This window comes from Canis lupus, chromosome 18 (genome assembly GCF_011100685.1).
Source record: "Canis lupus familiaris isolate Mischka breed German Shepherd chromosome 18, alternate assembly UU_Cfam_GSD_1.0, whole genome shotgun sequence".
Taxonomy (NCBI): Eukaryota; Metazoa; Chordata; class Mammalia; order Carnivora; family Canidae; genus Canis; species Canis lupus.
Genome location: NC_049239.1, coordinates 46,721,449 through 46,789,284, shown reverse-complemented (window position 1 = coordinate 46,789,284; position 67,836 = coordinate 46,721,449). Strand labels below are relative to the sequence as shown.

Genomic DNA, 67,836 nt, shown 5'->3' with positions numbered 1-67,836 from the left:
ATTTGGGTTCTGGAAATGTGATTTGCAGGCACCTGCTCAGGGAACTGCCCCCCTGTCCCCTCAGTGGTTCTCCTCACCCCGGGAGGCCCAGGGCTCTCCGACCTAGGGCTGCAGACCTGCTCTGTCCACACCCGGAGGCCAAGTGGGGGCTCGAGGGGTTTCTCCTGCTCCCTCCCCACCATGTTATTGGAAGTTCAGCTCCGAGGGATGAGCCCCAGACATGCAGCTCCTCCTCCATGCAGGCTCTGGGGCTCATGGCCTTGGGGACAGGCTGTGGATGGGCACCTGGGTCCAGATGAAGGGCCACATGTCCCTGTGCTGTGGGGAAGGGCCGGGGGAGGAGGGTCATAAGGAGAGGTCATTCAGAGGGGCTGGTGTGGGGGGCCCTCCTAGGAGCCAGACTACGCCCTCTGGCCGATGTCCACCTCAGGATTTTGCGTCACCTCCTGTCACCTCCTCCGGGTGGGGGCCCAGGGGCCGAAGAATGCAGGCTGAGGGTGCCAGGGGCACCTCCCCTCACCACACCCGCCCCTAGCCTGTGACTATACACCTTCCTGGCTGCCCCCGGGCTTAGTTCTGTCCCCGCAGGCGAGGCCTGGCCGGCCAGTCCCTCTCCCACGGGCAGCAGGTGCTCACAGGACACCGGTGGGTCAGAACCGGGATGGGAGCGGCCGAGGGCTGGGGGAGCTGGGCGTGCCCTGTCCCCGCAGTCCCCGCGCTTCATCGGGCGGCGCCAGAGCCTCATTGAGGACGCACGCAAGGAGCGAGAGAAAGCAGAGGCCGCGTCGGCTGCCTCCTCGGAGCCCGGAGACCTCCTGGAGGCCGCGGTGTCCAAGGAGAAGGACGGGAAGGCCATGCTGAACTTGCTCTTCACCCTGCGGGGCGCCAAGACCTCTTCGCTGTCCCGAGCCGTGAAGGCATTTGAGGTGAGAGGGGTAGGTGTGCACCTGCGGCTGCTGTGGGCAGGGCTGTCCTCTCCATGGGACTCACACAGAAGTGTGGCTGCCCAGGTCACAGAGGGCGATGAGGGGAGAGGGTCCCAGGAGCCCTGGGCCTGGGGTTTTGCCCGTCTGAGAGCTCCGGGGGGCCCGACGGCCCTCAGAGTAGCCCTCATGTCCTTGGGAACTCCCTGAGCCCCAGCTCTGGGGCTGAGGCCACCAGCTCTGCCACCCCTACCACCTCACACATGGGGTGACACACGGGGTGAGTGGGTATAGCTCCCAGCAAGGCAGCCTGGAAAGTTGGGGTCCCCCACACCCACCTGCCCCTGACGGACTCTGGCTAATGTGACAGCTGACGGCATTAGCTGCTCTGGCCACACCGGGCCGGGCGGGACACTGGCTCCTGGCACACGCACCCAAATGACATTAGAGCTGGACTCTTCCAGCAACTGGACGGCTGTGTGGCCCGAGGGCCCGTTGAGACCCAGGCGCCCTCGTTGCTGGGCGACGGGAGGTGGTGCGGAGCGGAGCCTTCCTGCCAAGCCCCTGGGCGCTCCGCGGCGCTGAGCGGGGGCTTGAGGCTCCTGGGGGCTGCAGTGGGCTCCACTCCCAGCCCTGGATGGGGCCACCAGGGGTGGCGGACCTTCCAGCTGGCAGCTGGGGACTTGGACTGTCTGGGTGTGGCCGAGGGACACGTCTCGTTACCCCGAGCACTGGATGCGATGACTCCCATTACACAAGGTGGACAAAACCCCATCTCCCGGCCGCAAGCCCTGCCCAGGCCGCAGGCTCTGACCCGAGTGGGGAGAGCTTGGGTGTCCCCGGCCACAAACATCTGACCCCACAGTGGCTCCTCCTTCCCATCTCCCCGTCTCCCGTCCCCCTCTATCTCTCCCTTGTTCCCTAAGACGTTTGAAGCCCAAATCCACCATCTGGAGACCCGGCCCGCCCAGAGGCCACGGGCAGGGGGCCCCCACCTGGAGTACTTTGTGCGCTGTGAGGTGCCCAGTGCTGACCTGCCCGCCCTGCTCAGCTCCGTGCGCCGGGTGGCGGAGGATGTGCGTGGTGCCGGGGAGAACAAGGGTGAGGCTGCTTGAGGACAACCCCTGACCTTGAGATGGGAGTGCAGAGGCTCTCACAGGGGACCCCGGGGTGACCCACGTGCAGCTTGGGGGGCTCCCTCCCTGCTGGTTCAGGCCCTTGTCCGTCTGTGTGCTGTCTGCCTGGCAGTCAGAGCCCCCTGCCCTCCTGCCCTCTGTCCCCTGCCCTCCTGCCTCGAGGAAGCCCCAAGGGAGGCTGCTCCTGGGGTGGCCTGACACTCATGAAAGCTTGTTCCATCCAACACCATGAAGTCCTCTGGTTCCCAAGGAAAGTTTCTGAGCTGGACAAGTGCCACCATCTAGTCACCAAGTTTGACCCTGACCTGGACTTGGATCACCCGGTGAGCCGGTGCCCACGGGCCTCCTGGCTTCCTGCCCCCGTAGTCACGGCTAGGGTGGTGGGGTGGGCCCCAGGCTGACCCCAGATGGGGCATTTGTCTGTCTGCTGTCTGGCTCCCAGGAGAACCACTAAGGTCTGGCTAAATGCAACCACCAGGCACCCCGCAGGTGGGGTGGGCAGGGAGGCGATGGTGGGCAGGGAAAGGGTGGTGGGCAGGGAGGGGGTGGTGGGCAGGGAAAGGGTGCTGGGCAGGGAAAAGGAAGTGGGCAGGGAGGGGGCGGCAGGCAAGGAGGGGGTGTCAGGAAGCCTCTCCAGCGCGACCACTGTGCCGCCAGGGCTTCTCGGACCAGGTGTACCGCCAGCGCAGGAAGCTGATTGCAGAGATCGCATTCCAATACAAGCAGTAAGGACCCTGGGGCTTCAGTCTCAGCCCGGACCCATCCTGGAGGGTAGAGCTGGTGGGGGAGGGGACGTCTCTGTCACCATCACTGTGGACACTCAGCTGAGGAAAGCAGGCCACTTGCCGAAGCTGCATGGCTGCCAAGTGCTCAGCCCCAAGGCCTTCCTGTCGGCCCTCCCCCACATCCTCCCCGACGGTGCCCCGCTGACTGCCACCTCCCTCCGCAGTGGTGACCCCATTCCCCGAGTGGAGTACACGGCCGAGGAGATTGCCACCTGGTAAGGTCCCTGCCGGGGTGGAAGGGACAAGGAGGGCCCTGTGCGAAGGCCATGGGTAGAGGAGGGACTTCCCAAGGCCCTGACTGTCCATCCTGGAGCGAGAGGCTGCTGGTGGGTTGGCCTGGCCCTCTGACCCTCTGTCCCTCAGAACCCCACCCCTGAAGCCACAGGCAAAGGATTGGCCTCCCAGTGGCCAGGGTCTTCAGGGTCCGGACAGAGGCCTGCCGTGAGGGGCCCCTCAGAGTGCCCACGAGGGGATGAGGGGATGAGGGGATGGGATGGGGGGGCCCGCAGCCAGGCCTGGGCTCCTCATCTGCAGGAAGGAGGTCTACACCACCCTGAAAAGCCTGTATGTGACCCATGCCTGCCGGGAGCACCTGGAGGCCTTCCAGCTGCTGGAGCGCTTCAGCGGGTACCGTGAGGACAGCATCCCCCAGCTGGAGGACGTGTCCCGCTTCCTGAAGGGTGCGTGTGCCGCAGGGGACAAGCCCAGGGACGGAGGTGTCCCCCCTGGGCACGGAGGCGCCCCTGCCCTGGCCCCGTGCCCTGAACACCCGTGGTCCTTGCAGAGCGGACAGGCTTCCAGCTGCGGCCCGTGGCCGGTCTGCTGTCCGCAAGGGACTTCCTGGCCAGCCTGGCCTTCCGAGTGTTCCAGTGCACGCAGTACATCCGGCACGCGTCCTCACCCATGCACTCCCCCGAGCCGTGAGTGTGCACCTGCTCCCCCCGGCCTTGCCCACACTGCCCAGCCTCACGCAACAGGGCCAGCAGGGCGCCCGTCTGCGGGTGGAGGGCCTGGGTGTGGAGCATGAGGGCGGGTGCAGGGGGGTGGGCTGCTGGTCCCCCAGCCCCCCCGCGCCACCCCTCTCCCCACCCTCACAGGGACTGCTGTCATGAGCTGCTGGGGCACGTGCCCATGCTGGCTGACCGGACCTTCGCTCAGTTTTCCCAGGTGTGTCTTCGAGGGCTGGAGAGGGGGGCGCTGTGGTCCTGGGCTGTGGTCCAGGGCTGGGGGCTGGGGGCTGTCCGGGGCTCCTGCCACCTGAGCCATTCCACCCGAACTGTGCCCAAATCCCTTAGTGGCTGGACGGTGGCCACTTGGGTCCAGGAGGCTTCAAGGACCTGCGTCATCCTGGGATAGAGGGGCAGGTGGGCCGTGTGGGGTGTGCCTGGACCCCTTCTGGGAAAATCACCTTATAAAACAGGAGTCAGCCCCCCTGGTGCAGAGCTGACCTGGGGAGGGCAGTCCCATGGCCTCTGCTGCCACCTGCTGGCGTCCTAAAGAACAGCAGGGAGCGGTCTTGGTCTTTTGATTCATCTTGAGGGCCCCTCATCCCTGGAGGGTCCTTCACCCCTGCAGGGTCCCCCCATCCCAAGAGTGTCCCTACATCCTTGGAGGGCTCCCCATCCCTGGAGGGTCCCCATACCAGGAGGGCCCCTACATCCCTAGAGGGTCCCCCCATCCCTGGAGGGTCCCTCACCCCTGCAGGGTCCCCCCATCCCAAGAGTGTCCCTACATCCCTGGAGGGCTCCCCATCCCTGGAGGGTCCCCCATCCCTGGAGGGTCCCTACATCCCCGGAGGGTCCCTCCATCCCTGGAGGGTCCCTCACCCCTGCAGGGTCCCCCCATCCCAGGAGTGTCCCTACATCCCTGGAGGGCTCCCCATCCCTGGTGGGCCCCCCATCCCTGGAGGGTCCCTCACCCCTGCAGGGTACCCCCCATCCCAGGAAGGTCCTTATATCCCTGGAGGGGCCCCCCATCTCAGGAGGATCCCTACATCTCTGGGAGGTCCGTCACCCTTGCAGGGTCCCCCCCATCCCAGGAGGGTCTCTATATCCCTGGAGGGCCCCATCCCTGGAGGGTCCCTGCATCCCTGGAGGATTCCCCCATCCCTGAAGTGTCCTTGTATCCCTGGAGGGTCCCTATATCTCTGGAGGGTCCCTCACCCCTGCAAGGTCCCCCCATCCCAGGAGAGTCCCCATATCCCTGGAGGATCCCCCATCCCTGAAGGGTCCTTGTATCCCTGGAGGGTCCCTGAATCCCCAGAGGGTCCTTGCGTTCTGGGTAATGTCCAGGAGGCCCCTGGAGCAGGCGCCCATGCAGTGGTGAGCTGAGCCCTCCCTCCTCAGCTTCTCCTGCCTCCACAGGACATTGGGCTCGCGTCCTTGGGGGCTTCTGATGAGGAAATTGAGAAGCTGTCCACGGTGGGTGCCTTCCCCTGCGGGGCCTTGGGGGGTGGACTCAGGACACCTGGGCTCAGGCCAGGGACCCCTATCTGAGCTGAGGTGTCCACCTCTGTCTAGGGAGTGTCACCTTTACTCTGTGACCCCCAGAGCCTGGCCAGGCTCTGCTAGGGGAGTGGGGGGTGCCCGAGGGGTGGGGGGTTGGCAGTGCCCACGGCTGCCTCTGCAGCAACACTATGGCTGTCCTGCCAGCTGTACTGGTTCACAGTGGAGTTCGGGCTGTGCAAGCAGAATGGTGAGGTGAAGGCCTATGGCGCTGGGCTGCTGTCCTCCTACGGGGAGCTCCTGGTGAGGGCCCCCCTGCCACGGCTCCCAGCCCAGGGAGGGGGGTGGTCACACGGGGCCTCCCGGGGACCAACCCATCAGGGGGCCAAGAAACTCATCCCACCCACACTGGGCCCCAGGTCCTGGGGAGGAGGCTGTGGAGTCAGGCCATGAACTCCCCCACCCACGGAGCCTGGGGTGTGGGGCTCCTGAGACCCCTGGTCTCCCCCAGCACTCCCTGTCTGAGGAGCCCGAGATCCGGGCCTTCGACCCAGACGCTGCGGCCGTGCAGCCTTACCAGGACCAGACCTACCAGTCGGTCTACTTTGTGTCTGAAAGCTTCAGCGATGCCAAGGACAAGCTCAGGTAGGCCAGGGCTCCAGGGCCTCGACACCCGCCCCCCTCCCCCGCCCCCAGATGGGCTAGCCCACAAGCAGGGCCTGTGAGCCCTCTGGACAGAGAAAACTGTGCACACCCTGCCCACAGCAGGACCCCCAAAAAGTCCTGGGGAGGGAGGGGCACACCTGCCAGACTGGTGGCCAGGGCAATGTCAGGTTCTAGGGGACAGAGTTTGACTTTTACCAGAAGGATGTGTGGGACCCTTCCCAGCCTCCTGCAGGCTGAACAGCTGGGGCCGTGGGATGGGAGCAAGGAGGGGCGGGGTGGCTGGGAGGGAGCAAGGAGGAGTTCGCAGGGGGGCCGGGGCGGGGGCTGAGGGCCGGTGACCAGCGACCTCGGCAGAGGGGGCTAAGCCCCGTGCATCCCACCTGCTCGTCCTCAAGAAGGGCCTTGTTTCGCAGCCAGAGGCTGTGTGTTCAGAGGCGGGAGACGGGGAGGGCTGGATCCCACAGGCAGGGGGTAGTAGGGACAGGAACAGACCTGGAAAGGACTCCTGGAGGGGTGGGGTGGGACAGGGGTCCAGCAGAGGCCTGCATGGGAAAGGCCTGCCCCTCCCCTGCCGCCTACCCTTGGAGCAGGCCTCGGCCCCCCCCCCCCCCCCCCCCCGCTGCCCCCATCCCCCCACCCCCATCTCATCCAGTCGGTTGGTCTGGTCACAGGGAGCTCTCGCCCTGCACTGATGAAAGAGGCTGCAGACTCTGCCCCAGGCTGGCCCACTCCTCCCTATCTCCCCAGTGCCCCCCGAGTCCCCACCAGGTGACCGAGGGCCCATATGCCCTGCCCTCCCTAGGAACTACGCTTCCCGCATCCAACGCCCCTTCTCCGTGAAGTTCGACCCATATACGCTGGCCATCGACGTGCTGGACAGTCCCCACGCCATCCGGCGCTCGCTGGAGGGGGTCCAGGATGAGCTGCACACCCTCGCCCATGCGCTCAGCGCCATCGGCTAGCTGCAGCCGGAGAGGCCCCTGCAGTCTCCTCACCCTTCCCCGGCCTCCCCCGGCCCCTGCCCAAGCAAGGGGCTGGGGCACTGGGCACCCCCAAGAGCCTGCCAGAGACCCTCCCCACGGGAAGGCACCCCACCAACCCCCACCCTGCTGCTTCCTGGCTCTGCCTGCAGTGTCCTCGTCCTGCCCGTGATGCTGTGCGCTGCCCACTCACAATCCCAATAAAAGAAAGAATCCCTCTGAGCCCTCCTGGTGTCGTCTGTGTGTGGGGCTCGTGGGCCATGAAGCCATCCTGGGCCCCTCTCGTCCCGCTCCTGGCCTGGCTCAAAGTTTTCTGTCTCCCTCCTCCTCTAAGACCCCACCAGGCAGCCCAGGCCCAGACAGGGGACCCCTCTGTGCCTGGATGCCCTGCTTGCCCCGGAGGACCAGCCTGTGCTGAGCTCCAGCAGCTCTGAGGGCATAGGTAGGGGGTCCTGGGTGAGCCCCCCATCCTCATGGTGTGGCAGTGCAGGGGTGGGGACTGGCCATCAGAGCCATCCCGGGGCTCACAGCTCTGCGTTGGGAGGTTTCCAAGGCAGGGCTGCAGGCTGGGTCCTCCCCACAAGCCAGCAGTCCCCACTGCAGGGGAGACAGGGCCCCAGGGGCCAGCCCGTAGCAGGTGCAGGAACAGGGCCCTGAGGCATCCCACTCGCACAGAGCAGGGCCTAGAAATTGTCCCAAAAATGTGTTCTGAGCTGGTTCCCAGAGGGCCTCTCTGGGCCTGTGTCCCCAGCAAGGCAACTGGGGGCTGGATTCTGGGCTCTGTAAGCTGCGCCTCTGCTCACTCGACGGGGCTGCACATGGCCCTCCAGCCGGGGCCCCAGCCTCCTCCAGCGCTGGCCCGGTCTGTGGTGCCCCTTCTCCTTCCTACTCTGCCCTGGTCCTTGGAGAGAGCAGCCTGCGGGCTTCCCAGGAGGGGCCGGGCTCCGTGCTTGCCACGGGGTGGAAATGCCAGCCGGTGTCCTGGGCCCTGCTCACTCCCCGCAGCCACACACAGCCCGGGCCCTGGCTTTAAGCTTTTAGGATGTCAATCCCAGCAAACTCCTACTCGTCTGTCAGGTCCCTCCGGGGCAAAGGCTTCTTCCCCAGCCCTCCCTGGAGGTCTGTCCTCCTGTCCTCTGTGCCTCAGGTACCGTGTCTGTGCCCAGACCTCCCATACCTTCCTCTCTTGAGCCCATGAGACCCCAGTGGGGCATTTCTGATGGCTGTGAGCTCCACTGAGACCCCGAGGGAAGGGCTGACAGCTGGCCCTCACCCCTTGGGCCCTCCGCCCTCTCACCTGGGTCTGCCTCCACCCAGTTTCCCAGGCTGCAGACGCCACGGGCTCCGTGGTGGCCTTGGGGATTGCCGCACAGCCTGGGTGGACGCGACAGTGGGGATAGCACCCCATGACAGTCGGCATCCGCCCTTTACAGAGAGCGGCATGGGCACAGCCTGAGTTCAGAGTGTGTGGACCCTGTGCAGGGACACAGGCCAGGGCTACCTGGGCAGAGGGTCCAGACTGGACACTGGGGTCCATGCCTAGGCAGGGGTGCAGGAAGCCCCCAGCCCCTCCTGCCCCTGGGTGTGAAGTGAGAGAATGGGGCAGGGCTCAGCCTGTCCCAGACCTGGTGGCAGGGGGAGGGGGAGAGGGTCCTGACCTCTCTCCTGGCCCTGTCCATGGGATTGGGGAGCAGCACAGGGGCCCCAACCATGTGACAGTCCAGGGCATCGATAGTCTGGAAGGGGCCAGCATGGAGGGGGCGGGTGCGGAAAGAGCTCCAGAAACAGGGGCAGACACGGAGAGGGAGCGTGGGCAGGACATATGGGGCCCCACACAGGGGGTGTCTGCAGCCCCCACAGTAGAGTTGAGAAGTGCGGCCCCACCTGAATGTCTGCACAGCGGCCGGTCCCCGAGCTCGGTCCTCTGCACGGTACTCTGGGGTGCTAGGGGTCTCAGGGCTGCTGTGCTGGGGCTGGGGGGTGGGCTGTGAGCAGGGAGGAGATGCTCCCCCACAAGCGCCCCCCTCATGGTCTTGCACCATCCTAGGGACCTGGAGGGCAGACCAGGGACTGGCTGGGGTCCAGGGCCCGGGCAGAAGAAGCCCCCAGCTCTGGCCCCCAGCTCCCCTGCACTAATGTGGAAAATGTGGCTCAGGCAAGGCCCAGGTGGGGGGCTCTGCCCCCGTGGGGACATTTGGCCCCAGCTGTTAGTGGCCATCAGGCCCCTCGTTAAGACTCTAATGACCCCGAGGCCCGGGGTGCTGACGACCAAGGAGCTCTTCCCGCAGACCCAGCACTGGGGAAATGATCCAGAAATTGCAGCCTCAGCCTCCGGCCATCTGCCACCCCCTCATGGCCAGGCCGTGGGCTCGGGAGCTATAAAGCCAGGAGGGTCCAGCAGCCCCCAGCCCCCGGGACCATCTGCACCCCGACACGGCCGGCAAACAGGTCTGTCCCCACGGGCTCCCCGCCGCCGCCTCCCCGCCAGCCTGTGCTCTCAAGGCAGCAGGAGGAGAAGAGCTGCCTCGGGGCCTTTGCGGGGTGGGCTCAGGGTGGGGGGGGCCGTGCCCCTTGCCAGCCTCAACCCTGCCTGTCCCCAGGTCGCCATGGCCCTCTGGATGCGCCTCCTGCCCCTGCTGGCCCTGCTGGCCCTCTGGGCGCCCGCGCCCACCCGAGCCTTCGTTAACCAGCACCTGTGTGGCTCCCACCTGGTAGAGGCTCTGTACCTGGTGTGCGGGGAGCGCGGCTTCTTCTACACGCCTAAGGCCCGCAGGGAGGTGGAGGACCTGCAGGGTGAGCCCCCCGCCCCGCCCCCCGCCCTGGCTCCCTACCTGGCCCCAGGGGCAGGCCAGGTGGAAATATTAAAAAGAAAAATGACTTTCCCTTGGTCTACATCCTGCAAGGGACCAGCTCCTTGGTCAGGGTCGGGCACCAAAAGCCTGAGGGCAGCCTCCCACCTTGGCACCACCCTGGGGCCTGGGAGCCACTGGCATGGGGTGGAGTGGGCGGGGCGCGCTCTCTCCCTGACCCTGACCCGCTCTCCGCCTGGCTCCTCCGCAGTGAGGGACGTGGAGCTGGCCGGGGCGCCTGGCGAGGGCGGCCTGCAGCCCCTGGCCCTGGAGGGGGCCCTGCAGAAGCGAGGCATCGTGGAGCAGTGCTGCACCAGCATCTGCTCCCTCTACCAGCTGGAGAATTACTGCAACTAGGGGCGCGGGGGGCAGGACGTGGCAGCACCTGCTGCAGGTCACGGTGGCCGCAAGCCTTCGGCTCTCTGCACCCCAAGTGATTCAATAAACCCTCTGAATGAGCCCTAGTGGTGTTGTCTGTGCGGCGCAGGGGTTGAGGTGTGGGCCAGGGGCCCTTCCAGGGACCCCCTGTTTCCTGTTCTCTCTACACCAGCCCCCCCAAACTTGGCCCCTGCCCACTGGGTGCCCAAAGGCAAGCTCCTGCCCATTGTCGGCTGCCCCCTGCCCCAGGTGCTAGGAGGTCCCATGGCCCCTGGCTGCTTCAGCACAGGACAGAGAAGGACCTCGGGGGCTCTGGGGGGCCTGGGGGCTGGTTGGGAGCAGATTTCCTTAGCTCAAAAGCCTTGAGCTCTCGGGGGCCCCCAGAGAGCTTTCCAAGGAAAGGGAATAAGAATATTCCAGCAGTTTCTCCCCACCTAGGCCTGCAGTGCTCTACCTGTAGTGCTATTTCTGATGGAGGCCATGCAAAGGGAAGAGACTGAGTGGGGGCCGGGGACAAGAGAGTGCCCAGGGCTGGGCCTTTCTCCTGCCCCGCCAGCACCCCCGCTCTGGACAGGCCTAGCACTGCCCCAGCCGCAGCCCAGATCCTGCCAGAGGAACTCCTGAGTGCCCTGGAGGAATCAGAAGCCAGATGGCAACCCTTGAGCTGAGGGACGGGCTTGGATCCTGTGGTTACTGGGCTGGGGCCTCGGGCCTAGCACTTAGGGAGGTCCTGGCTGTGTTCCCCCAAGAACTGCAGCCCACAGGGCCAGGGCCAGGGCTGGGTCTCCCTGCTGCCCTGAGGCCCTCTCTTCCCACTCGGCAGCCCCAGACCCAGTGGTCAGGACTAAGGATGAGGCCACTTGAGGTTCAGGTGTTCAGGGCTCCTCCAGCGTGGGTCCACTGGGCACCCCGCCTGAGCCGTCATCCGGCGTGCCAGAGGACCTGGGGGCTGTCTGGGCTGGCTGTGGCCTGGGAGGTCAGCGGGTGACCCTGGCTGCACAAAAGTCTGGCCGGCCAGCAAGTCGCCCAAGCCAAACCAATCTGCACCTTTCCTGAAGGCTCCGCCCGGGCTGGGGCCTGGGATGGCTGGGCCTGGGGCTGGGTGCCCGGGTCCCCTGAGGCTGCAGACCACTCAGAGGTGGCCTCGGAGCCCGAAGTAGATCCTCCTGCTGGGGCCTGGCTGTCCTGGCAGCCTCTCTGAGCCCTGAGGTCCCTTCCCGGGCCACCCCCTCCCCGCGACCTCGACACCCCCAGAGGCAATGTGGCCATCCCCAGCTAGCTCCGCCCCTGGAGCGGCTGGTCGGACACTGGACCCGGAAGAGGAGGGGAGGAGGTGGCTGGCATCAGTGGCGAACTGTCCATGGGAACAGCCAGGTGGCCCCATCTGCAGGGGTAGAGGCCGGGGCGTCCTGCAGGAGTTGAGGTATGTCAGTGCCCGTGGGCCGGGCTGCGCGCAGCTGGGACGGGGAGCAGGCTGGTGGGGTCAGGGCGTCCCAGAGTCAGCAGTTAGCCCAGCCTGGGTCCTGGCTGCCTGGCTGCTGGCGGGCAAGACCCTGAAAGATGACACAGGGGCTCCTTTCTTTCAGGTGCCAGTGAATTCTGGGAGCCCCCTGGAGTCCAGGAGCATGTGGGGCCTTCCCAGCTGGGGGACTCAGCACAGTCGGTGTCGGGTGGTGCTGGGGGCTCGGGGGCGTCCCTGAGGTCTTCCCTCCTGGGGGGCACGGTTCAGGAGAGGGCTCATGCCCTTGCGGTGGGAAAGGCTGCCCACCCAGAGACCCGGTTACGATATGCGGTCCCTGCCTGGGCTGGGGCCTGTCCCTCCTGAGACTGACCCCAGGCCTGAAGCCCAATCCAGCTGAGCCTTCTTGCCCGGCCCCCAGCCCCCAGCCCCCCGCGGCTGTATTCTTAAAAGGGCAGGAGGGAGACTCCCCGCACCCCCTGCACCAACGGATCCCGGCAGTGGGGAGAAGTGGGTGCCCATGGTCACCAGGGTCCAGGTGACAGAGGCGGGATCAGACCCAGTCTCCTGCTTGGCACCACCCTGAGTACCGAACCCGACGCCCCCCAGGTCACCCTATGGAAGCCAGGCCCACAGACCTTGGCTCTGCCACCCCATCAGGGCGCGCGCTCCGCCTCTTCTGGGAATCGGGAGGACAGTCGTCCGGTGCCCTCAGACCCTGCCTGCCCTTGGAACCTGGGCTCTCCTCGCCGGCGGGGCTGCCAGTGGCGCTCAGCGGCATCCAGTCCAAATGCCCTTCGGCAGGGGCAGCGGAATGTGGAGGAGCAGCCCCCTGACCCTGCTGGGCCCCCATCCCCCTCACTGGAGGGCCAGGGTCTCCCGGGGGACACTGCAGGCCCCCCTCACTCCCCACGCACTTGCTCTCCGGTCTGTTCTGTGTCCCACTGTCACTGTTGAACCCGTATTCTCAAGGGGGAGACTGAGGCTGGAGCCAGGATGTCTGTCCCTCGGTGCCCACACACAGAGGACGTGCTACCAGTGCAGCTGCCTCCAGGCTGGCTCCCCAGATTGCACCTGCCCCTGGCACCGATAAACTGGCACTTCCGCCTGGCCATTGGGGCAGTATTTGCCTTGTCGTGTCAGTAAATATTGACCGTCCTCGCTGCTCTCCAGGCCAGGAGCAGACCCTGAGGGGCAAAGGAGGCAGATGCAGGGATGCCAGGGTGGGTGCCCTGCCCTTGGGGGCCTGCTGCCTGGAGGGGGCCAGCCCCGGAGAGGGAGCGAGACCAGGAACCGGTGGCCTGAGCTCTTGGAAAGGCCCCCCCGGCGGAGCCCCGGCGGAGCCCTGGGCAGCGTCTGTGTCCCTCTGGGCCGCGAGGGGAGACACGCGCGTCCCCTCTTGGGGAGCCTGGCCTGGGACCCCGCCGGCTCGGGCCCCTGCGCGGACGCCTTCAGGGAGGGGCACCTGCCTGTGCCAGGAAGGGGGACAGGGCGGCCGTTTGCAGACACGACCAGCAGAGGGCGCCAAAGCCCCACTTTTGAAGTGTCCCTCGGTCCTGCCGCCGCCTCCTCCCTGCAGCTCACAGGAGCTGCCCTGGCTCTGAGGCCTAGAGGGGGCGGGCGGGGTCTCCGTCCCCCGACCCCCACCCTGCCCTGGCCAAGTACGGTCTGGGCTTCCCTGCGGGACCAGCTAGACAAAAGTCCATTCTGGGAGAGTCTCCAGGGAGAGCCTGAGCCCCGGCCCCCCGAACGGCGGGGCCCTGGGGCCTGGGGTGGACAGGCCTGGGGTGGCTTTCTCCAGCACCCCCACCCCAGCGGGGGCTGAGCTCCTGAGGCCAGTGGAGGGCCGGGCGCCCGTGCCCAGTCCGTGCTCTGCCGAGGGGTCTGAGGGTGCTGAGGGCTTCGCAGCGGGGGGCTGTGATCACTGTGGGGCCAGGAGGTCCCTCCAACCCCAAGGCTTTGGGGGGGCAGAGACCCTGGGGCCCAGGAGGCCTCAGGCAGGGGTCCAACTGGGTCAGGGTTATTTCTTTCCCACGTGTAGCCTCATCCCCACCCAAGTGCCGAGAGGAGAGAGGTCAGTTCCAGAAAGAACATTTTGGGGTAGGAGGCGGACAGGGATCTGGGAAGTGTGGAGGCCAACAGGGTGGCGGGGGGCTGGCTCTCCTCCCCCCCTCCCTCCGGCACTATTGTTTCTGGCCTCGGCACAGGGACAGCAAGGCGGATTCCTTCGAAAGTGGACACTGATGGAGGCGCCTCCCCATCATCCCCTACAGCGTGGTCAGGCCACGCCGGCGCCGAGCCCCACCGGCCCCCCACTGCCCCTCGGGTCCACAGCTCCCAGGTCGCCCACCAACCCCTCCCTACCTCAGTGCCTCCTGCCCATCTGTGGATGTGGGGGGACCAGGGCCCACGGCCTCCAGGGCTCCACTGAGAGGTCCCTGATGCTGCCCCCGATGCAGAGCTCTGGGCTATACTGAGAGTTCACCCCAAGACTCCCACGCTCCCAGGCACTGGGCAGAGACACGGGGCTCTGGGGGCACTGCCGAGCCCACGGCCAGGGGGAGGCTGGAACCTGTAGGATGCGGGAAGTCACCTGGGGCTGCCTCCCCAGCTCCCTTCACGCAGGGAGTCTCAGAATGTCCCGACCCCAGAGACTGGGACTGCCGGACCATGTCGCAGGGTCACTGGGGGGCTGAGCCTGGGCCCCTACAGTCACACTTGGGGCTCCCCGTCTGTGAGCCCAGGAGGGCAGGTCTCCCCAGGGAGGACAGAAGGCCTTGAGGTCCCGGCCTGGGGGTCACAAGCCCCTGAGCCTCTGGGCAGGCCCCGCCCCCTCCAGCCCCGCGTGGACAGGGGCTGCTGAGCCATCAGAACTTGGGGGGGCGGGGGCCCGCATTCGCCGGCCTCGCTCTGACCCTCTTCCCAGCCCATCTGTGTTTTTGGAAAACAGAGCCAGCGCCCCAGCAGCCCTGCCAGCTTGTGGCCATTCCCGCTGTGACTCCGAGCCCACTCCTTTGTTCTTCAAAGGCCGTCCTCCCTCCAGAACCTGGCCCAGGTCCAGGCCAGCCTCCCGCGGGGCCACCTTGCCTGCCCCCCGACGCCTAGGCCCAGTTGCTGAGGGACGTTGGAAATTCTCTTCCCTCTCTGGACCTCGGCTTCTGCACTGTGGCTCTGGTCCGCGCGGATGCTCACTGGGCCTCAAGACAGGGCTGGGAAGAGGTGAACTGGGGAGGCCTGGAGTAAAGCTGAGGCTCTGAACCTGCGGCTCTGGCTTTTCCTGACCCTCTTCGACCCTCCCTGGTACTCCCTGGCCCTCCCCGACCCTCTCTGTCACCCCCTGGCCTTCCCTGACACTCCTTGACACCCCCTGACCCTCCCCGGCCCTCCCTGGCCCTCCCTGATCCTCTGTAATCCTCCCTGACCCTTCCTGACACCCCTGACTTTCCCTGACCCTCCCTGAACCTCCATGTCCCTCCTGACACTCCCAAACCCTCCAAGGCCCTCCATGGCCTTTCCTGTCACCCCCTGGCCTTCCCTGACACTTCTTGACACCCCTTCACTCTCTCTGGCCCTCCCTGGACTTCCTGATCCTCTGTCACTCTCCCTGGCCCTCTCTGACACCTGCTGGCCCTCCTGACCCTCCCTGACACCCCCTGGCCTTTCCTGATACTCCCTGAAATTCCATGGCCTTCCCTAACACCCTGTGGCCCTTCCTGACACTCCCTGATCATCTGTAATTCTCCTTGACCCTCCCTAGCCCTTCTTGACCTTTCCTGACCCTTTCTGACATCCCCTGGCCCTCCCTGACCCTCCATGGCCCTCCATGGCCTTCTGCAATCCTCCCTGACCCTCCCTCACAACCCCTGGCTTTCCCTGACACTCCTCAAACCTCCATGGCCCTCCCTGATACCCCCTCCCCTTCCCTGGACCTCCACAGCCCTCCACACCCCTCTCCCATCCCCTGTAACCCTCCCTGACCCTCCCTGGCTCTCCCCGACCATCTCTGTCACCCTCTGATCTTCCCTAACACTCCTTGACACCCCTGACCCTCTCCGACTCTCCTTGACCCTCCCTGACCCTTTATGGCCCTCCCTGGCCCTTCTTGGTCCTCTTCGACCCTCCATGCCCCTCTCTCATCCCTTGTAACACTCCCTGACCCTCCCTGGTCCTCCCCAACCCTCTCTGTCACCCTCTGGCCTTCCCTAACACTCCTTGACACCCCATGACCCTCCCCGGCTCTCCCTGGCCCTCTCTGACCCTCCCAGACCCTCCCTGGCCCTCCCTGGCCCTTCTTGGTTCTCCTCAACCCTCCATGCCCCTCTCTCATACCCTGTAACCTTCCCTGGTCCTCCATGACCCTCTCTGTCACCTCCTGGCCTTCCTTAACACTCCTTGACACCCCATTGACCCTCCCCGGCCCTTACCTGATCCTCTATAATTCTCTCTGACCCTTCCTGGCACTTCCTGGCCCTCCCTGGCCCAACTTGGTCCTCCCCAACCCTCCACGGTACCCTGGTGAGGTCTGACATGCTCAACCTGTCAAAGAGATCTTTAAGGAGCAGGGGTAGAGGAAGGGTGGAAAGGCCCTCCCCAGGCCTAGAGGATGGGTTGGTCCCTGGGGGCCCACGGGGGTGCTTTCTGGACCCTGGCCCAGTTGTGGAGAAAGGAAGTGGCAGAGAGGCCCAGCTCTGGAGGAAGGAAGAGTTGGCTGAGAAACACTTTGGTGCTAGCCACACACAGAGCTCAGAACAGAGGTCAGGCTGAGAGGCTGCCTGGAGGAAGTGTCGTGGGCCCCTACACAGGCATCTCAACCTTGAGGACAGGTCCATGTCAGGCTATTGCTGTGGGTCAGGTACAGCCTAAGCCACCCTCCCTGGAGCCACAGTGGCAGCTGTATTCATCCAGATGCCCCCCAGGAACCTCCTCATGGCTGGGCATGAGCTGGTCCTGGCCAAAAAGAAGGGCAGGCTGAGTCTGGGGGACACGATGGGGCAAGTCCTGTGAGCACTTCCCGTGCCCTCAAGCCTCAGCGTGTTGGGGACAGCTGGAGTGTCCACCCAGGCCAGTGCCACGCTGAACGGGGATTGCTGGTAGGCCAGGTGGACCAGGGTGCAAGGCCTTGCTCTGCTGCTCATGGCTGGGTGGCCTTGGGAAAGTTTCTGAACACCTTTGGGGCTCAGTTTCCCTGTCTCTCAGAGGGAAACCAGAGGAGGCTGTCCCTGTGGTGGCTGCTGAGAGGGCCCAGCATGGGGCACTATGTGTGTAAGGATCCCCTCCCAGGGCCTGCCCAGCAGGACAAACTTCATCCATGTCACTGTCACCCCATGAAACACTGTACTGAGGGCCAGGCTGGTGAGTGAGGGGTTGAGGAAGGCCAAAGCTGGGCTTCAGGCTCAGTGATCTGTCCTGAGTCCACTACTTGCTTCCGGTGTCAGCAAGCTGCTCCCCTTTCTGGGATCTGGTGGCACAGGGACAGCGCCATGGGTCCAACTGTCCTCCCAGGATCAGGGGCGAGAGGAAGCTGATGCAGTCCCCACGGTGTGGCCTGTGGGTATGGGGGGCCCCTGCCAGGACGACCAGTTCCCCAAGGGGGTAGCCTCAGAGCCTGGAGTCCTGAGGCAGCCCCCACAGAGAGGAGACCAGGAATGGAGAAGGAGCTAGACAGGCCCCTGCAGGCAGGCATCCCAGGACCAGCCAGGGCCTGCAGCCGCCCTACCAGCCACCTGGGGTGCATCTCTGTATGGCACCAGGGAAGAATGTTCTAGTGCCAACGGTGAGGGGAGTGAGGGACAGGTACACATTCGCATTGGGGCAGTAAAATAGTGAGCATTTATTGGCCTTACTCTGCGCCAGATACTGATTCCAGGCTTGATGCCCCAGTACATGGGACTCACGAGGTCAGGAGGAGGTGGAAGCTGAGAGCATGGCCCAGCTTGCTCATCTCCATGGGCAAAGCCGGAATGTGAACCGAGCCAGCCTCCAGGCCTCCCCTTGTCCATCCGTCCCTTGCCCCCATCAGGCTGAGCTGCCCCAGAGCCCTGGTGATGAGGCCTGCGGAGCCCTCAAGTCCATGAGCTGGCCTCTGCAGTCTCCTCCCCAACCCAGGGCCAGTCAGACTGCCTGCTGTGCAGATGCAGGGAGTCTCCTGGCACAAAACCTAGCGCATTCAGGATGGGGTTCTCTCAATTCCCAGGTTTGGTAAAGTGACCCTGTCATCGTCCAGGTGACACTATTACCTATTTAAGGGAAACTAGACTTTCTGAGGCTGTAGCTGCACTTCTAACAGATAGCCACAAGGTGTCGGGCTCGGGCCAGATTTGGAAAACCCCGCTCCCCGTCGGGCTTGGAGGGCAAAACTCAGGCTGCCCCAGCTCCTCCCCAGGTCCCTGCCTGGGGTGGGGGTCCCAACACCCCTCCCAGAGCTTCTCAGTAATCCATCTGATATTATCCTGATACAAATATAATATAGACACCTCTAATTTTCAGAACACAGCAATGCTTCTGGAAGGTGTCCCAGCTTGCACCTGTGGTTTTGGGCATCTGTGCCGCATCCGCTGGTGTTGGAGAGTCCCCCAAGGGGGGCATTCCCTTAGGCCTCCCTCCACCACCTGTTCTGTCATGCCAGGATGGAGGCGGATAGGAGCCTCCGTTCTGAGTACATGAAGGTGCAGAGCCCACCTGTAAGTACTCTGACGCTTTCAGGGGCTGCCTGGGTGAGAAATGTCCTTTGGCCCACCCCCAGCCTTCTCCCCAGGTTGTTCTAAGACCAGTGGGCTCTTTCGCTGTAAATCTAAAAGTGGCCACCAGGTGTCAGCATGAGGCCGCTCAAGCCGCCAAGTGGAGGAAACTCCGCACTTCATGATTTCTGGGGGTGCCCCAGGAGTCTCCTGAATAAATGAGTTCCTGGCCAGAACTCCAGGGCGGGATGATCCTCTCCCAGGCCTAAAGGTAGGGCAATGAAGTTTTTGTTATGAGGTGTCCCTGCAAGCTTGGAGGACAAGTTTAAGTTCTCAGTGAGATTTAGTTCCATTGGGCACTCCAAACTTGTCCCTTTTGTGTTCCCACTATCTGTATCCCCTTTTGGCCATGTGCTCTCCCTCCACCATGGAAAAGAAATGGAATACAGGGCCATGGGTCCCAGCCCTCACCCATCTCTCTGACCCAATGCCTCTAGCACTGCCTCAGTGGTGACCTGGCTTAGCTAGTCCTCCTGGGCCCTCCCCACCCTAACCCATCCTCCGCCCCCCTCCCCTTGCTTAAGCACTCTGGGTTCCAAGATTCTGGTGGGTTAAAATCGCCCTGCATATTCCCTTTTGGGCCAGGCCTGAGATAAGAATCCAGATTAGGGCAGAACTCAGATTCAAGACACTGTTTTAGGGATGGGAGCTTCCATGTTTCCAGGAAGTGATCTGTGGGTTTGAAAAGCTACTTCCTTTTCAGCCCCTTGGCTGCCCACCTTCTCAGTTTGGTGGGCCTCCTGTAGAACCCTCATGTCTGCCTTGGAGTCAGCTCTTGCACTCCCCAGCCACGCCTGTGGCTTGGCAGGTCCCAGCTAGGTCTTCCCATAAGAACCAGGCAGTAGCTCCTTGCAACATCTGAGTTTCTTGCAGGGGACAGCACGGGATGCAAAGCCTTCAGGCCATAGAGCCCACTTGAGCTCAGGGTCACAGCCAACATGAGCAAGTGCCTACTCTACCCCAGGAACTGTGGGCTGACTCACACTGACTCCCCTCCATGTGCCCCAGACCTGCCTCAGGGCCCTTTAGCATCTCTGCGTCCCCTCCTTATCCAAGAGCCCAGCAGGAAGTCCCACCAGCCCTCTTCCTGTAGGGTGGTGTGGCTCTGGAGCATCTATAGCCTTTGAGACACACTTGCAAGATTGGAGTCCCCCCTCAAGTCTCTATTCTCCACCAAAAATCCTGTCGTCCCCACCGGATGCACCATCCCTCCAGCTAAGGAAGGGAGTTTGATTGAGGGTTTGTGTGAGAGTGAAACCCTAGCATATGCCAGTTAACTGTACCCAGCTGGGGTGCAGGGAGCTGGGATGGGTGGGACTGGTGGCCTCCTGGGACATACCCATGTCTTTGCCCCTCAGTGAATCTTTGCTCTGCTTCCTGCTCTCCCTACAAGCCTTGGGAGATAGGTTTAAATTCCCTGTGAGATTTAGCTCCATTGGGCAGCATGTCTGCCTGGGCCCTTCCCCAGCTGTTGATGGCCATGAGGCTGTGCATCGATTGGAGTTTCAGCCACACTCAAAGGCTATGAGCCCAACATCCCACCCTCAGTACCTAAGAGCAGGACTGGTACTCAGGGTTGCCACCTGCCACCACACCTATGGTGCAGGGGTCCTATCAGAAGTGACCAGTGAGAGAAGGAAACTCCCAGACGAGGCCTCTACCCCCTAAGGACTGGAGAATGTGACAGCGCTGCAGTGCAGCTGCCTTGGGAGCACCTAAAAAGAGTTTTTTCTGACCATTCTCGAACCCTGCTTTTTTTCTGCTTATGGCCCGTTGCCATTTTACCCGTGCCACGCCCACGGGCATTCCAGGGTGTCAAGTGACTGCCAAGTGTCAATCTAAGGAGGCCCCACCCACTCCCCACCCCTCCCCATAGTCCCACCTCTTGGAGGAGTGCTTCCGGTCTATGCCCCCACCCACACACGCCTCTCTGTGGGGTCAGGGGGCGGGCCAAGTCTCCACCCCCCTGTGCACTGTGCCCTGGCATGAGAAGGTGCCACAGCCAGCTGCCCAGTGGCCCCAGCACCACTGAGTTGGCGCAACGCTACCCAATTTGGAGGGGCTCGAGGAAAGGCGTGGAGGGGACGAGGAGGTGAGGGGCAAGACTAATTTCAGTTGGCATTGGAGCAGGTGCTGTGCTCCGGTGGAGAGCCTCTCCCGCTTCTACGCTTCTAGGGGGCTATTATAATGCACACTCTAAAAGTGCCCTTCGTCGTCTCTCCAGCCTCAGCCTCGTCCCCCTCCTCCTCCTCCTCCTCCACGTCAACCCGGCTGGAGGGTCTGGGCACCCCAGCCAGAGCACCCCCTGCTTTGGCGACGACTGCTAATATTGGCCCGACCAGCGGATCATCGTCCGGGCAGTTTCGGCAGAGAGCCTTGGGCACCAGTGACTCCCCGGTCCTCTTTATCCACCGCCCGGGCACTTCGGGGACTACGCAGCGACTAGAGTACAGGTGACCGGGCTTCCCTCCCTCTTGCTGCAGCCTCTGTGTGAGAAGCACTGCATGCTGTGTTGAGGCATGGGTGGGCTGGGGGCTTGGGGCAGCTAACAAGATCCCCATTTCTGAAAGGGGGGACAGAACCTGTGCTGTGGGAAGGAGGGCCTAGGGCAAGCTGCCTAAGTGTAGCCTCAACTTTGGAGGGAATAGGAAAGACAAGTGGGGAGGGGCTCTTCTATAGGGCTATGCAGAGCCACAGAGGCTTTTGCAAGGAAAATAGGTTTTCCTTCACTAATCTGCCAGGCAGAGTGGGAGGGGCAGGGGTGGAGGGTAGGGCTGTTCTTCTCCACGGGAGTGAACAGCTGTTCTTGCAAATGTAAAAGGCAGGGTTTTTCTGTGTGAGAAGTTTGCTCTTGCTGCAAACCCCCCTCCCCCCCCAACCACTACCACCAATCCCAACCAAAGAGAAACAGGAGACCATGCAGAGGGGCCAGGGGCCCGAGGTTTTGGAACAGTTTTTTTTTTATACCATTTTAAAAGTAAAGCTTCCCCCTCTCCCCGCTCCCTACCCCTCCCAACCATAACCAAAGAATCCCACTAAATAACTGGAAAGGAGAGTGAGGAGGAGGACAAAGGATGGCCAAGTGCCTTGGTACCCCTCAGCAGGATGGGAAGACTAGAGCTCCTGTCCCCCTGCCAGCATGCCCCCTCCCCAGATTCTCCTGGTGCTTCTCATTCCCACAGAATGGACATTGGGGCAAGGGCAGTTTCCCCAGGGAGCATGCATAATTCTGCATGTGAAGCTTCTCTCCCCTTCATCCAGGGTCCCAGACTTCTCCATACAGCTGGTGGGGATGGGTTTCATCTCCCAGGGAAGCCCAGTGTCCCACCGCACCACCCCCCAATCATCCAGCTGACTTCTGCATACAGAACCATGTGTCCTTTGCTTTGTGCCTGGCCCCCTCCTTGCTTCCAGCAAAGGTGGGAATGTTGGAGAGTAGGGGGTGGTCACACAGTGTGCTGGGATCCCCAAGGCAGGCCTTGTGTGGGCAACCCCCACCCCATGCCCAGGCACACATCCACACCAGCCAGGAAGGGGCAGCCCACCCCCCCAGAAGGGGCTCCTGCCTCTTCATGGGCAGGCACCATTTCAGGCTTGGCTGCTGGGAAGCCCAGACCTAGGTGAACTGTGGGCCACTTCCCCTTTCCCTTGTACCTTGAAAAAGGGGGAGGTAGGCAGCCAGAGGAACAGGAAGAGGAGCTGCCACCCCAAACCCTGGCAAGGTGACCTGCAGGCCTTCCCACTGAACAGCCAGGGGACTGGAAGGGCTCTGGCTTGGGGGGATTTGTTTTAAAAGTGCTCATCTCAGGAACACCTTTGTGTTTTCCCCAGGGGAAGAGTCACTGCCGAACTCCCAGGGGGGGAGGTAGATCCCAAGCCCCAAGGCCTGGCATCTCATCCTGCAGAGGCCCCTGCCCAGGCTGCCCCCCAGCTGGAGCCGCAGCCCCAGCCGGAGCTGCAGCCTGAGCCACAGTCGGCCAGAGCCGCTGGAGAACCCAGCCCTGAGGTGAGCTGCTGCGGCCTGTGGCCCAGGTGGTCCCCCCGCGCTCAGCACTGAGACCCGCAGCAAGCTCCAGCGCCAGAGCGGTGAGTGTCTTCAGATCCCCAGGGCCAGGCAGAGGTGTCAGCTGGCTGAGCTCTCCAAGTGTCAGGCTGGGTGCCAGGGCCTCCTTTCCTTCTGTCCAAGGGGCACCCCCTCCCCACCAGGCCTGGGGAAGCTGGGGTGTGTTCAGTGTCACACGGCGGGTCATCTGTGATTCAGGGGGTCTGCTCCAGGTGCCTGTCCCTGGTGTGAGCACAGCAGGCTCCTTGCACTCTGGGCTCCTCCAGGGGTCCTTGGCCAGGGAGCTCCTGGCAAAAGAAGGCAAGGGAAGGGAGGGAGCCGTGCATGGGAGGAGGCAGGGGACATGGACCAGGTGGGGAGAGAATTGGAGGAAGGAGAAGGAAAGCAACAGGGGCATTGGGGGAGAGGGGAAACTCATCAAAGGGACAGAAGCTGGAGAGCCCAGGCAAGCGGGCCTGGGGTATGTGAGACCCAGGTCCTCCCTGCTCTTGGCTGCCGGGCTGTGGGACCTTGCACCAGTGGCTTGACCTCTCTGTGTCCCCATTTGTCAAAGTAGGTGGCAGTCTCAGACCTCCTGGCTGTTCGATTATGAGAGGAAAGGGAGGTAGTGACCCAGGGCCCACACAGGCACTCTGAGCGCTGCACGGGGCCATACAAGCACCGGTGTCAGGATTCCATTGTGTTCAGCCGGAGGGGCTTCCTGTGTGTGTGAGTGGGGGTTGGGGGGGAGAATAGAAAGGCCCGGGGTCAGAGCGCCTGGGACACTTCTGAAGCAGGCTTGGAGGTGACTGCCACGCTAGTTCACTGACAAGGTACTGGGACAGGGGCTCAGGCAGAGCTGCCCTAGAGGGGTGCTTAGCTCCAGGGTCTCGGGAAGCTTTGGAAGTGGGGGCAGGGTGGGTATCTGTCCCTGCACTGGACCTTAAAGTGACTGAGGTCCCCCTTCAGAGTTGGCAGGGAGGGACCCAGCAGGTGACCCCCTTCCAGCCCGGTTGGCCCATCTGAGAGAGAGGCCATGACACTTTTAAAGTGTCTTTATTTTGGACACGACATAAAATAGCACAATAGTGGCTGTGCCTGGGTCCCTCCCCAATGCGCCTGCTCACCCCCTCCCTTGGGGGCCCCCACCCGACCCCTACCTACTTTCAGCTTTTGTTTCATGGATCATTGGCTTGTGGTGCCTGGTGCCTTGGGTGGCTGGTGCCGCCTGGTGCCTTGGGTGGCTGGTGCCGTCGGGTCCTGTTGGTTCTGTCCGAGTCCCTGTCCCTTGCTTCCAGCTGGGGCTGACACAGAGCTGGGAGCCCCTCCTGGAGCCCAGTCCATGATCCGCGTGCGCATCAGTGGCGGGTGCTCTGCGGTGGGTGAGGGAGGGGCGCTCAGGGGACCCTCGGAGAACGGAGCAGAGTTTGCAAAACGCTGGGCTTGGTCCCAGGGAGCAGGGAGCGGCCAGCTCGGAGCCAGAGCTGTGGGAGGAAACCCTTGAAGGAGAAAGGCCGCCTGCTGGGAGCAGGGGAGCAGGGGAGCAGGGGAGCCGGGAGGCGGGCGAGAGCGCAGCCGCAGGCCTGGGGCGTAGGGGCCACGCTCTTAGGGTGAGTCCGAATTTTGGTGGGGGGACGATTCTTCTCCTTCTCCGTGGAGCAGGGGTTTGCGGTCTGCAGGGGAGGCTCTTGCTGCTGCCGGGGCTGGAGCAGGGCAGGGGGGAGGGTGGTGCTGGGGCTGAAGTGCTGCCAGCCAAGCTCTGTGCAGGAGAGACCCCAGCCCCACCACCGCTCAGGCTGCTGCAGCTAGCTCCTGTCCTACAGTGGAGGGCCGGAAGTCGGGGACAGCCTAACACTGGTGCTGGCTGGGGGCAGTCAGTACCTCTTCTGAGCCCCAGGGTGACCCGGATCTGCCCCTGCCAAGCCTGCCCCCTTAGCCATACTTTTTGACTAAATAAGGCTACGGTTCAGCGGGCAGCTCTTGGAGGGGGGGAGGAGAAGGGGGAAGGGAGAACATATGCAACCCCCCCTCCTTGCCCCAGTGCCTCAGCCTGGCACCCCAAAGTGGCCTCAGTTGTCCTACCTCCAAGGTCCAGGCAGAGGCTGCAAGGGCATGTCTCCAAGCACCAGGCAGAGGCTTCTCCAGGGCGGGCGCCTGTGTGAGCAGAGAGCAGGATGGGGACCCCCGCTGCTGCTGTGCCCCCCTCTCCGCATGCACCCCTAACTGGGGGAAAGCCCACCCTTTGCAAAGGGGATCTCACCTCAGCATCCCTCCCACTCCCAGTCTGGAAAGCAGGCCTGGCGGAAAGGTGGGGAGCCCAGCGCAGAACCTCAGGGAGCCCTGGGTTTGTCCATAAGCTGAGGCCCTTCCGGGGGACGACTGGAAATGTGCTCTGGGCTCCCAGGGACTCAACTCCCCGCCCCAAAATTCACTGGTCCCCATGAAGCAGAGAGCACCTTGAAGGCGCCCAGGGTTCATGGAAGCTGGAAGCTCCCCTCTCGCCCTCCCTCCGTCCCCAGGCACACCCGCACAGGCCTGAAAGCTGGGGACACAGGAGTCTACACGGCTGGTGGAGAGGGGAGGGGGCGGTGATGGGTGGGGGGGAGACAGGCCAGATGTTCTTGGAATGGGACACGGGGTGATTGATGCGGACTGGAATTTGAAGGGGGAACATTCCCCACGTGCCTGGCCTGGGTGGAAAATGGGCTGTTTTTCATGGTGGTGGTGTGGGGAGGGGGGGGGTCTCCCTGTCTTGCCAAAACCATGTGGAGGGCTGCCTCAGCCTAGACTGGGTCCCCACACCTGTCCAATGGCATTAACCCCTGCCTTCCCAGAATGTCAGGCTTCGAGCCGCCCTTTCTAGCTGGGGTCCCTCTCAGGGGTGACCATGGGGTTGAGCAGTGCCCACTGCAGTGGCCCCGGGATCCCGCTGGCCCACTGTGCCCCAGAAGTGCCTTCCTCCTGGCAGCTCTGCACCCTTCAGATGCTGCCCACCCCCAGGGTCGCTCAGGTCCAGGGGGTGACCCTGTTCGTGCCAGCAGCGCCTTGCGGCTGCGTCAGCTGCAACACTGGCTTTTAAGCAACTGGCCTTTCCCAGCCGAGATAGTGAGGCTTTGCAAGAAAATGCTTGGAGAAAACGAAAGGAGACCCCTGGTGCCCCAGCCACCATGCAGTGTCCCCCCCCCCCCCCCAGGTCTCCCTTCTTCTTCCCCAGCACCCCCTTCTTCGGGTTTCCAGGCAAAACTGGTTTTGGCCCCGCGTGCGGGCTGGTTGAAGCCCGAAGCGCGCTCGCGGGGTGCCCGGGCGCGCGGGGGTGGCTGTGTGGGGTGCTCCCGGGCCCCCAAGCCGAGCCGGGGACGAGCCTGCCCGCGGCGGCCGCCGGGATGCGGCTTCGCCTAGGCTCGCAGCGCGGGAGCGCGTGGGGCGCGGCGGCGGCGGGGAGCGCGGGGCCGGCGTCGGAGGCGGCCCAGCGGGGAGCGGGGAGCCCCGGGAGCGCCGGGGCGCCGCGCCCAAGTCGCTCCCTCTCGGGTCCCGGGTGCCTCCCCTCCGCCCCGCGGCCGCTCAGCCTGGCAGCTGCCACAGGCGCGCTCCCGGCGACCAGAAGGCCCGGGAAAGAGCTGCGCTTCTCCTTCCGGGGCGCGCGCCCCAGGAGCCGGCGCTACCTGCCCGCGTCCCCCGGGAGGGCGCCCCTGCTCCGCGCGCGAGCCCCCAGACGCGGGGGAGCGGCGGCGGCGGCGGCGCGGCGCCTGCCCGGCCCCGGGAGCCCCACTGCTGCACCTCCAGGGTCGCAGCCCCCCGCGCGACCTCCCTGCTCCTACCAAGCGCGGGCATCGTTATTATTTTTTTCCCCATGTGACACTCCAAACTGAAGGCTTGCTCCCAGGTCCTCTACATGCATTTCCCTAGGCCACGAGATTTTTCTCGCATGTCCATGTCCGGGCACCTGGAGACACGCAAGCCCCCGCAGGCTTCCCCAGTCACCTAGTGGCCTGGGTCCCCCAACGCATTGGACATTTTCTCCCAGGCTGTTAGCAGTTGTGTATGCCCTGCTCCAGTTGATGCACCGCCATCCCATCTCCCCTAAAATCTCAGCGTTAACCCCGGGTCATGTTGCTGACCAATTTGCCTGGCTCCCCAGACGGTGGACAGGGTGTTGCTGGCACTTAGGCACCGTCTCCAAAACAAGTGGAGCTTTCTCCCTGTGCCTCCATAATTTGGGGCACTAACTGCAAGGTCTCTGAAGCTAGCCTGCTTGTGTCTGTCCGGGCTCCCCCACACTGAAGCCCTGTTCTCCTGGTTCACCACACTTTAGGACGCTGTCCTCCGCATCCCACAAATGTATTGGCACCAGCCTGGGTTCCCTAAATCTTACATGAAGACTCCCAGGTCCCCCCAAAACACTGAGCACTTTGCCCAGAACCTCCAAAGTGTGAACGAGCCTCCCTAATTCCTTCACGAAAACTGAGGCATTGCACCCAGAGCCTACCGAGCCCTTTTCTGAATCATAAATAGTCTGCACTCTGGTTTTCTGACTTCCACAAAGTTGAGAGGATGATTTCTGATCCCCAGATCTCATTGAGCAATATTTTTGTATGTGTGGGCCATGAAAATTCAGACGCACTGCACTGGTTTTCAGGGTTCTCCAAGCTTCTTGGTTACTAATCAGGTCCCTTACAGATCAGACACTGTCACCCAGGCCCCAGAAAGCACACGGAGCAATGACTCGAGATGTGCTTTAATTGTGACCGTGGGTTATGCAGGTTCCCCTGGGCCACAGCACACAGGAAACAAACCCCTACACAAACCAAAAGTCTTGCTGTCCTGGGCTCTGTTGAGTGTCCCCAGTAACCAAATATTCGGAACATTTTCTCTCCACCATAATAACACTTTGAGCGTTAAAACACTCCCTGTGTCCCACTGGTTTATTGACAAAGATCAGGATTTTCTGAAATGCACACAGTGATCTCAAACCCCAGGATGACACTGTACCCTTTCCTTGATCCCTTATATTTGAACACGCTGAGCTCTCTCAAATATCACGTATTGCCCTCCAGGCCCGAAAACAGTCATTACTACACTCGGGTCACAGAAAGGCACTGATTTCTTGGACTCCAGAGCATCTTGCACACCCACAAAGTCACCTAAAATGTAAGTAACTTTTCCTGGGTCTTTCGCACATGGCAAGCTCTCTGTAGATCACCAGTTTTGGACACTGATTTTCCGGGCCTCGCAACCTACGAACTCTTAATACTTTTACCCTAAAACTTAGATATTTTTCTGAGGACTCTCAACAACTTCCCTGGATCCCTAGATTCAAAAATGGATTTCCTGGGGGTCTTCAGATTGAGGCATGTCTCCCAGTCCTCCAAATTAAATTGGGACTTTTTTTTTTCCTCCACAAAACAACTGAGCTTTCCACCACCCCTAAACATTGAATTTTGGGTCTTCTGATTTAATGACCCTTGCTCCCCAAGTCCCCCTAAATTTAGGCAACTTTGCATGCCCCACTCCTAAATGAAAATGTCCAGGGATCAAAAAATACCCTAGAAACCTCAGGTCTTCTGGGCCTGTGTCCTACAAGCTTCCTGGCTACTACCCAGGGTCCCTGACATTTAGATATCTGCCTCCACTGGAGAAGCCCCATGGATCCCCAAAACTTGGGACATGTTTTACTTGGGTTCCCCAAATGCAGACAGTGACCAAGAAAACAGGATAATTTTTTTCCTGCTCGCCAAAAATAAACTAATTGAAGCCAGTTAAAAATTAAAATGTAAGCGGACATGGATTTTCTGCATTTCCCCGATGTACGGATCACAGTCACAGGTTTAGATAGTGTTTCCTGAGTCTCTAAAGGATATTGAAGATTGTCTCCAGAGCCAGGACAATTATGGAGGTTACTTCCTTGGCAGCACCCGCTTCCAGGCCACTAAGTTCCATTTCTAAATTGTGGAAGTGAATATCTAAGTCCCTCCAGCACGCTGATATTTCTCCTGGATCCCCAAAGTGTGCTCAGTGTTTCACTTTCCCCAATTTCAGATAATGTGCCTCTGAGGTCCCCCCAGGTTTCACTCTGAAAATTTCCCCAGTCACCCCAAAACCTATCTCCCACAAATCGGCCTGGGGCCCCCTTAAGCTTGCTGACCAACATATTGGGTGTCCCCATATTTTAGACTAGGATCTCTCGTCTCTCCCCCCACCCCCCCGCCCCCGCCCCCGTGGCACTGAGCAAGGTCCACTGATCCCCCAAACTCGGACCCTGTATTTGCAGTCTCAAATTGAGTCACTGATTACAGGACCCCACACGGACGGGGCCTGCCCAGGGTCTCCGAGGTCGGGCACTAGTACTTTATCCGCAGAGCAGAGCACACAGAGCTCTGCCTCGCGTTCCCGGGCCGTGCGCATTGTTCCCTGCCCCGCGCGCGGCGGGCACTGCTCTTCGGCCACCCTTCGTCTCCCGCGAAGGCCCCGGGGCTCCTAGGATTTGGGACATTTCTCTCCGCGCTCCCCCGACACGCTTGGCCCAGCAGCCTGTCCGCCAGGACGTGGGCAGTGCTTCTCCCGCGTCCAGGAGGACGACTGGGCATTGCCCCCAGTTTCCCCCAAATTTGGGCATTGTCCCCGGGTCTTCCAACGGACTGGGCGTTGCCCCCGGACACTGGGGACGGCCCCTGGGGTCTCGCTCACCTCCAGCAGCGTCCACCGCCGCCGCACAGCGCTCGCTCGCCGCCTCGGCTGCTCGTGCGCCCGCGGACGCCGTCTCCAGCCTGCAGCCTGCAGCCTCCGGCCTCGCGGTGAGCTCCCCGCCGCCGCCGCCGCCCGCTTCCCCGCCCGCCCGCCGCCGTCGTCGCGCGGGGGACCCCGGAACGGGGCGCGGGACCTGCGGACGGCTGGCGCTTGGCGGCCGCGCTCCTGGGGACGCGCGCCCCAAACCCGTGCCGCTTCCGTTTGCTGTCTGCAGAGACCGCAGCGGTGGGGAAGCTCGGAGGCCCCGAGGCGGGAGAGCCCCAGGAGGGAGGGCCCCAGGCGGGAGGGCCGGGCGCCGGGTCGCAGGGACGCGGACGAGAGGCGCACCCAGTGCGCGCGGCGGAGCCTTCCCGTCCGCCGGACAGGGGACTCGGGGAGGCGCGCGCCCAGCGCGGGAGAGGTGATTGATGGCGGAGCGAGGGGGCGAGCCGGCGCGGGCTTCCGCCGTGGCCCCTTCCCCTCGGAGAGGCACGGGTGGCCGGGGCGCCGGGGGGCGGCTGGGGCGCCCGGGCTCGTGCGTGGTTTTGACTTGGTGAAAATCACCACTTCTGACGTCGTCCACACTCTCCAGGAGATGGTTTCCCCAGACCCCCAAATTATCGTGGTGGCCCCCCGGGCTCAACCCGACTCTACGCAAGTCCAGCGCCCTGAGGACGCGGGAGTCATTATCCGGATATTTTGGGTGGGCCCCCAAGGCGAGCTGATTAGACGAAGGCCGGTGAGCTCGGTGTTGCAGGTAGGATCCGGGCGCGGGTTCCCGCCCTGCTGCTCTGTCCCGCCCGGTCCCCGCCCGGCCTCTGCCGCGGACCGCACCTGGCGGCCGCCGCGGCTCCACCCCAGCTCCCGCGGCACCGGGGGGCGCTCAGGCTCCGGCCGCCGCGCTGCTCGGGCAGGTGGCGGCTGCGCGCCCGCCCGTGCCCGGGGATTGCGCCCTGCCCTGCAGCCCACCCCCCCCCCCGCCCCCTGCGAGACTCGGGGACCCTGGCCCGGCACCGGACCACCTGCACCCTCGCTGTCCGTCGGGCGCTGCGGCTCGCGCGGGGAATGCCGCCTGCTTTTCCCGCTTCGCGCCCCCCGCGTGCGCGAGCCTAGAGAACCCCTGGTTCCCCGGAACCCGAAAGGGGGGGCTCCCCCTATACACTTTGGAAAGGGGACTCGGGATTTCTGTCGCCTTCTGCCGCTCCCCGCCCCCAACCCCACCGCGCCGCGAGCACCCCACGGCCCCCCCCACCGTCGCCCCCGGACCCGGGGCCCCCCAGCCCTCGCCCCCCCTCGCTCGAGCCGCGGGGGCGGTCCGAGGGCGGGGCCAGCGCCCGGAGGGCGCCCATTGGCGCGGGCGCGGGGCCAGCGGGGCCCGAGCGGGCGCCGGGCCGCGGGGTGGCGCGGCTATAAGAGCCGGGCGTTGGCGCCCGCAGATCGCCTGCTCTCCGGCGGAGCTGCGTGAGGCCAGGCCGGCCCCCGGCCCCCCCCCTTCCGGCCGCCCCCGCCTCCTGGCCCACGCCCGCCCGCGCTCGGCCCGCCAGCGCCTCCACCCGGCCGGCGGCCCCGCGTCCTCGCCGCCCGCCGCCACGCTGCTGACTCCCGCCTCGGGCGCCGTCGGCGGGGCCGCGCTCCGCCGGGCCTGCGGACCCCCGCCGCCTCCTCCTCCATCTACCTCAACGCCCTCTCCCCGCTTCGCCCGAGGAGGCGGTCCCCCCCGCAGGCAGTCCGGCTCGCAGGCCGCCGGCGTTGTCATCCCCCGCGCTGCCCCCAGCCCTCCCCGGCGCGCGGCCCGCCGCTCCCTTCCTCGCCGCGTCCCGAGCGGCTCGGCGCCGCCTCCGCCACCGCCACCCCCTTCCCGGGCCCGGGCTCGCGACGGCAGAGGGCTCCGTCGGCCCGCTCCGAGCCGGGCGTCCGCGGCTCGGGCGCCCCTCCGCTCCGCCCCCCTCCACACCTTCCCCGGCCCTCGACGTGGCGCCCTGCCCTTGCTTCTCTGTGCGCCCCCGGCCCCTCTCTGGCCTCTGGCCCCGGCGCCCGCGCTCCGCTCGCCCGCAGCCTGCCCTGCGCTCCCTCCCGCCCCCCCCAGCGCCTCGCCTCCGACTCCCTCCCCCTCCACGCCCGCCCTCTCGCCCCGCCGTCCCGAAGTGGATTAATTATACGCTTTCTGTTTCTCTCCGCGCTGTTCTCCCCCGCTGCGAGCCTGCCCGCCTCTCGCTGTCCTCTCTCCCTCTCGCCCTCTCTTTGGCCCCCCCCGCTCACGTTCTCTCTGGGTCTCTCACTATCTCTGCCCCCCTCTGTCCTTGATACAACAGCTGACCTCATTTCCCGATACCCTTTCCCCCCCTAAAAGTACAACATCTGGCCCGCCCCGGCCCGCAGACAGCCCGCCCTCCCTGAACTATCAGAAGAGTCCCCCCCCCAAAAAAAAGCCATCCCCCCGTTCTGCCCCGTCGCACATTCGGCCCCCGCGACTCGGCCAGAGCGGCGCTGGCAGAGGAGTGTCCGGCAGGAGGGCCAACGCCCGCTGTTCGGTTTGCGATACGCAGCAGGGAGGTGGGCGGCAGCTGCGCCGGCTTCCAGGTAAGCGGCGTGCGTGCGGGGAGGGGAGGGGGCCTGCGGGCCCGGGGGGGCGGGGGCCTGCCCGGAGGGGCCGCGCGCCGGTCTCCCCCTGCGCCGCCGGAGCGGGGCGGGGGGGTGGTGGTGGTGCGCGCGCTGGGCAGGGGCCCCGGGACGTGCCCGGGGAGGTGTGCGCTGTCCGCAAAGCCGACTTCCTGGTCGGTTGGTGGGTGCAGGGGGCTGTTGCAGAGAGTCCGCGACCCGCGCCGCGTGTGGGAGGGCCCTGTTGGTCCCCGGGGTGCGGGGTAACGAGGAGGGGCGCAAGGCTCAGAAACCCACCCTGGTATGTTGACTCGGTGCCAGCAAGACTGAAGGAGGAAGACGGGGTGGGCGGGGCCAGGATGGAAGAGGGGGCGATTTGGCAAGAGGCTCAGACCAGGCGCCACATTTGCAGAGGACCCCCCCACGGCTTCCCCCCCCTTCCCTGTCCCCAACATTTCCACCCAGGAATCTGGGGAGAGGGGCTGCTGGGAGGCGCACGGGGGCAGGGGTGTTCAGCCCACAGAGGGTAACTGCCCCTGCCCAGTGGGCAGATGGAACCTTCCATACAAGGAGGTGTAGAGCAGCCCCCCGTCCTAACCGCCTCCCCCCACATCTCCCGGTGTCTGCTTGGGCTGGGGGTGCAGCAGGAGCCCCCCACCCCCACCCCGTGGTACCGCGCTAAGGGATGGACCAGGGCTAGCTGTTGGGGGTGCAGGAGAGAAGGGACTGGCTGCGAGGACCGAGGGGGCGGGAGCAAAGGGGGCGGGGGGAGTGGTCAGCGGGAGAGGGGTGGGGGGTAGGGTGGAGCCCGGACTGGGAGGAGCCCGCTCACACATAAAAGCTGAAGCACTGACCAGCCTGCAAACTGGACATTAGCTTCTCCTGTGAGGCAGCCTTCCAGTCTCCTCCTCCTCCTCCTCCTCTTCCTCCTCCTCCACCAACCCCAGCGAGCCTCCTGTCCAGCTGCAGGTAACCAGGGCTGTTGAGCGAGGACCCGCTGCCCTCTCGCTCCGGCCTGCCCTCCTGCTGATGGCCTGGGGCCTCGGCCCCTCGGCCCCTCCTCTCTGCCTCTGCCCTCCTCACCCCTACCCTCCCTCCTCCCGGGCTTGCTCACCTGGCCCACACCTCTCCCTGCCTCTCCGGCCTCTGCTCTCCGCTTGTGCTCTGGACCAGACCCCGCACTAGAGTGGCCGGGCTTGCAGGAGGACGCAGCTGCCGCTCGGCTGGCGCCCAGTCGCTTGCTGGCCAAATTGTTCTTAGAATTTGGAAGGGGGCAGCAGCGGGGGCAGCCTGGGAGCCTGGCTGGGGCGCGGCCTAGGGCAGGAGGAGGTGAGCAGGGTGGCACCTTAGATCCTGCTGTGGAGCTGCCCACTGCTCTTTTGCGGGTTTCAGGGAGATCGCGCTCCTTTCTTATTCCCCCTCCTCTCCTACAGGATTTATGGCATCAGAAATTTCCTGGGCCTAGCCTGCTGCAGCCTGGCTCCAGGCTGGGAAGGGGCTTGCTGGTTGGTGCCCCCCCCCCCACATGCCCACTGGGTGTGGAGCCTGGGAGGGGCACCTCTGGGCGGGCTGCCCAGCCCCTGGCGTGGGTAGCATCAGGGTGCCAGTGGGCTCCAAGGCACTCGGCGGTGACTGTCACCCCTGAAAGGGTTTGTACTTGGGCCTGCGGAGGGCAGACTGGGGCTGCCTGCCTGGAAGTGTGGGGAGGGGCTTCCACTTTCTGGAGGGAGCAGGGGCAGCCCCTGCTCAAGCAGCCCCTCCCAAGCCCCCCCAACCCTTAAGAGATCTGGTTAACCCTTGCCTGGGGTCTGCAGCCACACAGCCTATGCAGGGGGTGTGTCCTTCTAGACTGGGCCCTGAGGACCTGGTGTCCAGCCTCCAGGTGGCCTGACCTGTGGGGTTTGGTACCCCAGTGGGGAGAAGATCTGGTGATCCCAGAGGGACTTTTGAAGTGTGTCTAGCCCTGAGTGGTGTGATGCCAGGCCTGCAAAGAACGCTTTTGGCCTTTGTGTTTTAGGGTGCCCAGGGCAGACTGGAGTGGGGGACTGAGCGATTCAGGAGAGCAGGTCCTCTGGGAGTGTGGTTGGCACTGGCACTAGCCACTGGATCCTTGACCTGGGCTTTGCTCAGCCACAGACTGGGAGGGGGAGGGGTGGGACTGGCCCTGCAGGACCCCCTGCTGCTGGGGGGGGGTAGCTGGTCCTCTGGGATGCACATGCTCTGTGGTGGGGTGGGGCTGTCTGCCATCTTGGCTGATGCTGGGAGGTCCGAGGAGTGGCCACTGCCCCGTGCGGCCCCGCCCCCATGACTTCATAGGCCAGAGGCCAGGTTCAGTGTCCGGCAGCTGGGGGTGGCTGAGCTCCTGCTGGGGTGATGATGGGGGATGATCATCCCCACATGAGACTGCTGACCAGCACCCGGTGCCAATCAGAGATGTGCTTCAGGCACCCCGCCTGGGCAGTGAAAGTGCGTGTTATTTCTGCAATTAAAAGATTCGTGTTTAGGAGGACGCCGCGCTCTCAAGCTGTAATGGAACTTGGAACGAGGGGACAGCTGGGCTGGTGTTTGGGGTTGGGGGTAGGTGGTGGGGCCAGGCCCCAGCGGGGCAGGCGGGTGAGCTCATGGCCTCTTCCCTCTACCCCGCAGATGCCGATGGGGGTCCCGATGGGGAAGTCGATGCTGGTGCTGCTGACCTTCTTGGCCTTGGCCTCGTGCTGCTTTGCTGCTTACCGCCCCAGTGAGACTCTGTGCGGCGGGGAGCTGGTGGACACCCTCCAGTTTGTCTGTGGGGACCGCGGCTTCTACTTCAGTGAGTAGCTCAGCGTGCGGTGAGGCCAGGGGCAGGGCGCACACAGCAGGCACTCAATAAATGCTGGAGGGCACCCCCCCCCCCGCCGAAACCATCACCCAGATGCCTGTGGACGCCCTCTAGGATGCCTGGTGTGGGGGGCCAGGCAGAGGGAAACTCCTACAAGGTGACCGCCCAGGCTCTCTTGCTCTGAGCCTTTGTGAGCACAACTGAGTCCACGTTTAGGGGGCGCCTGCAGTGTGCCTGGGTGGGCTCACACTCCCTGACTTGTCCACAATACGACTTGAAGTAGAACACTCTCCTCCCAGGAAGGGGGGATATCTGAGTGGAGGCCAGCCCTTGGCAGGTGGGGGTGGGGGCGCTGGACTGGGAGAGGGGGAGGGAGGGGGTTGCTTTCCCTCACTACTTCTTCTGGACCTGCTTGCAGACAGAGCTGTGAGCACTGAAGTTCCCCCCACATTTGCACCGTGCCCGACCTTTCGACAGTGGGATTACCTGAATTAAAATTAAATAAAATAGGTCAGAGACCAGTAAAAACCAAAGCATCTGTCGCAGCTCCACCTGGGCACAGTGGGGGTGAGAGGCATCCCTGCTATCGGACAGCACTGGGGGCGGGCCACCATGTGGGGTGCCCACCTGCTGGCTCAAGAGCTCTCTGGCTGCTCCTCATGCTTCTCTATTTCCATCCCTGAGACCTCTGCTTCTCCTTGCCCCGTCCCCATGTGGAACCCCCAGGTGGAGGTGATCCCTTCCTCGGGGGTGTGGGCCCTTGACCTCACCTCCCAGAAAGCTGGGCCTCCGTTTCCTTACCTAAGGATGGGGCAGAGGAGCAGGCCCAGGTGGACCTTGCAGGTGGAGAGGGCAAGTATGCCTCCTGGGTTTAGCCCTGATGCCGGAGCTGGGTGGGGGTGGGGGACGCCCTCGTGGTCAGGCCTGGCCCTTGCACTCCACATGTGGCAGGCCCCTCTGCAGCCTCTACTTACCCACAAACACCAGCCTCAGTATCTCACAGCTTCTCTCTGAAAAGCGCTCCTGCTTCTCCTTGCTTCTGAAGCCCTGGCCACCCTGGTCTCACCTGTGCCCTCTCTCGCGTGAGCACCTGCCTCGTTTGGGGGCAGGAAGTGGCATGGTAGGGTCTGGTGCCCAGGGAGTGGGTCCCTTGCCAGGAGGGCCCGGCTGAGCCCCCTGCCCCCGTGGGACATCCTCCCCAGGGGTGCCTGCCCTTGGCCCCCCAAGGTGAGGGCCGAGACCTTTCCTCGCAGCTGACCTTGGAGCCTGAGCAGCGGAGGGACGGGGAGGACGGGAGGAAAGGAGGACGTGGTTTCATGCAGGTCCTCACTCCTCCCCTCCCGTCTTCCTCTTCCTCTCCCAAGCCTGCCTCAGCGTGGCGTCTCGAGGGCTGGGAGCCACCCGGGCTCCTGCTCTGCTCAGGGACGGCGGCACTTGCGTCCCAACCTGGCCTTCAAGATGGGACCCTGTGCCCCGCACTGTGGGGGCTGGATCCCTGGTGGGCGGCCTCCTGAGCCGGCCTCATGCCAGCACATTTTCCCCACTTCCCTGGGCAGCGGGACTGGGGTGGGGGCTGTGTCCACTCTCCATGCGAGCAGGGAGGCACCAGGAGGCCAGGGGCTGGTCCTGGCACATGCACCCCCACTTCCCCTCCTGTCCTTCCTGGGCACCCCACCTGCCCACTCTTACACCCTTCCTCCACGAGGCTGGCTATCCCCCTGTCCTGCCCTCCCCCCGCTTGCCTTGGGCGGCCACCGGCCAAAAGCCCGCTTGTGGGGGGACCGTGGGGGCCGGTGCTCAAGTGCGGCTCTTCTTCCCCCTGTGGGACTTCCAGGCAGGCCGGCGAGCCGCGTGACCCGCCGCAGCAGCCGTGGCATCGTGGAAGAGTGCTGTTTCCGTAGCTGCGACCTGGCCCTTCTGGAGACCTACTGTGCCACCCCCGCCAAGTCCGAGAGGGACGTGTCGACCCCTCCGACCGTGCTTCCGGTGAGAGGGGACCTGGTGTCGGGGTGGGAGGTGTCACCTCTGAGCTGGGGGACCAGGGTGTGGCCGGCGCCCAGGGCCTGCAGTGTGACTGGGGTCCCCACGCTGTGGTCGTGGCTGGTCACCCATCGGATGGCCCCCCACGAGCCAGGCACCCCCTGACTGGCCCTTCCCCCTCAGGACAACTTCCCCAGATACCCCGTGGGCAAGTTCTTCCAATACGACACCTGGAAGCAGTCCGCCCAACGCCTGCGCAGAGGTCTGCCTGCCCTCCTGCGCGCCCGGCGGGGTCGCATGCTCGCCAAGGAGCTCGAGGCGTTCAGAGAGGCCAAGCGTCACCGTCCGCTGATCGCCCTGCCCACCCACGACCCCGCCACCCACGGGGGCGCCTCTCCAGAGGCATCCGGCAATCAGAAGTGAGCCAAAATGTCGCGTAATTCTGCAAGACGGCACCGTCCACCTCGTGCCCTCCTCTTGACCAGGGGCTATTCCATCGGGTCCCGCCTCTAACATCTCTCGAGGTCGCGTTCCCTCTGCGGGCTCCCCCACCCCCAGCCCCCATGCCCCAACCTCCCCATGTCAGGCTCTTCTCTCCTTGGCCCTCTCCATCAGGCTGAGGAGATCCTAGTAACACCTCTAAAAATGTACAAACTCAATTGGCTTTCATAACCCCCCAAAATTACCCCCCCCAAATTATCCCAAATTACACAACAGAAAAACCTACGAATTTCTGAAAATATCTCTCTCTCTCTCTCTCTCTCTCTCTCTCTCACACACACACACACACACACACACACACACACATCAGTCCCCTTAAAACAAATTGGCTTTTTAGGAACACCAGCAAAATTAATTAGTTAAAAAAAAACAACCCTAAAATTATCAATTGGCTAAAAAAAAAAAAAAAAAATACCAAAACCAAATTGGCTTAAAAACAATTGGCATCATGAAAGAATTAGGCCCCCCCCTTCCTTCTCTTCCCCAGGGACCTCGAGTCAGATTGGCCGTGGGCTCGAGCGCCTGACCTCCAGGAGAAAGGAAGGGACCCCATCTGCAGGTAGGCACGTCACCATCTGCAGCCGGCTCGCCTCCTCAGGCAAAATTCTGGCCACATCTGGGGAGAATTGGCCTTCTTACAACAGCAAACCCCCAGACTCGTTCCTCACTCTGTTTCCCATCCTCGAAAGTCACCATGGAGCTAGATGGGGGCTCCCAGGGAGGCGAAAGGAGGGGAGAACAGAACATGAACACCGAAATTTGTGAGAATAAACTTTAATTGGCACAAACCCCCAAACACCCTAAAATCCATCCTCCCAAAACCCACGTCGCAAAATCTTACATCATAATTCCCACCCTAAAAATCACACACACCCACAGACATTCCTGCAGACACTCCCTACATGCATGCACTCACACACATGCTCACACACATGCATATACTCTCACACACATGCTCACACATATATGCACACACACTGCCTCACACATATGCTCACACACATGTACACACGCTCTTGCCCACATATGCTCACACATATGCACACACAAACACCCTCACCTGCACACCCTCATGCCCACACACGCACACATGCACACGGATGGGTGAACCCAGCACAGTGCACGTCAGACCGCTCTCTGAGCTGTTCATTGGTGTGGTTTTCATGTCCTGAGCTCCCTTCCTGGCCCCTGGGATGCGCTCCTCAGGTGGGAGAAGAGCAATCCATCTTTCTGAGGTGAGGGAGGTGGCTTTACCCACGGCCCCCGTGGTGTGAGCCCGACACCCCCAGGCCCCACCGGCACCCGTGCCCCCTGCCATCATGCAGACTGAGGAACTGATTTGGCCAGACTGGAGGTGGCTGTAGCCGAGCAAGACGTGCCCTACCCGGTAGCCTGACCCCCTAGGTGTGCTCTTGTGAGAAAGATCTGGGACCCCCAGCACACCTAGGGACCATCTTTGCCAGCCCCCTGGGGCCTCTCAGAAATGGGAGGTCCCCTGGAGGCAGGCAAGGATGGTGGGGAGTGTGGGAAGTCTGGCGGTTGGAGGGGCGGGTGGGGGGCAGTGGGGGCTGGGTGGGGGGATGCTCTAGAGTAGGAAGTGGTCCCGTGAGGTTTGGAGTTGACAAGTCAGGAGCAACAAGTGCAGAATTACAATCCAATCAGGAACCCAAATTTACGCCAATTGATCTATTTCCCCCCTTTAATTGGTTTCTCCTGGGGCTTTTTTCCTTTTTTTTTTTTTTTTTGATCCCTCCTTAGCTTTTTATGCGCTCACGTTACTCCCGTCCCATGTAACAGGGGAGCAGTGACAAAGTAATGACGTACGAAGCCACCACCACCACCACCACCACCACCACCACCACCACCACCACCGCGGTAAAGCCGCACGTCCTGCTCTCCGCCATTTATCGTCCCATTTTGGTTTTTGTTTTAATCTGTCCCTTTTGCTTGGGTTGAGTGGAGAGTGGGGCCTCCGTGGGGCGCTGGCCACTGCACCCCACGGAGAAGCCTGAGGGATGGGAGTGGGCCACTGCCCGGCCTGGCCTGTGGGGACAGTGGCTGGTCCCCGGAGGTCCTGGGGAGCGGAGGAGGGGGCGGGGAGGCGTCTCCTCGGTGTCCGGAAGGTGCTCGGAGGCCACCAGGAAGGGGCCCCCAGCTGGCCCAGGCTGGCTGGGGGGGAAGGGGTTGCAGGTGTGTAAGTAGAGGGGCTCCATCGGGCTGGAGCAGGTGGTCGCCTTCCGTGCACTTGGGGAGCCCTCCCCCCACCCCTCGGTGACACCTTGCCCGTTTCCTCAGCACCCTGTCTTGTCCCCAGGAGGCTCAGAGCTCCACGGGGCATCCTGGGGCCCAGGCAGGGTGAGGTCGGGGAGTAGGGGAGGTCAGGAGGATGCAGGCCCTGCAGAGCAGGAGAGCTGCGAGAATGGTCCACCGACTGGGGTCGCTTGGGCCCCGAGGCCCACGGGTCTGGTGATACCGAACCAGCCACCATCTCGGAGCCTAGGGCTGTGGCGGGGATCCGGGCGGCTGGGAGGTTTACCTCACCCCCACTTCTGCCCTCAGTGCAGCCCCCCTGCATGGCAGCCTGACTAGCATTCTAGAGGCCCGAGGCTTCTGGGCCCCAGTGACGGGGCTGGCATGGCCCAGGGGGCGGTGCGTGTCAGCCCACCAGCGGCACAGAGGGTCCCTCGGCAGGCGTCCGGGGAGTGGGCCATTCGGACTATTGGACAGAGCCGAAAAGAGCCAAATTGTCATAATTGGGACCCAGACAGATTGGCCTGAGATCCAAAAAGACTTGGAGGCACCCCAAATTGCCTGCCCATCCTGCTGGATGCCCACCCCACCCAGTGTTACATTCTGCCTCTTGTGGGGTGGGTGCTCCAAGGCCGTCTGCTGACGCTCCTCTGTGTCCCCCAGCAAGCAGCTCTCCCAGGGTCCTCTGCCATCCTGACCCGGGCCCCCATCTGACCTCCTGAGCCCCGACTGTGGCTGTCCATCTTTTCTCCCTCCTCAACTGTCTTCAGCGGGACTCCCTCTTGGGTCCCCCCCACCATCACCTGAAGACCCCCCACGCGCCAAGCACCGAATGTCACCTTGCCCACTGTCGCGGCCCATCTGTCTGGCAGTGGCTGGTGTGGGCCTCCACTTGACCCCTTTAACATGCTGATATTTCTGGCAAAATTCATTGCTTGGGTTTTGTCTTTAACATTTATCGCTCGCAATCCCAATAAAGCATTCAAATGTATCTTGTTCTGAGTTCTCTGCTTTTTCACTTGCATTCAGGATTGAGGAGGGTGGGAGGGAGGTCCCTGGGGGTGCAGGCACCCCTCTGCTGCCTTCACAGTGCACAGGGCAAGTGAGAACAGCCCAAAAGCCTGCACGCTCTTAGCAGTGACCATGGCCATCTGCATGGGGCCAAGGGTCCTGCTCTAGGACATTCTCAGGCACCAAATCCTCAAAGTTGGGGTACCCTGAGGCAGGAGAGGCCCCGGGGTGGGGTGGTTTCCAAGAGCCCGCAGTGAGAAGTGAAGTGTCTCCACTGCCAGTCCCAGGGATCTCTCCCAGCCTGGGGGTGGGTGCTGGGGGTCCACCAGGTCTGAAAGTTTCTGGAAACTGTAGTTGTTGCTGGACACAGGGATTCCTATCAACTGCCTGTCCAGTTGCACACACAGACACACTCAGCCTCCCTCCAAGATGGAGGCTACAGCAGCAGAGGACCCCCCCCCCCAGCCCCACGCGCCCTTCCCTGACGGCTCTGGCTCTGGGCTTTAGGTTCCTCGGGCTGGTGGGAGAAGGTGGCGAGCCTGAGTGGGGAGAATCAGAGGAAAACAAACCATGAGAGACTCCTAACTCTGGGGAAAAAACAAAAGGTTGCTGCGGGGGAGGGGGCGGGGATGGGGGTCACTGAGTGATGGGCACGAAGGAGGGCACATGATGTGATGAGCACTGGGGGTTATACTGTATGTTGGCAAATTGAATTTAAATAAATAAAAAAGCAAAGAAGGTGGCCAGACAGAACCTGAGCCTGCTGCCTCCCTGCCCCGCCCCCAAGCCCTGGCTTGGCAGGTGCACGTGGTGGGTAGAGGGGCAGTGGGACCGGGTGGCATTCAGCGGGCAGGCCCAGGCTCTGGCTGGGTTAGGGGAGGCCTCCCCTCCTGAGCCCCTTCCTTTCTGTTTCTAGTATTTTCTAGTACTTCCCAGCATGGCACTTGTGGCAGGCTCAAAGCCAGTCCTCCAAGGTCTCCAGGGGTGTCCAGATGGGTGGCCACACTGCACTGAGAATTCCAAGCTGAGGGACCCCGGGGGGCAGCCTGGAGGAAGCAGGACCAGCCTCCAAGGATGAGGGAAAGAGCCAGTTGGATTGGGACACTGTGCCTATCTTGCTGCAGCCTGAGGATGATGGAAGTGGGGCTGGGGGCACCAGATGGGGCAGAGGGCCCAGGCCCTTGCAGTCCTAAGACAGCTCAAGATGAACCGCCCTGCCCATTTCTGCCCTCCCTGGAGACCAGGTCCAAGCCCCATGCACGACCAGCCCCCAAAGACCTACCGAGCCCTGCCTGGCTCCCTTCCTGGGGCTCTCAGGATGCTGGGCTCAGGGTCCCCCTTCCTCCCAGCTCTGGACAAGCCATGCCCTCCCCAGCTGCCCACCCACCTCATCCAGGGCCCTCCCTCACTGCAGCCCAGCCCACCTGCACCCCTGCCTGCCCTGGCTTTCCTGAGACCACCGTCACCCCTCCTGAGCTCCTGGCAGCCCTTCTGGGTTAGCGTGGACCCTGCTCCCCTCTGCCTGGCCAGCTGAGCCCCCCCAGGGCCTGGACTACCCAGTTAGGCTTCTCAACCTCTCCTTGCTCTGTAAACTCTCAGCTCATCCCCGGGGCCTCATTCACTCATTCATTCATTCATTCATTCATTCATTTATTCATTCCCACATGTGGATGAGCGCTCTCATGTTCAGGGCACCACAGGGTCAGTGTCATGGAGGGCAATGTGGGGTTGCTCTTGGGAAGCAGACGGATCCCTTGGAGAAAGTCATTTTGGAGCGCAGGCCTGAAGGACCTGGGGTTCTGGAGGGGTGAGTGGAGAGGGACCTCTCTCTGGGGAGGCCAGGGTTAGGGATGGAGGAGGGGCTGCGGCTGGGGGAGGGGTTCCGTGGGAGAAATGAGGTCAGGGCGGGGATGGGGGCTGTATAGGCCATTGTCACTCATTCAACAAACATTTGCGGATCCCTACGGTGGGCTCAGTGGTGCTCCCCCAAAAGACCACATGTCCACACCCCAGCTCCTGGAATCTGTGAATGTCACCTTGTTTGGAAAAAGGGTCTCTGCAGGGGTCAGTGAGGGATGAGCTCATCCCGGATCAGGGTGGGCCTCAGTCCAAACACAGGTGTCCCTGGGACAGGAGAGGAGGGGCGGGCCCATGGGGGAGGGGCCGATGCAGCCCTGGGAGCTGGGGGAGGTGGCGAGGGAGGGGGGTCTTGGTCCTGGAACACCTGCGTTCAGTCCCGAGAGCTGACTTTGGACTCTGGCCTCCAGAATCAGGAGAGAATAGATTCCGTCCTCCAAGCAGCCCAATTTGTGGTCACTTAGGAAAGTTACATGAGGAGACACCTGCTCCGCCCCCATCCCTGTTCCAGGCGTGGAGGCTGCCGCAGGGCACAGAGCAGGTGACACATCCACCCTGGAGGAGCCCTGGGGCCACACTGCAGTACCCGCTTCCTATGGTTGCTTGTCGCCACTCCCGACCCCGTGGAGTCCGGGTGGGCTTTTAAAATGTCAGAGAGGGCCAAGGTCTGCGCCTTATTTCCCTGCAGATAAGCGAAGTCCCCAGAAGGACCCCTGGGTCTGGGCAAACCCATGAGCATGTTCCTGCCTTGGGGCCTTGGCACAGGCTGCGCATGCCTGGACCACTCTCCTGCAGATACCTGCCCGTCTGCAGACCTGCACCCCCTTACGGAAGCCCGCCGTCGTGCCCCCTCACCAGGGTGCTCGGTGCTTGGGTAAGCAACTACAGGCTGGAGGCAGAGGGTGACACTGAAGCCTGGCTGTGAGTGGTTGGAAGGACACGGGCTGTTCCCTGAGCTGGAGACATGGACTTACTTTATGGGCTACTGACGCCCACTGGGGTCTCTGTCTGGCATTCTCACCGAACTGCAAAGTGGCCTCTGCCATGGTCCATCCAGCTCCCTCCATGTCCTGCAGACCCCTGACCCGGTACCCCTCACCCACTCCAGAGTCTCCTGCCCTTCTCCACCCCCCATTCGGTCAGTGGACAAAGCCCACAGCTCCACCGGCAGCTGGGCACTGCTGCTGTCCAGCTCATCTCCCCTGCAGCTACTCTTCCGTGCCCTCTTCCAGCCTGCAGGATGCCACTCTCCCCCTAGGACCCTCCATGGGCCACGGGGTAGAGTGCAAACCCCAGGCCAGGCTTTCCCGGGGTCACTCGTGCCCTACATTCTTCAGCATCTGGAGAACCTCCCTGTCTTCTCCACAGGCTCCTCCTTCTTCACACACACTAGCTGCTCTCTCCCGGGCCCTTGGATATCTGCTCCTATCCCGGTAACCACCCCCCAGGCTCCGTGCAGCACCTCCACCTGCCGCTGGACCAGTGGGGAAGTGCAGGTGCACTGACGTGGCAGCCTCCCGGGGGTCCCCCCTCCCCACATCCCTAGCCCCCAGCGCAGAGCTGGCTAGGAGGGCCTGGGCGGTGCCAAGAATGGCTCCATCACCCTCGCCCTTGGGGGTTCCTCACCCAGCTGCCCTCCCTCGCCTTCCTAGCGGCCTCCTGGCCTTGGACCGCCCGCCTGGTTGCGGCGCCCAGGCCTCATCCCCAGCAACCTGTGTCCGTCCGCCGGCCCTGCTGGCTGGGGCTCCCAGGGTCCCCGCTGCTCCCCGCCCAGGCCTGGCACAGAGCCGGCGCTCCCCGCCAGGGGTAGCCAGGTCAGGGGGCCCAGGACAGGCCCCACGGCCCAGCCTCTACCTGCCCAGCCCCTCCGAGCGCAGCCCCCGGCCTCTCTCCCTGCTCCCAGCCCAGGCCTCAGCCGGCCAGAAACCAAAGAGAAAATGCCTGTTTGTGCCAGTTACGCCGAAAGCAAAACAGTTTGTGGTTTCTGACCCAAATTTTTAGCCTTTTTTTTCAGAACATAACAAAGCTCAAGACAACTCCCTCCCCCCACCCCCCCAGGCAGACAGAAACGATCTGTTTACACTGGCCGCAAAACATTCCTGGCCCGCCAGCCCGGCCCTCTCCCCCAGGCCGTGCCCTCAGCGCTGCGCGGAGGGGCAGAAGGGGTGCCGGCCTGGAGAGGGGGACACGGGGGACACGGGCTGGGCCGGGAGCATCCCGGGGCCCAGAGTCTGGGGCACCCGTCTGTCTAGTTGGAGGGGCTTCCGGGAAGCAACGGGCAGGGAGGAGCCTGGATGCAGCCTCGCCCTGTTCCCTCCAACGTTCCCCCACCTGCATCTGCCCCCAGCCCCTGCTCCCATCCCTCCACACAGACACGGGGTCCCTGGGCCTTCTCCCTGCTGTCTGCCTTACCCCCACTCCTTCCTGTCCTAATGCCAGAGGCCCACGTCCCCCTGCCCAGCTCGGCTGTGGAGCCCACGACGACGGGGAGGGCACATTCCCTGGCCTGGGAGCTAGCGTCCACACACTAGTGTAGGTGGAGTGGCAGGTGCAGAGCTGTGATCCTAGCCTAGACCGTGGGGCAGCCAGGCAGGGATCCCCCTCCCAGGACTTAGTGGGGGGCAGGCAGGACCGCAAGGAGCCCTGGCCAGGAGGAAGGACTGGCCCTTGTCCCATGCATACCACCCTAGGCCTGCCATGGCCCTTGGGGAACCCCTCCATGCCCCACAGCCTCACCCGTACCCTCCTCTTGCTTCTCCCTGCTCATGTTCCCATCACCTCTCCTTGCTGTCTCGGCTCCTTTCTGCACCTGTGCACTGCCTGTGCCCCAGGCTGGGTGCTGTGGAGCCAGGGTCTGAGAAGACGGACTCCAGTGTTGAGAGGGGTGCATCACAGACTCACTAGTGGGGGTGAGGCAGACATGCCCCAGGAACCCCACAGCTGAGGAAGACCACCAGGCTGCATCTGAAGGGTGTGCAGGAGCTGGCAGGATGTGGAGGGCTGGAAGGGGATCGTGGAGGGGGAGGGAACAGCATGGGTGGGTTGGGATGGACTTGCCATTCTGCATGAGCGAGGCACAGGTGTGGGTGCACAGAGAGGGACACAAGGCGCACAGTGGCCACGGCTTCAAGTGCCCTGAGTGCTAAGCCCAACCTGACCTTGACCTTGAGGGAGCTCTGGGCAGCAGGGAAGGATTTTCAAGGGGAGAGGGAGCTGCTCCAATGTGTGCTCTGGAAAGATGGTCAAAGCCCGGGGCGAGCTGAGGCCCAAGGGTTAGTGGGTCTGTTAGGTGCAAACGGGGCGAGCAGGGTGGGGAGGCACATCGGGTGGGAAGCCCCTGCACATGTGCCCTCATGCTGCGGGGCATCCCACCACCACAACCCCCCGCCCCCTACCCCGGAGGGCAGGGCCCAGCTCCCAGTGTGGGGGCAGGGGGTGGAGGTGGGGTGAGGGGGTGTGCTCCTGCTGCTGTAGGCCCTGGTCACAATCCAGTTCGGCTCCTGTGAAGCTGGCAGCCCCCACCCCCTTGCTTGGCCAGAGCATCATTTTGGAAGGTCTGGCCTGTACCTCTGCTTCCTTCTCCCTTCCTTGTCATCCCTGGCCTCCCCTCGATCAGGAACAGATGTGCCTCTGGAGCAGGAATTCTAGCTATTTGGTTAACCAGTCACTCAAGGGACTTTCTGATAAGGCGATTCAGTTCTCAGCAGAACCAGTGAGGGGGGCGGAGCGAGGACGGGGACTCCCACCCCCACCTTCCTTGCACCCAGGAGCCTGGGGTGCTCCCAGCCAGGGTCTCCCCACCAGCTGGTGGCTCTGGGGGACACAGGTTTCCAGGCCTCCAGTGGGGCCGAGGTGTTCTGGCAGGTGGGGGGGGTGGGCTGAAGATGCCAGGAGTCTCCCACCCCCTGGATCTGGGTGCAGCCAAGTCCCAGCCTCTAGCAGCACCAGCATGAAAGCTCACTGCCTGCCTCTCATCCATCCTTCCTTCCTTCATCATTTACCCAGCAAATGAGGCCCCAGAGCCTTGGCTATGCGGAGGCTTTGCTTGGGGCCCTGATCCTGTCTCCTCTCCCCAGGGTACCCCCACCAAACAATGGCTGACTCCCTGGTTGGGCAGGTCCTACAGTGGACCAGGCCTGCTTGGACTTTGGGGGTGGCACCCCCCAGAATTAGTCACTCAGGCTTGCCACTTTGGGTCCCTGGTTCCTTGGAACCCAGTACAGCATCTGATCTTGTTCTATTCCATTCACAGCTGCAGACTGTTGGGGCCACTTTGATCCTTTATTTGGTTTTCCCGCACTTATATCTCCCAGCCACGCACCCCAGTGCTTAGCCCAGTACCTGGTACAGAGTCCATGAATGGACAGATGGGTGAAAGGGCAGATGGTAGATGTGCATATGTGTAGATGGGTAGATGTGTGGACGGGTGTGTGTGTGGGGGGGTGGATAGAGGGGCACAGAGAGGTATAGATGGGTGTATGCATGCTTGGATATGTGGATGGGTACACAGAAACTGCAGAAGAAACAGATCTACCCGTGTGGTCACTCGAGATTGTCCTAGTGGGGGATGAGGGAGCAGAGCAGAGAAAATGAAATTTTATGAATGTCTATCCTCAAAGAAATTCTATGTGCTGTTTAGACTGTAGTATTTCCTGCTTTTTAGAGTCTGGAACATTTGTACAGGTTGAAAAATATTTGTTGATTAAATAGATTTTTTTTCAAAGATCTTGTTGAAGCGAACACCTATCTGGAAATTGTCTCAAGAAGATGTGAAAAATCAGAACATGTAGATAAACAAGGAGCTGCCTGAAAAATCATAAAATCCTACCCTAGAAAAAGGCACAGGGCCCAGAGAGTTTTACAGGCAAGTGTGGTTTTGCTGTTTTTTTTTTTTTTTTAATGCTCAAGATCATTCTACAAAATGTTTCAAGCATAGAACACAGACACACTTCCAATTCATTTTCTGTGTCCATATGACCCCGATACCAAGGCCTGATCATGATAGCACAAAACGAGGAAAAACCGCAGACCAAGTTCACATGTGAAGATAGATGCACAAATTGTAAATAAAGGAATTAGCAAATTAAATCCAGCCGTGTGTTGAATCAAAGTAATAATATACCATGACCAAGCAGAGTTTACTTCCAAGAACGCGAGGATGACTCAACATTAAGAAATCCATTAATATCCTCATGTTAATAGGCCAAGAGAAGAAAAACCATATGATGATATTGATAGGTGCCAAAAACATATTTAATAAAATCTAACATGCGCTCCCAGTTATAAAACATGTTCCGCAGGCTTGGAATGGAAAGAAAGTTCCTTAACGTGAGAGAATACTTACTGCTTGCCCTGCCACACTCTGTCCCAGCCCACTGCCTGTCCCCTTCTGAGATGACCTCCTCATCAGCCGTGAGCATCCCTGACGTGGACTTCCATAGACATCAGACTTCCATTTTTTCATCATTGAATGTGGCCCGATGGGAGCATTGGCTACTGCTGAGCCCACTCTCACCCCTACCCTGAAATCCCTCTTCGTTCCAAGTATGGAGTGTGTTTCCTGCACGAGGTGTTCTGACAAACTGGCCCCCCTGCAGATAGCAACCTCAAACCCTGGACAACAAACAAACAACTACCCCAGGGCTCTAGAGAGTTAGCAGAAGTAGGTCATTTTTGGATAGGTAGTCACAGTACGGTGCAGGCATCTAAATCCCAATGGAAACCCTGCCATCTTTCTGGCTGGAGGAGCAGGAGAAGGAGCCTGGGGCAGTTGAGGTCACTGGAGACCAAGATGGGAATCCCCAAGACAGGCAGAGAAGGGGACATCCCAAATTCCATGCATGAGCTCTGCCCGAGTTGCTGGCATAAGGCAGATGGAGATTTGAGCCGCCTCTTAGCACCCGCGAGGCAGAGTTTGCAGTTGGAGCCTAATCGAGCTAATAGCTAATATCAGTGCACCTGCACTCCCCAGAGAAATGCCACACATCCACGGTCTGCACAATAGAATATTTGCAGAGCCCTGGGCATAGTCCAAAATTACATGGTGCTCTCCTCCCAGGGGGAAAGACGGTTGAGCCAGGCCAATGCTGGAATGACCAGGCAGAGACTTTAAAGGAGGTACGATAACCTCAACCACCCTTGGAGATAAAGGAAAACACAGTCACAGTGAATGAAACGACAGGAGATTTCAGCAGACAAATCTCGAAACCGTTAGCAACACCTACACGGATGACGAGCGCTGAAGAACACGATCTCGGAGATAAACAAAAACTGCTGGATGAGATGAGTATCAGAATGGAGACAACAACAGGAAACGTCTGTGAACTCGGAGATCGGGGAGTAGAAGCTACGCAGCATGAAGAAGAGCGAGAAAGGCCGCGTGGACGCAGAGCAGACGCGGGATAGGAAGTCACAGTGCGGTGCAGGACAGGCTGGAGCAGAACGGGAAGCTTAATATTCCAGAAATAACGACTAGAAGCTTCCCAAACACAACAGATTCGAGACGTTCAGCGACACCCAAATAGGATCAGTTTGAAGCAAATCACGCTTGGCATGCCCACGTCAGGCCGATGAAAATGAAAATTAAAAATTTAGGGAAAAATCTGGAAAGGAGGAAACAGTAGCTTGTACAATAGGAACCGACGAACCGGGTACCAAGTGCTTCTCACCAGGAACCGCAGGGGCCAGCGGACTACGGGACAACATTCTCTCATAAACCCGTTTTCCTCCCAGCAACTCCTGTGGCCACTGGGTCCAGTCTCCTTGTCCGTCTGTTTGGTGTTTTGGTGTTTGTTCTGTTTTGATTTCTTGTCTCCCTCTCGTTCACTGTTGCCTGACCCGGGGCATCTCCTCCTCTCCCTCCCTTGGGATCCTCTCTGCCACAGCTCCTGCTGTCACGCAAGTCCTGAACACCCCCGAACATGGGCCCCTGGTGCCATCACCTGTGGTCAGGAGCACGTCCGTGTGCATCCTCCAGGGTCCCCCATCTTAAGGAAAGGCCAAGCCAGAATCCCGGGGGTTGGGGGCCCCATCGCTCTTACCTCACATCCCTGGGGCCTGTTGTCTGGGCACTCCTGCTCCTCCGCAGCAGCCTTCATCCAGACGTCCTGCAGGCTGGGGGCCGCCCCGTGCTCCCAGGGTACATCCGTGCTAGCATTTACTCCTGAGAGGCAGAGCCCGTGTCCCCATTTTACAGATGGTCAGCCCAGCAAGGCAGACGCTCATCAATGGCCATCATGGCTTCGGAGGGGCCCGCGGCAGGCACGTACTGGGCATGGCCGTGGAGACTGGCAAGCTGCCTGCCCCTGGGAGCTCACCGTCTGGAGGGAGAGCCTGACAGCTAACGAGGCGTTTAATGAGCCGATTACATAATTATGGGCTGCAGAGAATAACAGGGCTCACGGGCCTGCAGAGTCTACCCTCCCCACGCCCTGAGGCCAAGGGGCGGGCTGGGCTCTCCTGCCACCCCAGCCACGGTGAGACAGGTTTGTGGGCCCATCTCTTTGGGGAGCCCCAGACTCCGCTCACAGACGCCTCCCTGTCCTGCATCAGGAGCAGGTGCAGCGGGACAGCTTCACTCTCTTCCTGCCCCCAGTGGGGTGCATCGGAAACTTGCAGCGAGTTTCCCTCATGCTGACCTGAGGCCAGGACACAGCTCTTCCCCAGGCCAATACCTTCAGGACCGGCCCTGCACCCCGTTGTGGGTCACCCCACGACCCCAGGGCAAGCCTGCGGGCCTTTGTGGTGGAGGGATGAGGTCAGCTCTCCAGCACCGACCAGGCCTGGCCTCACTTCCAATTCTGAGTGATGTCTCAGATGCAGAGGTGAACCCTGGCGCATGGAGGGAGAGTCAGCATCACATTTCAGGAGTTCAGGGCATAGAGGGGCCAGGGGCTGCCCCTCCGGCCCCCAGGAAACACTGCCAGCAGCTTGGAGGCATAGGTGTGGAGGGAGGGAGGGAGGCATGTGCCTCTGTGTCCAGGCTCCCTTCTCTGTGTCACGGGGAGGTGAGTCTCTGCCGGAGAGCAGGACAGTGATGCCTCCGTGCCCAGTGTGGGCCAGGGCACGGCTACGTCTGTTCTCTGGGCTGGACCAAAGCCCTCCCACCAGGGCTTTGCATCACACAGGTTGGGGCCAGCATGCCCGGGAGATGCCCTGCAGCTTGGTGATGAGGGGCAGGCGCTCTGTGTGTTCCTGTCCTATGGGCCATGGGGTGAGAGTGCGGACATTGGCTGGTACCACCTGGCGAGAGCCACTCCCAGGCCCAGACAGATGCCAGCTCCCCAAATGAGAAGGGGGTGGCTCTGGGTGGCTTCAGGGTGGAGCATTCGACCCCTTTCCCGGCCTGGAGGCTCCCTAGGAGAAAGCACCACCCCCAGGAGCCCCCCAGAAGAGGAAAGCCCTGGGGGCCCAGGGCCTGTAATCCTGGTCATGCCTGCCCATTGTGAGTTCCATGGAAACTCCTTACACCAGCCTGGGCTCTTGGGTCTAATTCCCAGTGACACTGTAGGAAGTTCGCAAGGGAGGCTGGGCATGGTAGGGGCTTGGGGCAGGGCCCATCCCAGCACAGAGCCGCGCCCCCACCATACTCCGCTTGTAAGTAGCAGAAAGGTGAAGATTTTGCTCTCAGAGGTTCACCAGGGGGTCAAGAGAGTTCCTGGAACCAGAGGAGTCCTGCTGCTGCAGGGTCTGAGGTAGAGGGGCTTACAGGAAAGCAGTGGGACCGTGAGACAGACCTCAGGAAGTACTTCCAGCCCTGATAATGAGGAAATAAATAGCTGGGGGGGGTGGCGTGGGTGACAGTCCAGGGGGTATTCACACCGTCATCGGGGGGAGCCAGGAATATTCAGGGTGCTGAAGGAGCTCCAGGAAGCAGGTTCCTCTAGGCCAGGCTGGTCAGGGAGGGCTTTCTGGAAGAGGAAAGACTCAGAGAAGGAGAATTGAATCAGGAGGAGGATGCAGTGGGGACAGGGAAGAGGGCAGGCCTGCAGGGGACCTGGGGCAGCTGTCCCACCAGGATCCTCTCACACAGGGGAGTTGGCCGGATTCAGAGCCGGGGGCTGGAGTGGGGTCCCCCAGCACATGGGGTGGCACCCCACGCAGGAGCCACATAGCAAGGAAAGAGGCTGGAAGCCAAGGACGTCCTTGATGAGGGGCACCCACTGGCTCAGTTGGTAAGGTTCCGACTCTTGAGTTCGGCTCAGGTCATGATCTCAGGATCGTGGGATCAAGCCCTGTGCTGGATGTGGAGCCTACTTGAGATATTCTCTGTCTTCCTCTTCCTCTCCCACCTGTGCACACATGCTCACACTCTCACTCTCAAAAAAAGAGAATGTCCTCGATAAAGCAGAGATTGTGTCTGTTCCCAGAACTCAGGACCCAGCAGGACATCTTCAGTGTCCCCCGTGTGAAGGGCAGTCCTGCCCGGGGAGGAGCAGGGTGTCGGCAGGAGAAGCTCACACTGGCCACAGTGGGGGTCACTTGCCCGTTGCGTTCTTGGAGCAGAGGGATGCATCCCATCACCTCCAGGAAAGCGGCGGAGGGACTTTGTTGTCCACGATCACCCAGAGCTTCCCAGCCAAAAGCAGCACTTTGGGAAACTGGTCCCTTGGAAAGAAAAGACAGACCCGTGGGTTGTTTGCCTGCAATAAACCTTCATTTCAAAGACTTTCAGATTTGCAGACAAATTGCAAAGGCAGCTCGGAGAGCTCCCGAATCCCCTCCTGTGCCCCCCGCCCCGTTAGCACCTCTGTCAGTGGGTGCATTTGCCGCCACTCAGGCTGGTGAGGGTCTGCGATTCAGCTGTGGCCCTGCTGTGGATTCCACAACGGACCGGTTCTTGTCAACTTTCGGTCCCAGTCCTCGGCCCCCGTGCTGCCCTCGTCTGTACTGTCTCCTGGTCTCCTGCACAAGCAGGCTTCTGTGGGTCAGCGACTGAACGGGTCATCCATGTGGTCCTCAGGTCGCAGATCACACCTCGCTTTGAAGAAACCACACTCGTCGAGCTTTGGTGTAGTATCACAAAGAAAATCCACGTTCGTCTGGAGGGCTGTGGGGGACACGCCTCCTATCCTATAGAAGGACGTGCTGCAGATGCTCACATGAGAACCCTTGTCTCCGGCTCGACACACAGAGATTTTGGAGGTATTGAGCTGTGACACTCTTCTCACAGAATTGGTTTTGTTTTAAAAACTATAATTTTTGTTTTTGTTTTTTAAAGATTTTACTTTACTCATGAGAGACACAGAGAGAGAGGCAGGGACAGGCAGAGAGAGAAGCTGGTTCCCTGTCGGTCGCTTAATGCAGGACTCAATCCCAGGACCCCGGGATCACACCCTGAGCTAAAGGCAGAGGCTTAGCCACTGAACCACCCAGGAGTCCCTATAGTTATTTTTTATAGAATATAATTTATGTTAATATGCACTGAGTATCTGATTATTTTTGTGACTTTTAATTTATTTAAAACACTTCTAAATTTCTAAATTGTAAATATTTTTAAAAGTTAATGTCTTAGCTTTAACATCTGTGAGGCAAATCCTAGCAGCTGCAACTCTACATTAGCACACACTCCTTGAGGCCTCACTAATGTTTAGGAAGGGAACAGGGTCCCAGGGCAAGAGTAACAGAGAAGGGAGGTCACAGAGCCTGGGCGTGGGTGCAGCCAGTTCTGGGTTCAATCCCCTGCCGTTGCTCAGCTTCTCTCTGCTTCAGTCTCCTTGGGCATTAGGCAGACACCATAGGAGCGGGGCTCACATGGGGTGGGCTCGTGCTCCACAAGGGGATCTGGTGACAATGGCATCAAAGACTGGTCACAAACAGCCCTCCACCAAGGATAAAACCAGTTTAGGCTTACAGGAAAATTAGAGGGGAACGTACAGGGAATTCCTTTATACCTCCTCCCTCCCACGTGCGCACACATATGTGAACACACACACATGCATGCACACACATGCACACATGCACAGGGTCTCCTATTATTGACCTCCTAGCTGCCACATTTGTCAAAATTAACGAACCAATACTGATACCTAGTAACCAAAGTCCGCAGTTGACATGGGGTCACTCTTGGTGGTGAACATCCTGTGGGTTCAGATGCATGCGAGATGACACTGTCCAGCACCACGGTGTCACATGGAGTGGGGACCCTGCCCTAAAGCCCTCCAAGCTCCTCCTGTTCATCCCTCCCCCCCCAAACCCTGATGACTCCTGATCTCTGTCCTGTGTCCCTAGTACAGCCTTTTCAAGAATGTTCTAGAGCTGGGGTCACCATGTGCAGCCTTCTCAGACTGGCTTTTCTCAATTTATGGTTCCTGTGTGACCTCCCATGGCTTCAGAGCTCGTTCCTTACTAATGCTGAGCAATATTCCACCGCCCCGATGTCCCTCCGTGTGTCCGTGTACCTACCGAAAGGCGTCTTGGTGGCTTCCAAGTTCTGGCAAATAGGAGCAGAGCTGCTAGAGACATCTGCGCATGGGTCTACAGTGTGGACGTAGGTTTTCTCTCTCAATTTCTATTTCAAATTACAGATGAGTTATCCCAGAATTATGTTTAAGGCAATTCCTCTGTATCCCTTTGTTGGAAGGGTTTTCGGGGTCATTTGCTGCTGTTTTAAATTCATAATGTTCTCTTCTCTGAAGTTTTAATGCTATTTGTACAAAGAGCTGCGTCTGTTACCAGATTCGCCCGCCCCCCACTGAGCTGTAGCGGCATCCCTGCGTCCGTGCCGTGGGGTTTCATTAGGGTGTCTCATTGGGCTGGTTAAACCCCTTTCTGTCCTTCCGTCTGAGAACACTCCTATTACTCAACCCTGCTTGTGAAGACACTTGTCTCTGGAACCCGGCTCGGAGAGATCCTTCACCCCCAGTATCACCAGCCCGGGAGAGATCTTGGCTGCCCCACCGTGCTCTGACCCTGAGATTCAAGGAGGGGGTCGGGTGTGGTGCGGGCACCTGCATCTGACGAGCAGCCAGGTGCAGGAGCCGGTGTGCCCCGGGGCCTGTCAGGAGGTCCAGAAGCCCACTCCCCCCAGCTCAGGCATCCGGAAGCCCTGGGTACCTGCTCTGTCCACAGAGGAGCCTGGCTGCCTCGCCGGGGCTCGGAGGGGACTCTGGCTCCCATGCATCAGCAGGACTTGGCTCCCGAGCCTGGGGGTCTCTGATCGGCCTCATTTGTTTGTAACTGTGTGGTTGAAGTCTAGCAGACTTGAGGAAGTGTACCTGCCTCACACTCCTGTGCCACCGGCCCCCGCCCCAGACTCAGGACCTCCCCCGGGGGTTCCGACCTTGCATCTGTTCGGTTGTCCCCGCTTCCGAGCTCCTGCTGCATGCCGAGCGCAGAGCAGGGGGTGCCTGATGGGCTCCAGCACCACCACCTGGTATGCTGTTCCTGCCAAAGGGGACCCCAGCCCTTGTCTCCATGTGGTTTTGAGAGGGGCTGTGGCCCGCCGCTCTGCCCACAGCCTCTGAATGTGAACCTTTCTTTGCATGCTCCCATTGACAGGGAACTCACTACTGCCCAAAGCTGACTGTTGCTTGCTAGCCCCTGACCTAGGCCATCCTCTTGGGATTCCACCTGCCCTCTCCTCAAACCAGGCAAAGGCCTTGCTAGAGGCTGGGATGGGCCCAGGTGCTCCCAGCTGAGCACACCTCCAAACTGAGGCCCCTCTGAGCTCCCCCTAGCCTGTCCGAGCTTCTCCCCCCTGCAGTGCTCTGGGGCAGTGAGCGGGGGGGCAGCAAAATAGCTCTGACTCCTCTGGGACCCCAGGACTCCACCTCTTCCCAGCCCAGAATCACATCTGACCATGGAGAAGCCGGCCGGTGGGTGGGCTGTCGGGGACAGTCAGCCTTCCAGGCCCCAGCTGGCTCTGTAGACCCCAGACTGGCCGGCCTGGAGGAAAGCCTACCCTGAGCTTGCCGAGTGTCCCGTCCACCTGGGCTCCTGCCCCCACAAGAAGCCCCTGCTTAACTCACGTGCTCCCGGGTGGGGCGGCCGAACCCCCACAGTAGTGAGTGGGCTGCATGCCAGAATCCCATCTTGCTCAGACGTACCCTGGCCTCCCCCAGCTGGGACTGGGCCCCAAGGTCCCGCCGGGTGGGTTCCCTGAGGACCTGAACAGCCCACCCAGCTAAGCGCCTGGCTGTCTCTGTGGCCCGGGCCCTGGGGACCCCAGCCCAGCCCTCACGTTTGGGGAAAACCAGCTGCTTCCTGTTTGTGTCAGTGATTGGCTTGTTTTCCTGCGCAGCGGTTGAGGGTCGAAGCACCCAGTGAGCCGGGCGCTCCCCGTCTTTGTGGGGCCTGCTGTTCCGAGGAGAAACTTAATCACTTTGTTTTCTTGGTTTAGGTTTTGCTTTTTAATAAAAAAAAATGACCCGCTCGGCTCCGGCCCCGCGGCCCTAAAAGGCGTCACTTTCAGAGGCTCCACAGCAGCGCCAGGCGGGAGTTCCTGGGGGAGGGCAGTGGGGCCCTGGCGGGTCGCCCCTCGGGAAAGTGGGAAAGTCGGAGGGCTAGACTGGGAGGAGCCAGCCCCTCTGTCCTGCCATGTGGCCAGCAGGGCCCCAACCACAGGTCAGCATTGCCGAGCAGGGCCCTCAGACCCTAGGTGGGCCCAGGGAGGGGACGACCCCGTGGGTCCTCAGCTGGGGTGGATGGGGGCAGATCTGGGCACCCACTGGAAGCCTGGACTTCCAGGCTGGCCCCTCCCCCCTCCATCCTACTTCCTTCCCCCTCCCTCCCTCCTCCCTCTCTCTTCCAGGGCCTTGAACCCAGGAAAGGTGGGGGATGGACCCCTGGCACCCCCCCCCAACCCCTGCGTTCTCCAATGCTCGTCCCTCAGAGGCCTTGGCTTCTGGGCCCAGGATCCTATGATCCTCACTGAGGGGTTTCCTCTGGGCTGAGGTGGAGGGGAGTGGCTGCACAGATACCCCCGGCTGCTTTCCTCTGCCTTCCATCGATGTCACAGCCTCCCACCCAAGGACCCGGACTCACCCCTCCCTGTGAGCAGTGAATGTGCAAAGTGGCAGGGCTGCGGGAGGAGGAGGTGGCAGCAAGTGCAGACTCCAGTCCAAGATGGGTTGGAGTCAGGGTCCAGTGAGTGCCTAGCACCCTCGAAGCCTTCCTCACAGAGCTCCTGGCATGCTCTGCTCACAGCGCTTGGGGTGTGGGCTTGCCCCACAGTCAGGGAGAAGCGAGCCCATCTCTGGGACAGAGGCGGAGTGGGAGGGGATGTAGCGGAGGGGGGTCAGGAGGGAACCAAATGCTGGGAGCTGGTATGGGGTGGGCTGAGACAGGGGGCAAGGAAGGAAAGGGCCTGAGGAGTCCTGGAGCCCTGACCACACGCAGGACAAGCTGCCCAGGTCTCAGGAGCAGGGACGACTGAGCTGGCTGCATGGCATGCTGCTCATCTCATCGACACTGTTCCTTCCCACGTGGACCCCACGCAGACCCCATTATCGCTCAGCCTGGGCGCTCAGCTGGGGACAAGAGCAGCAGGACCCCACACAGCTTATAGTGGAATGTGGCGGAGGGGATGATATAGGAGTCTGGGCACCCTGCGACCAGGACCCGCCCTGTGGTGGCCAGCCTGCTGCTGGCCATGCACCTGAGCCGGTGAGCAGGTGCAGTGCTGCCCAAGGCTACTTGGGCTGGGACCTGTCACGGATGAGCAGGTGGGAACCATGCAATGGGGCTTGGGCCCCCTGAGCTTGAGGGTGGAGGCCCTGTGTCCAGGAAGCTCTGGGTGTTCATGTCGGAAGCAGACGAGTGCAGCGGGGGCAGACTCGGTCTATGCGTGTGGGTGAGAGCAGTGGGGTTAAAGACAATGTCCTAGTGGCCAACCCGTGTGCAGCTTCTGGAGCTTACAAGGCCAGGGGTGAGTCTATGGCTGATGAGAAGGGAACTGAGATGATCGAAGTGGGGGGCAGGGCCTGGAGCAGGATGCACCCATCCTTCTATCCTTCCATGACTATCCACCTGTGTCTCTCCCTCCATTCATCCCTCCATCTCCCCATTCGCCATCATCCCTCCCTCTATTCCCTTCATTCACCCACCCACCCCTTCCTCCATCTCTCTATCCCTCCATCCAACCATCTACCCATCATCCCTCCCTCCCACCCTCCATGTGCCTATCCTTTCATCCCCCCACCCCCCACTCACCCACCCATCCCTCCATCCATTCCTCCCTCCATCATGCCCCCACACCCCCATCTCTCTAACCAGATGCCCCATGGACCTTTGGGCAGAGAGTGTGCAGTGGCAGGAGTGGTCAGGTGCAGAGGCCCTGCCTGGCAGCAGTGTGGTGTCTCTGGCCAGTGGTGGGAAGGTGGCAGGAACAAGGAGGGGTGGCCTGGAGGCTGTCTGACATGGCCAGGCCCAGGAAGCTCTGAGAAGGATGTGGCTTCTCTGAGGCCGGGGCTAGTGGAGGGTCTGGCTTGGGTGTTGGGCATCTGGATGCTGAGCAAACAAAGTGTCCAGGGCTGAAGATGGGAGAAGACAGGGTGCCAAGGAGGGAGGTGGTGTTGGACCCGAAGTGAGGTGATGGCAGAGCCGAGAGCAACTGCCGAAGGACTACAGGAGCCCAGGGTGGCACTCAGCTGTGTTCCAGGCACCTGGGAGGATGGAGGGGGAGAGGCAGCAGAGGCAGCTGGCTCTGCAGGGCACAAGTGGGGCTCAGTGTGGACTTGGCACACCTGCGACCCCCTGGACATATGTGAAAGGGGGCTGTAGGTGGACATGCTGCCGAGGGCGCCCAGAGGTGGCGAAGGTTGGAGTCCTGGCCGCCGTGGCTGCAGCTCCTGGGCCGCCATGGGTACCCCTTCCTCAGGGTGGCCTCTCAGTGTTGGGGCCTCCCCCACCCCACTGGGCCGTGTCCTGGCCATCACCACAGCACTGCCCAGAGCGGAGGCAGGTGGGCAGAGGGGTGGGAGGACGGTGCAGGACCAGGGGCTTCGAAGATGCAGTCTGTGGCAGGGTCCAGGGGGCTGAAGTTCCAAGGTGTGCTCTGGGCCACAGAATAAACCCGCTCAGATGTTTTCTGCATTACGGAGTGTGTGGGGAGGGAGGAAAAAATGCTCCACTTTCCATTTCAGGCACAAAATAATTCGGTCATTCGTTTTCATTCCAATATCTGGAAAACAGCTGATTCTGGAAACCTAAACCGTCCCTGGGCATAGAGTGCTGAGGAAGAGAGCACCCCACGGAGCTGGGGGTGGGGGCTCCGGCCGGAGCAGGCCTCTTCCGTGCACCCTGGGCCCTTGGGGAGTGGGGCCGCGGCTGGGGCTTGCAGGACAGACCCCACCCAGGAGCCAGCCCTGCCAGCCAAGTGCAGCCAGGTTTCTATGGCACCCGAGAACCCGACATGCGGGGTTCTGGAAACTTGGTGGGCTAATCCGGGCCCTAATCCTAGCAACGGGCTGGGCCTACAGCTGCATGTTGGGCGGGGGGGATGCCAAGCAGGCACAGGGACCCTACTATGAGGGCCTCTCTGTGACAGCGCCTGGGCTCTCGGGCTCCCAGCATTGGGCGTAGCCCCCCAGGAATGAGGGTCGTTGTGGGTGCCTTCCAGGCCCCCTCTGGGCTGCCCAGGGACCCCGAGGCTGTCCTTGCCTTGAGGTTGTCAGGATCAGAGGAGATTAGCAGGTACAGGAGGCTGAGGGCATGTGGGCAGTGGGGCTCCCTGCTGGGAGTGGGCTGAAACCCCGTGGCAGCTGGGGCAGGCTTGGGGACCCTGGTGTGCTCACTCGGGGCCTGGGCCCTGGGCCTGCCTGGTCTGCGAAGTTCTGATGAAGGACAGCTCTGGAGGCCTTGGCCAAGGGGGCCCACTGCACATGTGTGTGCATGAGAGTGTGCGCCCGTGAGTGCGTGTGTGCACGTGTGTCAGTGTGTGAGTGTGCACACACGTGAGTGAGTACGTGTGTGAGTACTTGCACGTGGGTGAGCAGGTGTGGTGGGAGTGTGTACACATGAGTGAGTGCATTGCAAGAGAGTGTGTGCACTCGGGTGAGTGTGTGTGTGTGCACGTGAGTGCGTGTCCGTGAGGGTGGGCACACATGTGAGTGAGTGCATGTGTGTGAGCAGGGGAGGGGAGATACAGAGAGGACACTGCTCGTGTGTCTGCTGTCTGCCGGAGCCGGATCCATGGCTCTGCTGTGTCGCCCGGCCATGTGTATGTGGGGAGGATACTCCTGCCGTGACCCCCAGTCCCCAGCCCCGCTCTGGACCAGGTGGGAGGCAAAGGGCTGCAGCCCCTGAGCTCCTCACTGCCCGTCTCAGGACCAGCACACCCTCAGCCTTGTCAGGTTGGGATGGGGTCCCCTGTCCACAATTCCTTGGGGCACAACCCTCTCCCAGGGGCCTGGCACTCAGTGCCTGGGTAGCAGAGGAGGGCCTTGCCCTGGTGGCTGTGGCTTGGGCCCTGGAGATAGTCAGCAGGGTAATTCCACCGGAGGAGCTCTGCACGAGGCGCTGACTCGGTTTCCCCTCCACATTTCCCTGGCATCTGGGTATAGCTGGTCTGAACTCACTCTGCCCGACTGACCGGTCTCCTCTTCTGCCAACTGGTGGACTGTGGGAGGAAACCGGTCCAGACTGGCCGTGGTGGGGGCAGAGAAGGGGCAGCCACAGGAAGAGGATGAAGGAGGGAAAGCAGTCTCTCCTTCAAAACAGAGACTTGAAGAAGGTCTCAAGTCAGGAACAAGGTAGTGTCCAGACGACGGTGTGGGGAAGCACAGCCTGCCCCTCCTGTCCCCCTGCACAGAGGCACGTCTCTTCGGGGAGCTTGGAGGGCAGCCCCGGCCCAGGAGGACAGCCTCTCTCCACGGCCCTGGTCTCTCCTGCCCTCCTGCCTCCCCTGCACCAGCTCCCGGGCATCCAGCTCGAGGGCCCCGCACCCCGTCAGAGGTAGAGGCGGTTTGGGTGGAGCAGGGCAGAGGAGGGCAGGGACCAGGCTGGACCCATTGTTCAGAAAAGACGGAACTGACTTCAGCCCTGGGCAGGCCCCCCTCCACCCCCAGGTTTCCTGCTCCCTGGGCGGCCAGAGGGGACTTGGTCCACCTTATTTGGGGATTGAGAAGCCACCCTGTGTGTGTGGCCTTGGGAGTCCCAGCGCAGTGGGGGGGGGGGGGGATCCCTGCAGGCGCTCTCTGAGACTCAGAGCCACAACCCGTCAGCAAAGAAAAGGCCATTGAGGACCCACCCATCCTCCTGGGTGCCCCCCAAGCCTGTATTCACCCACCTCCCCACTCAGGTGTCCACATCTGCCCTCATGTCTGTCCTCAGCCATCCACCCATCCCTACAGCCATACCCTCACCCACCTGTCTGTCCATCCAACCAACCATCCATCCATCCATCCACCCACCTGTCCATCCATCATCCATCCATCCATCCATCCTTCCATCCACCATCCACCCGTCCTTCTACCACACCCTTATCCACCAGTCTGTCCATCCATCCATTCATCCACTATCCCTCCACCATACCCTCATCCAGCCATCTGGCCATCCATCCATCCATTCATCCTTCCTTCCTTTCTTCTACCCACCATCCACCCAGCACAATTTTGTAACATCTTGGTTTGATAACTGGAAATCCATTGCCAAAAAAACCTTCTTGAATAAATTCCTTGGCCAAGTAAAAAAATGCTGCTCCATTTTGGTGGCTTGTAGATTTTAAATCATCACATCTGAGATGAGGGCCAGGACATGGGACTGTCCCAGTCAAGACATTCCATTTTCCATGATGCGGATGACAGAAACACACATGGGGCACCAGGGGGCTGAGCTCCCAGTAGGATAGGGCATCTCCTGGCTCTGAGTGACCTCGGAACAGCGCCTCATTCCTCTGGTCTCAGCCTGCTCCTCTGAACAATGGGTTGTGGAGACTGTCGTGACAGTCAGCAGGGAGCAAGAGTCTGCCGGGTTCAGCATTTGCAAAATGTCCCCAGTGCAAGCTGCGATGGCAATAGCATGGCTATCCAGGGACTTGGATGAGTGGGGGCCTCATTTCCCGGGAACCCATTCCTGGAAAGGAATCTTGCAGCCTCAGGCTCTGGTGGCCAGTGCTCTGGGCCAGGAACTACCAGGACAGCCTTGGAGGGAGAAGCAGCTTTGGGTGGTGGCTAGGTGGCCTCAAGTCCCAGCATGAGCTTAACTGAAGAATCTGGGTTTGGATGGTGTGGTGCTGAGAGCTCATCCCATTTAAGTAGGATATTGAAGGATGAATAGGAGTTTGCCATACGGAGGCAGGAAGGGCCTTCCACACGGAGAGAAGAGAAAGGCACTTTGGGTCTGTGGAGTTAATGTGGTGGAGCAGGCGTGCAGATCGCGTCCAGGCCTGGAACAGTCATAATGGTGGCTGGAAGGGAGTGGGGGTGGTGGGTGGAACCCAGGGATCTCCCACCCAAGCCAGGTTGAAGTATTGAACGTGGCCAGCAGTTCCCGGGAGCTAAGAGGTGGGCCAGGACAGGGTTCCCGGAGGAGGGGTGTGAGCGGGCCAGAGCAGCAGGCTCCGCGGGGAGGGGCCGGAGGAGGCTTTTGTGCAGGACGGTGGTGAGTCCAGGACCCTGCCCCAAGCACCACGCATCTCCTGCTAGGATGGTGTGCCTGAGGAGACTCTTGTGGTGCAGGGTCTGGAAGCCTCTGGATCCTTCCCCTGAGGTGAGGTGGGGGACACCCTCTGTTGTGAGTCTGGTCTGCACCCCTCCGTCCTGCTGTGCCCTCCTTCCTACTGGGATGCAGAGCTCTGGAAGCCCCTTGTCACTAGCTTCCACTGCCTGTCCCCTCCCCGCTCCCCCGAGTCTATGCTTTGTGGCCACTGGCATCCAGGACAGTCCAAGGCCAACTGCCCCCCCAAACCAAGACTCCGGGGGCTCAGCAGAGCGCATGGGGCTGGCAGCTGTCCCCAGGGCCATGATGTGGCCCCCAGGACCAGGAGGTGCAACTGGGACCTGGCATGGCACGTGACTCCTGGGGGCTGGGGTGCTGAGCCTGGGGGCCCCTCCCTGCCAGCACTGGGCGGGCTTCCTGTCTGGCCCCAGGAAGTGACCTCCTGCTGCCTCCAGCAGACAGTGACGCCAGCATCTGAGGTGACAAGGCACGGGGCTGGCATCTGCCCCACACATTCATACAGTCACCCATCCTGGCCTCGAGGGATCAGAGGCACACTGGCTCGGGTCAGGCTGCCCTCAGAGCCAGCTTCTGGCAGGGATGAGGAAAATATGTTTACAGATGCCAGGGCGGGGGCACCCTCAGCACCCCTCATTCTGTGCCAGGACAGAGCTGTTGTCAGCATACCAGACCCAGAGCCCAGCACGCAGTAGGTGCCCAATCCACGTGTGGATGAATAAATGAAGACTGACCAAATCTAGCAAATCCTGAATTATGGACAAGCAGGACGTTTCAGAGGCTGGGTGGAGAATAGCGGCATGTGGAGTCTAAGCCTCCCTGCGGAGGGCACCAGGGGCCTGGGACGGCAGGGCTCTGTCCCCACCCCCTGACAGGCCAGCATCAGGAAGGTCTTCCCCGTGTGGCCACTGGCACGACTGTCTTATGGCCCAGACCCTCCTGCCCTGGGAGCCCCCGTCACCCTGTGCATTGCCCTCCCCGTGCTCTGCACTGGCTGGGAAGGGCACCACAGGCAAGCGGGCACCTGCTGGGGCTGTAACCAAGCACACCGCCTGGCACCGGCCTCGGGCAAGATCGGTGTGTGGCTGCCAGGACTGTTGTTCTCCACAGGTGCCACGGTGAGGGGCGTGGCTGGCAGGTGAGTGGGCAGAGGAGCGTGTCAGGGGTGTGCCTGGCCCAGCAGCCTGGCACCAGAGGGCCCTTTGGCGCCCAGAGGCCACACCCCACGAGGCAGCCCTGTGCAGGCTGGCAGGGCAGTGTGGGGATGTTTAATTACATTTTGCAATGAAAGTAGCAGGTATAGGAGCCACTCCTGGGGGACTGAGGTTCAGGGAGAACCACAGGCCCCAGCTAGCGGGAGCCCAGAGTTTCAGAGGATCCCAATGCACGCCCCTCAGGTGGGAGGGTGCAGGGTGAGGGCCCCAGGTGACAGGCATGGTGGCCAGTTGGTCGAGGAGGGTGGACCGGGCCCTGCTGAGCTGCTTCCCAGAGTCTGGGGTGCTCATCAAGAGTGGAATTGGTCCAACATGTCCAGCACCGGCCCATGGGACAGGGGGCTGGAGGATGGGGGGTACAGCAAATACAGTCCAGGGCAGTGCTGGGAAGGGGGTGGGGCACCCCAGGTCCAGGTAAAGCTTGTGGGCACAGGGGAGGGGAGGGGAGGGGTCCTGGCCACCAGTGGGGCCTGGGTGTCTAGCCGTGTCCACGTCCCCTGCGGTCCATCCCCACTCTGGTGCCCCACAGGCAGGAGGCTCTCACGCCCTGTCACTGACACCACCTGCCCTCACCTGAGGTTTACTCAGCCCTTGCCCAAAAGATGCTCGGTCCAGAAAGGAGAGGCAGCGGTGGGAGGGGCCCCGGCAAACACATCCAACTGAGGAGGGGGCAGCTGGGGACACAGAGGAGGTGCCCTTGTCTGGTGGGATGAGGGGCTTCTTGGGGGGACACCGCTGGTCCTAGGCAAATGTTCACATGTTACAACTGGGGATGTCAGGGGGACAAGAGGCCCAAAGGAGATGGCCGTGCAGATGGGTGGGACCCAGCTTGGCTGCTTGGTAGGGCACCCACTGGGGAGGGGGGTCCCAGGCACTCTGCCTTCTGCCCCAGTCTTTGGCTCCATGCCCCAAACTCCAGGCAGCCCTGCCTAGGGGCCCTGCCTCCACCCCCTGGAGCCCCACCCCCGCCCTGGCTGTGTCCTCCCACAAGGGAGAGGGTCTCCTGACCCTGCAAGACACAGGGTTCCCACTTTGGGCTTTGCTAGAGCCATGAGGACTGTTGGGGGCGGGGCTTCCTCCTGCCCAGGGCCTGGGGGTCCCGCCCACCCACTGCCAGGCAAGGAAGCCACTACTGCCTGCCCTCCCAGAGCCAAGCTGGCCCTGAGGCCAAGGGGAGACTCTCTGGGCCTTCTGGTGGCACATCTGGGTTCTGGTTTGGGTCCTTGGTTTTGGGAAGTGTGCCCAGCGGATGTTGAGGGCATCCTACGGCCAGCCTTTACCAGCTTTTTCCTGACAGTGTCCCTCTCTCAACCACTTGGATCTGCCTGCTCTGGACACGGGCTGCTCCCCAGCCTGGGGCACCTGCTCCCTTGGCGCTCTTTTGCCCTCAATGTCCGCAGGGTGGTGTTCAGATCTCACCCTGATGTGCCCACCCTCCCTCCAGCCCTGACATCCCACAGACACTGCAGTGAAGTACCCCCACGCATGTCCACTGGGGCCAAGTGCTCTTCTCAGCACTCTTGTCTGATCGTTTATTAATTCCTAACGCAGTCCTTCCGGCAGTGCCGGGGGGATCCCCACTTCCCAGATGGGCAAACAGCTTGCACAGTGCTGTGCAGCAGCGGGGCTGGGCCTGCTCCTGATGCTGTGGAGGAAGAAGGTGGCCTCGAAGCTGAGACACGGTGGAGGCAGGCGGTGCTGCCCCGGGAGGAAAGGGGCTTCCCAGGTCAGGGGCTGCGTGTGTGCAGAACCCAAGGGCAGAGGCAGCCAAGCCCCAGGACAAGGTCTGACTCGACTCTGGCTGAGTATGGTGTTCTCTGCAGGGGAGGGTGGAGTTCAAACTGGGGTGGCGAGGTCTTGGAGGCTGCCAGGTGCAGGACTGATGGGAAGGGTGGGTGAGTCCACGTTAGCCTCAGAGCTGTCCAGGGAGGGGAGGAGCCACCTGAGGTCTGGGGACCTGGGCAAGTGTGGCAGGATGCTCATGAGCCCCGCCACAGAGCTTGGCACGGTGGGGGCAGGGGGTTTGGGCAAGGCCCAGGCAGGTGGCAGGGGGCTCAGCGGGAAGAACTAAGAGAGGCCATATGCTCTCACTGAGGGCAAGCCCCTTTGGCCAACCCACGACGACCTGAGGGAATCTGCCTGTGGCCCTGCTGGGGTGCGTGACATGGGCCGGGCTAGCAGGGCAGGTGTTCCCCATGGGGCAGGTGTTCCCCATGCCTGCGCCTCCTTTCTTCACTTGCAAATGATTCTCCAAGGATGCAGATGTTTCATGGGGTTTCCCCGGGCTGGCCTGCGCTGCACCTGTGTCCCTGTGGCACTTGGAGACGGTGGACGGGGCCACGGCCAGGGTCCGGGGCTTCGGAATCATTTCTGGATGTGGTGGCTGCTTTCTGAGCTGCCTGGGCAGAGCCGGAAGCCTCAGGCTATCCGGAGGCTGGGCCGAGCTGGCTGTGAGGCCGAGAAGAGCAGGAAGCCACAGGACACGGGGAGGAGAGGGGCCTCAGGTGGGGACATGTGGCAAAGATCCACCCGGCGCCCCTGGGCTGTGGCCAGGAGTCAGCCTCGGGGTGGGGGAGCGCCTCAGACAACAGCTCAGACCCCTGGCCACTTGCATTGGTGCCCACAACTCAGTTCCACCTGATAGGGTTCCTGCTGGAGGGAGCCCCACGCAGGTGAGGGCAGAGCCGTCTGCCCCGTGGCTGCTGCCCGGTTAGCCAGGCCAGCCCAGGGCCTTCTGACAGCTGAGTCAACCCCAAGACCTGATTTCCCCTCGGCCTCATATGCAAACTAACCCCACTTTTCCGAAGCCAGTCCAGAGCAGCATAGGGCATACTGGGAGGTGCGGGAGTCCAGTGGGGCTGGGCAGGCTGGTCACAGATGCAGGCAGGAGGCAGGAGGGCAAAGCCAAGGCTACTGAGGGCCTACACTAGGTTTCTGCTGGGCTGCCCAGGTGCTGAGGTGAGCTGGAGCCTGAGAGGGGGCAAGGGAGGCTGCTCCCAGCCGGGTGTCAAGCAGAATCCCATACCTGGCCTGCAAGATGGAAGACTTGGGGAGGTGAGCGTATGTGTCTTGGGAAAGCTGATGCCTCTGTGCCATCTGGGGAGGTGTGAGTTCCCTGCAGGTGTGTCCCTGAGCCTTCGGGGCCTGGAGCAGACACCTGCCTTTCTCCGCCCACCTTGAGCCTGTGGCATTCGGGTCTTTCCTCCCCACCTGGCTGGGCGTGACTGCAGTGGGCAGGACCAAGTCCAGCAGGATGGCCTTCCTCATGCACCTGCGGCCAGCAGCATCCTCTCCATCCCTGTCCTGCCGTGAGTATGGCAGGGATGCCTCCCATCAGCTCTGTGCCGGGTCCTTCCTGCCAGCCCGCACACCCCTGGGGGCCATGATGGGCAAGGCCGGGCCATGCATGAACACGGGACAAGAGTTGTGGCATTCCCAGACCTCAGTACCTGCACCTACATGCAAAGCCCAAGGACTCCGATGCCCACAGAGTGCAGAGGACACCTCTCAGGTGAGTCTGTACCCAGGGGCTCACAGCTCCTGGGGTGGGGGGGCATGATGGGGAGAGTAGCCTTGGCTAGGAGCTGTGACTCAGCCAGTACAGGGATCCGAGAATGGCAGCACCTGGTGGGGAGGGAGATGGAAGTAGGGGTCCATGGTGAGGGCCAGCTGCTAGTTCGGGTTGCCCCGGAAACCCTGGGGGCCTGGTGGCCGAGGATGAGGCACGGAGGGATTGTGATTGGCTCAGTGCTTCAGAAAGCTGGTGCTGCTGGATACGGGGGGTGGTCTCAGTGAGCATGGGAGGTGGGCTCCCGAGCCAGGGGGTGGGTGGGGGGCAGAGGCCAGAACTGGCAGGAGTCCAAGTGTCTCCAGATGCAGACCTTCCAGAGGCAGATGGTCCCTCTGTGCCTTGGTGTCCCTGTCCACATGGCGGGTATCTCCCTGTGCATCCTTCTTGGGGCTGCTGTGAGGAGGTGGAGCGTGGACCCCGTAGGCACTGGGAACGCTGCCCCAGGACTCGGCAGCCCGGGCTGGGCTGGGAACTGGCACTGGGGCAGGGTTTGTGTGAAAGCTAGAACAGCCCTGCAGGCACCGGGGGCCACGGAGGGGGGCAGGCCGGGGCCATGGAGGGGGATGGGCAGGGGCCATGGAGAGGGACAAACGGGGGCCATGGGGGGCAGCCGAGGGCCATGGAGAGACCCCGTGCCAGGATGGCGGGGAGAAGGCAAGGGCCGGGTCTTGCTCTGAGTCCTCTTGGCAGCCCTGGCAGGTGGTGTGAGATTATCCCATTTTACAGATGAGCAGCTGACGCTGGGGCCTTGCCAGAGGCCTAGGCTGGCGCCCTGAGTCCCCGCAGGTAGCAGCCTCTGGGGGCAGGAGGGAGGCAGTGCTGCCCTTGGCGAGTCTCCTTCCCGGCGTGGCCCTCCGGCCCGGCCCCCCGCAGGGCGTGCCCTCAAAGCTCTGCCCGGACAGTATCCACACTCCAGCAGTGGGTTCGGAGCCTTCTAGGGCCAGCCTGGGCAGCAGTGGGGGCCCCTGTAGATGCCCCGCGCCGCTCACCCGCCCCGGCTGGCCCCTCGGTGCAGCAGAGGCCCCCTCCCCCGGTTTCTTCGGGCACATTCCTGAGCCTGCGGGTCAGCGGCCCCCCTCAGCGGCGGGGCATTAATGAAGAAACAGTCTGGGGTTGTGTAACGGTGACGGCTCTGAGCAGGCAGGCGGCTCTGGCGGGCCCAGCCCGGGAGGGTGGGGTGGGACCAGGCCCTGCCCTTGGCCCCCCTGCCTGAACCCTGCTCGTGGGCTGTGACCATGGCATCCCCCCTGCGCCGGCCGGCAGGGGCTGAGCAGGGCCTGCACTCAATTTGTCCCGAGTG

At 62.0% G+C, this 67,836-nt stretch overlaps 4 protein-coding genes and 1 non-coding gene across 8 annotated transcripts in view; 4 read left to right on the top strand and 1 right to left on the bottom strand.

Moving 5' to 3' along the window:
* TH (tyrosine hydroxylase) overlaps positions 1-7,156 on the top strand; it is a 7,839-nt gene extending 683 nt beyond the window's left edge. Inside the window, 12 exon segments of the mRNA NM_001002966.1 lie at positions 711-926; positions 1,850-2,024; positions 2,294-2,382; positions 2,717-2,784; positions 3,009-3,059; positions 3,379-3,524; positions 3,629-3,764; positions 3,942-4,011; positions 5,208-5,264; positions 5,496-5,591; positions 5,800-5,933; positions 6,757-7,156. Coding sequence (NP_001002966.1) covers positions 711-926; positions 1,850-2,024; positions 2,294-2,382; positions 2,717-2,784; positions 3,009-3,059; positions 3,379-3,524; positions 3,629-3,764; positions 3,942-4,011; positions 5,208-5,264; positions 5,496-5,591; positions 5,800-5,933; positions 6,757-6,916 — 1,398 coding nt within the window. The 3' untranslated portion in view covers positions 6,917-7,156.
* A 2,202-nt stretch (positions 7,157-9,358) lies between these two features.
* On the top strand, positions 9,359-10,240 carry INS (insulin). Its single transcript, NM_001130093.2, is given in 3 exon segments — positions 9,359-9,382; positions 9,535-9,727; positions 9,995-10,240. Coding segments are annotated over 2 exon segments (333 nt in total). The 5' UTR covers positions 9,359-9,382; positions 9,535-9,540; the 3' UTR covers positions 10,141-10,240.
* An 11,140-nt stretch (positions 10,241-21,380) lies between these two features.
* LOC111090849 (collagen alpha-1(I) chain-like) lies at positions 21,381-29,171 on the bottom strand. Its single transcript, XM_038563583.1, has 4 exons — positions 29,084-29,171; positions 24,482-24,553; positions 23,564-23,883; positions 21,381-22,707 (listed from the first exon to the last, which is right to left on the bottom strand). The coding sequence occupies exons 2-4, from the start codon at positions 24,511-24,513 to the stop codon at positions 22,604-22,606; spliced, it is 456 nt and encodes a 151-aa protein (XP_038419511.1). The 5' UTR covers positions 24,514-24,553; positions 29,084-29,171; the 3' UTR covers positions 21,381-22,603.
* On the top strand, positions 22,297-37,333 carry IGF2 (insulin-like growth factor 2 (somatomedin A)). 4 transcript variants are annotated; one of them, NM_001195403.1, is given in 4 exon segments: positions 22,297-22,443; positions 34,367-34,529; positions 36,373-36,524; positions 36,702-37,333. In NM_001195403.1, coding segments are annotated over 3 exon segments (555 nt in total). In that variant the 5' UTR covers positions 22,297-22,443; the 3' UTR covers positions 36,942-37,333.
* MIR483 (microRNA mir-483) lies at positions 35,825-35,893 on the top strand. Its single transcript, NR_049490.1, has one exon. It is a non-coding gene; the product is annotated as a microRNA mir-483 (primary transcript).
* Positions 37,334-67,836: the final 30,503 nt, after the last annotated feature.

Coding starts and splice junctions, on each gene's coding strand:
- LOC111090849 (XM_038563583.1), bottom strand. CDS start 24,513: ATGCCCTTGCAGCCTCTGCCTGGACCTTGGAG. Junction 23,884..24,481: donor CCTCTGCCTGGACCTTGGAG/GTAGGACAACTG, acceptor TTCCTCCCACAG/CTCTGGCTCCGAGCTGGCCG. Junction 22,708..23,563: donor CCATGAAACAAAAGCTGAAA/GTAGGTAGGGGT, acceptor TTCTTTTGCCAG/GAGCTCCCTGGCCAAGGACC.